Source organism: Acanthochromis polyacanthus, chromosome 11 (genome assembly GCF_021347895.1).
Source record: "Acanthochromis polyacanthus isolate Apoly-LR-REF ecotype Palm Island chromosome 11, KAUST_Apoly_ChrSc, whole genome shotgun sequence".
NCBI classification, from domain to species: domain Eukaryota; kingdom Metazoa; phylum Chordata; class Actinopteri; family Pomacentridae; genus Acanthochromis; species Acanthochromis polyacanthus.
This window is the reverse complement of record NC_067123.1, coordinates 17,233,527-17,305,615: the sequence shown is the minus strand read 5'-3', so window position 1 is coordinate 17,305,615 and position 72,089 is coordinate 17,233,527. Positions and strand designations below refer to the sequence as shown.

The 72,089-nt window shown below is 40.5% G+C and overlaps 1 long non-coding RNA gene across 1 annotated transcript; it reads right to left on the bottom strand.

Moving 5' to 3' along the window:
• Positions 1-31,116: 31,116 nt before the first annotated feature.
• Positions 31,117-47,247, bottom strand: LOC127536054 (uncharacterized). Its single transcript, XR_007945048.1, has 2 exons — positions 47,099-47,247; positions 31,117-33,944 (listed from the first exon to the last, which is right to left on the bottom strand). It is a non-coding gene; the product is annotated as an uncharacterized LOC127536054 (long non-coding RNA).
• Between the last annotated feature and the right edge of the window lie 24,842 nt (positions 47,248-72,089).

Below are 72,089 nucleotides of genomic sequence, written 5' to 3'. Positions count from 1 at the left end.
CTGGGTTTTCTGACTTCCTCCCACAGCCAAAAATATGCTGAGGTTAACTGATGATTCTAAATTGTCCCAAGGTGTGAATGTGAGTGTGGCTGTCAATCTCTATATGTAGCCCTGTGATAGACTGATGACCTGTCCAGGGTGTCCCCGGCCTTCGCCCTAAGTCAGCTCGGACAAAGTCCAGACCTCCTACAACCCTAATGAGGATTAAGCAGTGTATAGAGAATGGATGGACAGTTTTTGATTCAGAATACATTTGCAATACATTCTAAAACATGCTTTCAGAAAATGTGCAAAAATGGAAGGATCTGACTACTGCTAAATACTCTCCCATCTTGTGGCAAGAATCCTATTTATTTTTCTCTTTAGTCTTTAATGATGTATTTGTGGCATTAATGAATACTTTTTAAAAATAGACCTAAGGATATTAATTTGCTAATGTGGGCTGCTGTTTTTGTTATGCTGTCCATCATGTTGTTGCCATGGGAACATGGCACAAAGTATGAGACAATTTCGGTTGTTTATGGACCATCTGCTCCACACTTAAAATTTCAAATTAGTTCTTGTATACAAAATCTGCTTGCTTTCACTGCACGTTGCTTTGAGAACATATAAAAGCAATTACTGACAGATCTAAAGAAAATGGCACATACTGTTAATCATCTCAATATGACCGGCCAGTACAGCTGTGTCTTTGTAGCTGTAATTTATTTTCATTCTTTAAAGTTAAAGCCCATTTTTGGCAAGGAATTTCTAATCATTATCCACCTACTGTATATGCAATGGAATATACTCAGTCAGTCATGATAAAGGCAGATGTCCTACCATGCTCAGGCCAGAGCTCCTTTGTAGCCTTGAATCAAACCGATATATGTAGACCTCCTGCTCTGTACAAACTGACCGGTATTCCCCTCTCAATCTGTTTCCGCCGCTGCATCACAGACAGGGGTCTTCCACACTGTCAAAGGCTTTGTTGTAAGAATCCCAACACTGAATCAATCCCTTATGCAGTGGACACAGGAGCTGATTCACAGCGATAAGTTCCTCATAACCGATCCATGTTTTTTGTACAAAGCCTCCTGTTGTGTAGACAGGAGCCAAGCTGTCTTCCCATGACCAGCCGGACCAGCCATGTCTAAAGCAGTGTCAGGCTGCCATGACAGTCCGGTGTCACGGAACAGGACATGAGTGGCCACTGGCTCCCACTCAATTGTGGAAAATAGTGAGCAGCTTGTGTCCCGAGTGACCCAGAGCATTTGATACGAGGGACTGAGAGCAGGATGAGGGAGAGTACAGGGAGGGCTGCCTGGATTCATCTGACAGCAATGAAAGGGTACATCACCCCAACGAGATTGGGAGCCTCTACTGTAGATCATGATCTGTCTTCTGTCTTGGAAGCCCCATGCAGGGTGTTCACGTTTGTGGTGTCATGGTTTAAGATTGCGCCCAATGCAGACCTGAATCACAAGGTCAATGACACCAGAGGATTAGTGAAAACAGTATAGAATGTGAAATAGGGATGCACAAATCAAAACAGCAAACAACCCAGGGGAGTAAGCTTGGGGACCTAGACAAGGGTCAGAGGGCTGTACTATGAACCAAAATTCATGGGTTAGCAAGGTATGTGGAGCTTCAAGTCAGTGTTTTTAGGGTCCCAAAGGTGGCTTTTGTTCAATCTGCGAAATCACCATGGTTTAGATTTAAATTCGCAGCAAGCATTTCGCTTTAAAGAAATTATTTCCTGATGATTCTTTATGAGCGATGCAGATTGTACAGATAGCTAACGGAATATGTTTTATATGCAAACCTGTTGAGCTGTGCATTACTTATATCGCTGAATGAAGCCGTGCAGTTACAGTATTGCACACTACATGCATCACGTTGCCATGTAAACCTGATGTGTTTGGTTGGTGATGCAGAAATCGCACATATATGTTTTTATGTTTGGTCCTGATTTCCTGTCAAATCCATTCACAATGCTGATACTGTAACTGATAGAGAAAAACATAGGCTATAGATCATTCTATTGGTATTTATGACAGAGAACATGAAATCAATAACATTAATTTCACTTTGATTTGACCACAAATTAACCTTCGTGTTGTCCTTACCAAAAAATGTTGTTGCCTTGTCTGACAAAAGTCCAAACATTCAGAAAAAATTTCCCCAAATTTATTTTAAAAAATTGCAAAATCTTCAGGAAGAAAATTCCTGAAAAGTTTCCCTCAAAAGTTTTATTTTTTTAAATAAAAAAATCCCCAAATTTGACAGCAAAATTCACTGGATTTTGGTTGATTTTTTTCCTGAATGTTCTTTAGAATTTTTTTATTTGTTTTTTTTCTACCAAAAATGTTCAAAATTTCCTAAAAAATGTTTGAAAATGTGGAAGTTTTCACTGTGGAAATATATATATATTTTTTCCACATTTTTAAAACTTTAAAACGGGTCAATTTGACCCGCAGGGCGACAAGAGGGTTCAAGTGATTTCCTGCACCATGGGATAGTATCAGATCTAAATGAACTCAGTACAATATTCTGCTTAAATGTATGAAGTTTAAAAGTTGACCAGTTTTAATGAGCAGCTGTCTTTTAGAAAGAATAAATTGCATTGAACAGTAAAATAAATATGTTGGGTGCTTGCATAGCTCAATGGGTTAAGCAGGGTGAACCATATACAGCGGCCTGGGTTCAATTCCTGCTCATGGCCCTTTGCTGCATGTCTTCCCCTCATTTCCTGTCAGTCTCTCACCTTGCAAAAAAAAAAAAAAAAAAGGCCAAAAAAATATGTTAACATACATTTGCTAGTTTTCTACGAGCATTCCTGTCTGCATGTCAAACCTGTTTTGGAGTAAAGCCCTCAGGCATTAAAGAGACTCCACAGAAAACACCAACATAAACTAAACGGACAGGAGACAAAGGGCTAAAGCTAAACACAACAAGTTAAGACATAAGCTAACAATTTGCTGGAATAATACTATAGATCGAGGAGCTAGGAGACAGGGAGAAAGGAATGCTGTAGAGAAGACGATCTGGTCCTGAATGATTGTCTGAACCAGGGTTTTATGGGGTGCAGTGCTGATTAGAGGCAGGTGAGCAGCTCTGTGCAGGTGTTCACACTTGCGTCTGATCAGGAACCACTCAATCACAGACACACACACACACACACACACACACACACACACACACACACACACACACATATCTTTTTCTATCATTGTGGGGACTTACCATTGACTCCCATTCATATCTAACCCCTAACCCTAACCTTAACCAAACCCTAACCAAAACAATGGCTAACCCTAAAGAAACGTTTTTGCATTTTTACTTTTTTCAGTAACAACAACATGGCCAAGAAAACACTGTTTAAACTTGTGGGGCCCGAAATGAGGTCCCCACAAGTGACATAGTTTTCGGTTTTCCTACCGTTGTGGGGACATTTGGTCCCCCACAATGTAGCAAAAGCTAGAACACACACACACACACACACACACACACACACACACACACACACACACACACACACACTATGTTTTTCTATCATTGTGGGGGCATACCATTGACTCCCATTCATATCTAACCCCTAACCCTTACCCTAACCCAGACCAAAACAATGCCTAACCCTAAAGAAACGTTTTTGCACTTTTACTTTTTTCAGTAACAACAACATAGCCAAGAAAACACTGTTTCCCCTCATGAGGACCCAAATGAGGTCCCCACAAGTGACATTTCTTTTGGTTTTCCTATGGTTGTGATGACATTAGGTCCCCACAACTCCTATAATTACTTGCCCACACACACACACAAAGGATGGAGAGACTGCAGCACATCAGGAGCAAGGGTAAGGATCCTGGCGTGAGATTTGGCTACCAATATGTCATTTTGGTAGTCATGCAACTGGTCTGAGTCCTTTTCCTGGTGTCATGTTTGGACTCATGATCAATTTTCATTTCCATAAAGAGTAAGAGAGGCACCATTTTTCAGTTCACTGTGTACCAAGGGACAGCCTCTTTGCTATAACATTGTTACATAGGGAAACAATCATTATTCAAAACCCTGTGTGGGTGCAGGGATTGTGAAATGAAAAAAAAAAACAGACTGTATGGAGTTTGTTATGTTCTTTGTGTCGTGCCCTCTAGCTCAGATGTCAGGGAGTAGTAGGTCCTCCTCCCTTCCCTCCTCCTCTTTCCTCTCCCTCAGGTGGGTGTGAGCATGGTGTGTGGCATGGCCAGGTGCTTCAAATAATTAATTACCAGCAGAATTGGTGCGACAGCAGGTAGGAGTGATCTCCATAATCACCCTCTCTTACCATAAAGGACGGGAGCTGCTATCACTCTTCGTCAGACCTTTTCAGAAACTGATTGCTGAAAAATAATTTAACTTTCACAAGGATACTTCATAAACAGGGATGGATGGTTTACAGTTTTATTATTAACATTACTAAAATAAATTAGTCTACATTCTACATCGAGAGCTGCTGTTTGTCCTCCAGCATCCAGAAGTTCATAGTCTGACAGATACACAAACATCACTATACTTTAATGTGATCACCAGGACTTCTGTATGCGCTGAACATCATCACTAATTAATGAGAGAATATTTCATGTCAACTACTGTACTCAGAACCTGAATACAGGTGAACTCCTACAGGTCAGCTCTTCTTCTGCCTGTCAGGAAATAAAACATGAACCTTTTCAAACATCAGCAGCATCTGATCAAACAGCTCCGATGTTAGAGGAACGTTTACTTCTGGCTTCAACAATTCAATTCATTTTTTGAACACAATTGAAAATTATTTAATGCAAAATGCTTAACTACATTTCAGCATTTTCTATCCTTCAGTTTCCATGAACAGCATCCTGCTGGTCCACATGCTGAAAATGGAGCTGCTAATGTTCTGTCTGTGGAGTCTCCCAGCAGTCAGTGAGGATCTGGGTTTCTTCAGATGTCCCTGGAATAAAATATCGCTTAAATGTTACTTTTAATGCACAGTAACAGTCATAACAATAGAACAAAGTTGTACTACAGGTAAGGAAAACTCCATTTTGTATCATAATAACAGTAGTATTCCCCCAAAACATTTCTGTTACCGCTGAAAGTTATTTGGCCGCCACAAGTCCACACAAGTCTGGTCCGATGCAGTCTCAATAAATGTGGGTGGAGCGAGAACATTTCCAGGTATTAATTCTGTTCTCGGTCAGATGCGTTCTTTGAATTGGAACAGTACTTGGTCTCCGACTGATAATGTTTCATGAGTACTCGAGAATGCAAGTATGGACAAGAACGCATATTGAGAAACGGCCATTGTCTTTTTTTCTTGTGGGCCTGTAAATAACAGTATTTTCTACCTGTATGTTTGCTTGTCGTGTCTTCTTTGCCTTGCATCTGAGTCAAAACTTAACATTTTGCCTCACCAGAGTTGGTTAAAGATGGTTGTTGCTGCACGACTTTGCTGTTGTCCACTCATGTTTGTCTGCAGGTGATGAAGCATTTTCTTTAGTAACTACAATCATTCACAAAGCATCTAAATTCTTGTGTATCAAAGATGAACTACAATACGATTTTAGCATGTTTGCACTGCACACTTTTTGTGGGCTGCTTTGAGTCATTTGGGATCCGAGCTAACAAGCTAAGCTGGACAACATGGTGAGCACTCAATGCTTTTAACATGAGCGTGTTTCATTAGTGCAAAACTACACGGTGATTAGGTCTAGTAAAAGGTTGACACACAAACTTAGCAATAAATTAATAAATAAATGGCACCATCCAAACAGCATGCCTCCACACATGTGGCTGTGTGTTATGGCACTGCCACATTGCAAATCACCTACATTGCAAAAACACAGTGCAGTTAGTTTTATGTAGTTTTTGAATATTTCTGTATTTCCTTGTAACTGGTCACACTTGTACTTATGTTTCTCTGTTTGCTCTCTCCCTTTGTAAGCTAGACAGAAGGACTCCTCAACACACTCAGCAGAAAATCTGAGTGGTTAAGGAACACAAAGAGGGATTTGAGATGATGGGTGGGACTCGGTAGTGGAGGACAGAAGGAGAAGTGTCAAAGAGAGGACAAAGACAACACCATCTGACTGCAGATGATTGTTTCAGTCATTAACATGGGTTTGGGCCTCTACAGATGTCTCAGCAGGGCTTTTCTCTGCTGACACAGGCTTTTATTGAGCAAACGATGATGTTGAAGTGAAGCTAATCTCACAGGCTCCATTACTGCTTGTTCCAGTGATGACCTTCTACTTTTACTAAAGTTTTTCAGAAATAGTTTTCAACAAATATGTGTTGTTAAAGATCATGCAAGACTGCAACTCCTGGTTTGATAACAGTGAACTGGCATGATACCATCCTAACACCAGAACAAAACTGAAACCTTCCTCATTGATAAACAGCCTGACCTTATCCAGCATAACTTATCATATGAGACCAAAAGTGCATCTTGTATTCATAAACAGCAGGGTGGACTGGGGCAAAAAGTCAATCCTGCCTTTTTTGGTCCAGACTGGCCCACAACATTATCCGTCATTATCCCCTTCTTTATTTCTTTCAATTATGACTAAGACTGACATGGAACTGATAGCAGACAATCCACAAACTCAAGACATCTGAGCTTTTTTTTTTCAAATCATCCACTAAGAATCATGAAGTTATACTAAATTTGATGGTCATTTATCCAATAGTTGAGTTATTTGAACAAAATTGGTGATGCAAATATCTTCTGGCACTGTCTATAGATTGGCTGCCATGGCTCAGGTGGAAAAGTTGATGTGGTCTGATCTTTAGCCTACACAATGCCATGGGAGCACCTTACAGTGCAGCTTTGTTGTCACTGGTGTGTATGACGGACTGAATTAAAAACACAATGATTGTGGTGACAGTCAAAATATAGCGTATGAAAATGTATCTAGAAATATGTATGTTTCTGTCCAAGCGTCTTTGTCCTTTTCATGAAGCTGAAGTATTTAGTCTTCCTTTTTGTCCACGACTCCTGCATCGCTTCATTTTCCTTCTGCAGTTTGTTTTGTTTCTTCAGGAGGTCGATCTTTACTTCCCTCAGGATTTTTACTCTTTCCTCCATGTCCTCCTTGTCTTGCTGCAGTGTACTCTTCTGCCACTGTAGGTCCAGTCTCTCTGCGACCTCTTTGCTATGTTCTTCCTGAGATGCACAGAGGAGCGTAAAGAGACCAACCACTGAAGGCTGGAGTCATTGGATTTCCTCTGTCTGCAGCTAGCTAGACTGAGCATTGTTTCTCTTTTCAGCCTCCAGTTCAACTTTCAGCTCACTGTCCATCGAGGCTCTGCTGTTATCAAGATTATCGCACAATGTCGGAATCTTGGCCCTGTAGCAGCGACCAAGCTGATCAGCCTGTTCTTTTTCAGCCATGAGCAATTTGACTGTTATGACCACTTTGTCTTTGATCTTGAGCATCTTGAGCAACAGCCCTCTTTCCAGCAAGAGTTCCTCCTTCTCTTCCATAATATGGCTACTTTCTTGCTGCAGCCATTGGTCCTCTTTCAGAAGGGCCTCATTCTCAAAAGGAGTGTCTGAAAATCCCTCTGAAGGTTTTTGTTCTTCAGCTCAAGTATGCGTTGTTGTTCATCTGCCTCCTTTCTGACTTGGTCCAGACGTGTTTCGAGGTCCATTGACTGAATTCTCGGGGTCTGCTGTATCCTTGCTGTTGTCTTAAACAGCTGCTGTTCGGTGGTCCTGAGCTTAGAGGAAAGACTCTTGTTGTCACTCTGGAGTTTCAAGATTACTCATAAAGAAGTTGGTCTGGCAACTTCTGGTTCCTCTCGTACAGCTGTTTTATCGCTTCCTTGAGTTTTTTGGTTTCGTCTGTCTGTGACCAGTTGTCAGTCTGAGGTGGAATTTCCAAAATCCTCTGTTACTGAGTGAGGCAGTACCCTCCACAGATTGAAATGCAGTTCTGCATCAGTCTGACATCCTTGTGCTGCCTCTTTTGGTACGTTGGACCATTGTAATGAAGTGAAGAAATATGCTCTACACGAACACTATAGACAATAACATGTTGTAAGGGTCTTCAGTGGACTGTGTTTTGTTGTTGAAGTGGTGTTTGTTTCAGTCCTCAGTGGTTAGAGAAAAGTCCTTGGTTGCCTGAATTTTCTGGGTTTTGTGTATTTGACAGCTCTGACTGTAGGTCCTTCTGGAAAGTTCTTGGAGTCGCTCAGATTGTTTATTGTGCAGCAGCTGCATGCAGGAGTAGCTGGAAGTGAGGAAACATCAAGCTAGATGGTTAAGTACTATAGCGCATGTTCCCACTTTTCCAGTCAGTGTTAACAGGGTCAGCAGATGATGGATCAGCCAGACGATCCTGGATCTTTCAATCAACCCAATTGCACTACAGCAAAATGGAATAGTACAATCTCATATGGAGGACATCCTGGTGGCTCTAATAGGATAGACGGTCGAATTTAGGAGCCTGTTTAAAAGCAGGGACTTCTCTTCAGGAATTCTCTGACCTTCCTGTTAGGGTATTTCCTCCACAGAGAAATTTTTGGCATCTCAATATTGGTTTCAAGTCAGTTCTTTCCGGGGAAACGCAGTGCTGAAGACTTCTGTCTTTCAATCGAACTCCAAATTCTGACGCAACAGGTGGCTTTGCCCATTTGTCTGATTGGCCAACACGCAGAGGATCCAGTCAAACACTGACATACCATATTCTCTGTCTCTTCCTCACATATCTCCTTTAGTTGATGGCGCTGCAGCTCTTCCATTTCTCCAGCTGACGGATAACAAGGTTTAAGGGAGATGTGCACATTTCGATAGTCTTCCCTGCTGTCCTCAAGAACCACCTCATAGTTAAGAGGTCCAACCTGCTGAAAGACACAGTGGGGACCTTGCAACTTTGGCACAAGCTTGGCCGTGAATGATTTCTCAGCCTTGGACATGGGATGAGCATGTAACCAGACTCTGTCTTTCTCCAAAAAAGTCATATCCCTGTGGTGTTTGTCATAATTCCTTTTCTGTCACTTACGGGTCAGAGAAAGATTTTTGGAGACAAAAGTCTTCAGATCATGGAACTGGGAGATTTTTGAGTAGGCTACAGAGTCAGGCACAGCATCTTGTGGTTGCAGTATGACATCCAGTGGTCCCCTCAGTGGTGAAAGGAGATTGAGTTCAGCTGGGGTGACACCTGTGGATTCATGTACGGCCAAGTTTAGAGCAAATCTGAACTCAGGAAGATGCTTATCCAACTGCTTGTGCTGGGAACCAACAAAAGAGACTATCATGGTCTTTAGGGTATGGTTTACATTTCCTGTGAGATTTGCTTGCTGGTTTGCAGCTCTCCAGTTTGTAGAGTCGACAGACCTGGCAGTCTGTCACATATTGCTTGACATCCCAGCTCATCTTTGGCCACTAAACCAGATTCTGCATCCTCTTGTACCTTCCAAGATGGCCGGCCAGCTATGTGCAAGATATGTGACCAGTGGCAGGCTTATACCTGCAATCTACATCCAATAAGTCAGACTAACTCTTTCAATCTCCATGCAATAACCTGTCAAGCTTGGAAGCAAGTTTGTTTGTTTGTACATATTAGAGAACTCTCCACCCCACCATCCAATGGTCAGAATTTCTCTATTTTAGTTCTACAAGGAGGGTCCAGGGGCCAGTTCAGGAAACATCATCTGCTGATCACACACATCCATACCGGAGCTACTGGACAGTCGCTGTTAAAACATTGATCTTGCTTTGACCCAAAATGGTGAATAGACCAAGTGATTGACCAGCACTGAGTCCCAAAAATCTGTCCAATATTGCTACAAATATCCATTTTGACCATTCCCATACATTATTTATTCATGGTGAGTAATGAAAGTAAATGTCAGTGAAGAGCAGAATACTGAAAGCAATTCAGGACTACCTAAGTTGGTCTTTTTATGTGCAGACAGAAGGGCTCAAGCAGAACAATAAAATCTCCCAGATACATGCTATGCTCACAAACAAGAACTCAAGCACAAACATGTAAACAATGAGGCTATGATTACTGAACACTGCTGTCAGCTCCACTTTCACAAGCTTGGAGGGATCTTTGTAGTGACATACAGAATTTTCTGGAGTGAAGATGAATATAATAAAATGTGGAGCTCTATTGTAACTGTCATCTCTTTATCACCCTTTAACAACATCAAGTCTGACAGGATTGTGTTTTATTACATAACAGTTTATACGATCAACTTTGCCAGAATGTACAAAGTCAACATTGAAGTCATAAACCCCTTTCAAACAGGATCAAGATTAAGTCTATCTATCTATCTATCTATCTATCTATCTATCTATCTATCTATCTATCTATCTATCTATCTATCTATCTATCTATCTATCGTTGCAGCGAGCTAAACAACGTCACCCAGATGTCCTTCTCACTAACATTATTCTGGGGGCTGAGGCCTTTCAAGGAAACATGAAATATATATTCCTTCCAGCACATTCTGGGTCTACCCTGGAGTCTCCTATCATTTGGACAAGCCCTGAAAGCCTCCCACAGAAGTTGCCCAGGAGGCATCCAAATCCGAACCACCTCAATCTGCTCCTTTCAATGTGAATTAGCAGCAGTCTTACTCTAAGCTCTAAGGGTGAGCTTAGTCACCCTACAAAGGAAACAAATTTAATTATTCTAATTTGCAATCTTATTCTTTCAGTTACTCCCCAAAGTGTTGCAGATTGAGGTTTCACAATCCCTTTCAGTGCGAAGCTGTTTTGCTTTCTTCATTTACCCAGTTGTGCGATTGTCTGCCCTATTTGTTTCCACCTGTATCTCATCATCCAAATTACCCCTGTGTGTACACAGTTTTCTCTCTCTGTCCTTTTTATGCTTTGTCTGCTGAATGATTTACATTATGCACAACACTTTATAGTTTGCAAGATGTTTTAGTGTTACAATGTGAATTGTGCATCTGTCCGTATAAAATGATTCTCATCCACCTGAGGCTATAGAGAGTTATAGCATTTTTGAATTTTACTTTGTAACAGAAATATTTAAGGTCAAAAGTAACAGTCACATCTGCCACACCTTTCCCCATCCATCCCTTTTATTTGCCATCAGCCAACACAACACATGAATTTGGAAAAAAAATCCAGCCACACCCATTAACCACTTTCATTGATTGGATGTAATGAGTTGGTGTGAACTCAAGTAGCATTGTCTTCACTTAACCTGTCTCTTTGCTGGTCGGTAAAAACAGACTGGGGAAGAACATACGTGAGCAGAGGAGTCTCAAAACTGAGTGACTCACACTGAGTGAAATTAAAAAGAGTGCACAGAAATGAATAATTTATAAATTCTATGATTTTTGGGGCATTGACAGAATGCTCTAGACTGCACTTTTGCTTTTACATTGCAGTGTCAGAGGCAACTCTGGGTGCATTTATAAGCACAACAAGGGCCAATAATTTCAAAGGGAGAGTCTCACATGCACTAACATGCACAGCAACTGGACCTGGCAACCAAAAAATAGAACTTGGAATACAACACACAGAGAAAAAGATTTAATTCTCTGCCAAAGATGGAATGCACCACTATAACTTATCACGGCAGATTTGAAGACTTCAAAGAGGTTTTTCATTGAGATAATACCAATGTCAAATGACTGGTGCACCATGGTGTGAGGTGTTCAGCAACAAATTAAACCAAAGCCAGTAGAAGCTTCAGTAAAGAACTCTCAGCTTTCATGCTGCCATTGTGTTTACTCTGGTTGTCAACAATAGCGCAGGCTTCCATATCAGCACCTAATCAACATGTTGTGTTGTGTTGTGCCTCTGATAAGACAGATCTTTGTGAATTTCTGACAGTGGGCTGAATGCCGGTCCTTAAAGAGACAAAAGCCTGCAGCAACAGTGCATAACACACAAGCTGTAACCTGAGCTGTCGCCACGTCTGGAGTCAGGTAGCCTGCTGAATCTTCCTGAAATACTAGTTCTCTAACCAGCTCATTTGGATGACACAAGCTGTCTTTGCCTTATGCCCTCTGCTGTGCTCTTCCCAGGCAGCCTGATTATGTAAGCTGTTATCCAATCGAAGCCTGTCTGGATCGCACAGTCCTCTGTGTGCCTGTTTGTTTGCATAGTATATAGCTGAGAGCAGCACAAAGAAACCTGGATATTTGAAAGAGTTTTACGTAACTAAAAGCCACACTGTGGGCCATCACAATACCTGCACACACTAACAGCAAATGCACTTGGCATTGATGCACGGAGAGAGGTAGCTCACAGTATAATCACAGATGTGACGGTTTGAGTATACAAATGATCCATGTAGGTGTTATTGACCAAGCTTTATTCAGAAAATCTCCCGTCGCTCTGTTTGTCATGAGAGCCTGAGAAAGTGTGTTTGTCACTTACAGAGATGATCGAACTGGGATGAAAGCCAGTCAGTGGGCAGGGAGTGAATGGCAGGTTCCCACTCAGAGGGCACAGTGTCCACCTTCAGAGGAGTGAGTAGGAATGCTCAATCATGCTTCAAATGTGAAAGGCCTTTTAACAAGCAGGTATGACCCATGATTATTGCAAATCCTGCAAATTCACAATGAGAGAAAACTTAAAGATACAGTACACATTTGGTCCTTTTCCATCTTCACACAACGCAGCAATAAAAGCACCTCAACGACTAAACTTGTGAAATTGAAGTCTCTTTTTGCACATTTTTAACCACATCTCAGCAACAGTAAGGAACAGATCATTAGCTGAAAGTTTTTTGGAAACAGCTTCGACTTTTATGTTGTTGGTTTTTTTTGCTTGCTTTTTTTCAGAAAGATGCTTCATTTGGGGCTGCACAGTGGCTTGGTTGTTAGCACTTTCACCTTGCAGCGAGAAGATCCCCCGGTTCTCATGTCGGCTTTCTTGGGATCTTTCTGCATGGAGTTTGCACATTCTCCATGTGCATGTGTGGGTTCTCACTGGGTACTCCAGCTTCCTCTCACAGTCCAGAAACATGCTGAGGTTAATTGATGACTCTAAATTCTCTGTAGGTGTGAATATGAGTGTGATTGTTTGTCTCTATGTGTAGCCCTGTGATAGACTCCAGCCCCCCTGCGACCCTAATGAGGACAAAGCGGTGTAGATAATGGATGCATGGATGGATTATTTACACTATATGACTTTAACTTCTTCCTGTTTACATCTGGCCACATTTCAGTATCCTCATAAGACAGACTTCACATGGACAGTGTAGGACATTGTAGGCCCTACTCTTGGCAGCATAACATCATCTGCCTGTACAAAAGTGACTGGTAATCTCATTTGTGGGCTGTTCTATGTGCTAATCTAAATGCATGTACATTTATGACCACTCATACAAGGTAAAAATTATATCTATGAAAAACAGAAGTGACCGTAAGCTCCGAATCGGCATTGAAATTTAACTAAACATTTTTTTCAGTATGTAACTAAGCTGTTTTTTGGCCAAATAGCTACAGGAACTATAAGTTCCTCATGCACATTCCTGTTCCTGTTTGCACTACATCTTAAAGACTGTGACAGTTATGCAGATTAGTTTAGCTGAGGTGTCCGAGGATCAGTTATCACGCTCAAGAAAACACTCTGTGATTAAAGCTGTATACAAGCTGCAGCAGCTGCAAGGCTTGTGTCTGACCAATCAGTCACAGTCCCCACTGTGAACTCCGCTATGAGTTTTGTGGAAAATACTACCCCCCTGAGGGTAATTTTTTTTCTTTTTTTTTTTTCCTCCATTTTTTAGGCCAGGAACTGTGGCAGATCAACTAAATTTAGATTCTGGTCCTTATGATCAAAACACAGATGAGGTTAAATGCCTAAATGATTCTTAGGCTTTCAAAAAGGTTCCCGCACTGGAAATGTATTGTAGGTTAAAGAAGACCCACAGAAGTGTTTTATGAAAGGGACGTTTTAAAACAGCGGCTGTTTTTATCCATTCACCAACACTCAACCTTTAAACTTCCTAGGTGCAGAGTTTCAAATCAAGTGTCTGAAACCCCTTCCTGACAATTATTTTAGACCTGACAAAAAATATATGAACTTACAACAATAGTGACAGTTAAGAGGGAAATAAGACTTTCATGATTGTCATTGTTTTAATACTTAGTCTTTCCTTTCAGTGACATAAAAAATGGTATTGCATTTATTTTAATGTAAGGTTAAAAAAAATAAAAATAAAAAAATAAATTGAACACTGGTTCCAGTGACAGTAACCAACTTGTTCCTTTTGAACATACTTTGGCCTTTAATTTAGACTTGGGGCCTTCCAGTAGGAGTGCAGGTAAAGTTACTGAGTTCTTCAAATGGCTCCAGAGTTCCCTTAACTCTCCTATTAGGTTCTTTTCTCAGGAACAGCAGTGATGTTCCTGGGTCAGTTTGACCTGGGGGCATGTTTAATGGCAAAATGGCAGTGAATATTGCTTATATCTCATTGTTAACTCCATTATTAACCATTTCCATCAATATTTAGTGCAGTGGTGTTCTTCTACTCTCACAGGTCATGGTTCAATGAGAATAATTCACTTGTTTTTCAATAAAATTGTGTTAAAACTTATTTTAAATGTGTATTGGAAAGACCTACATTTAAAACACAATAGTTTACATGACATTAATTCTTGGAAAAATTTTTTTACATTTTTTTTGTTATTATTTTGGAGCTGATAAATTAACAATAGATGCCTTTGCTGTTCAGGGTGGGTTTTCAAATACACTACCACTGAAAACTTTGAGGTCAACCAGACAATTTTATGTTTTCCACACTTTCATTCATGTACTAACATAATTGCACGAGGCTTTTCTAATCATCAATTAGCCTTTTAGCTAACACAATGTAGCATTAGAACACAGGAGTGATGATTGCTGGAAATGTTCCTCTGTACCTCTATGTAGATATTCCATTAAAAATCAGCCGTTTCCAGCTAGAATGGCCATTTACCACATTAACAATGTCAAGACTGTATTCCTCATTAATTTAATGTTATCGTCATTAAAAAAAAATGTTTTCAACAATAAGGACACTTCTAAGTAACCCCAAGTTTTGAACGGTCTTCTTTTTCTTCTTTTCCTTTCGGCTTTTCCCTTCAGGGGTCGCCACAGCGACTCAATTGCCTCCATCTATTTGAACGGTAATGCATGTAAAATGAACCATTTTCATTTTGTATGCTGATTACACTTATTAAGCCAAGCAGAAGAAGTTTCATATCAAAAAAAATACTTTAAACATTTATTTTAAAAAAAGCAATTTTTACTTTAAAATGGGTCGATTTGACCCACAACATAACAGGAGGGTTAAAAAGTTTCTACTGTAGGACCATTGTAGATTATTGATGACAGGGAAGATGGGATTTTTTTCTTTTTAAGCTGCCCTTACAAACACCTCACTCCCTGCTTCTTACCTTTGTACTTCTGATCAGTCAAGCATGGCGTGCATTGACAGGACTGTGAACACACTCCTGCCTCTTCTAGGTTCTGGTGGCAGTGGAAAACAGGCTAATCCTACACATTGCTGTATTGATTGTATCTTCATGAGTGTAGGTTCTGACTGTGTGATGATTGTGGCGTGTCAGTATTCATTTAGTCATGAGGTGTGAAAAGGAGGAGCTGATTTTGTAATCAGAGTCACACAGCACCGGATCAATATGTTTCTAGACACGTTGCAGCAGAATATGCCTCTGCTGACTCTCGGGGCACTTAGCCGAGCCATGCTTCATAATCAAGTGCTCAAATCGCAGGAGATGTTTTCATTCTTCTGTGAAAAGGGCTTCAATGGCCAGGCAATCATTTTAGCATTCACTGGGTCCTGTGTGAAACGGACATAAAATAAGGATGAGCAGCTGCTGGCATCAAAGGATATCAGTCAAATGGAGCAGAGAGGCTAAAAGAAAAGGACAGGGGAACGAGGACAGTAGATCTTTGCTGCCTTTCTCTTTGCTCTCTGTCAGTTCAGTCAGCTGTGATTTCCATATCAATATTTGAGTGACACTGAATAATTTAGTGGCGTGCAGTGACACAACGGGATGCAAGGCTGAGTGGCGCCCTGCCACCGCTCTTATTGTTTGTGTGTGTATGTGTGGATCTGTGCATTTTGCTGGGTGCATGCAGAATATATATTTCGAAGTCAATTGACAGAAATTGAAAAAGCAATCATGTATGTGGAATTCAATGTTGGTAGAATAGGCTCTCAAATGGTCCGTCAAAGAGCCCTGTGCTTCCACGAGAGCAGTTGGGGCTAATACACAGAACGCTGAGAGGTAATATTTATAAACCAAACATTCATAGTAGGACTGGTGCCATCTGAACACAACTTATCCTCCAGTCTGCTATTGTGTATTCATAGAGTAGAGAAACTAAAACATAGCACAGATGTAGCATCTGTTACCATGATTACAAATAAAACAGATATTTGTGAGTTTGTCATCTTGTAGAGCACAAGAATCCCAAGTCCCTCAGCTATAACAGGTAAACTATTAAAAGTAGTTGTAACTAGTTATGGTGAGTTTGACTACATGAGCTGTCATAGTGTTTTGAGATTACATAATGTTGAGTTATGGTTTGGGTGAAATTATGGAAAACACATTTTAAACATTTAAGGGTTGCACAGTGGACAGCACCATCGCCCCTTGCAGCTAGAAGATCCCCGGTTCGCATCCCAGCCTGGACCTGGGATCTTTCTGCATGGAGTTTGCATGTTCTCCCCGAGTCTGTTTCAGATAGACTCTAGCCCCCCGTGACCCTGATGAGGATTAAGCAGTGTACAGATAATGAATGGAAGGACATTTTTAACAGGGCTGCACAGTGAAACAGTGGCTAGCACTGTCACTTTGTAGCTAGAAGATCCCCAGTTTGTACATGTTACGTACGTGTAACGGATGGATGGACATTTTAAACAGATTTGACCGTTTAAATAGAGTATCTTTGTCTCTTGTGGTAACAACAACTAGCCACTCTCTATAAAATGTTTTAAAATAGTACTAACATATGTCAACTTGATTCACTGCTGTAGTGTAGTTGGAATAGCACTGAAAATGTAATATAATGCAGATGGTATATGGTTGTAAGGAGAGGCAGGCAGGCAAAGAGATGGGAGGACAACATCCCAGAATGGACAGACCTGAAACTGAGCAATGCCCTGAGAGAGTCAAAGAACAGAGATGAATGGAGGGAGCAGGCTGCCCAGACATCAGTGGTACCCCCTTCATCAACTATGAGATAAGTGAGGTCACATACCAAAGTATAATCTAATGTAGCATACTGTAATATACCATAGAATACAACAGCATTACATAGTATACCCGAATCTAATGTATTCTTGTATACAATATTATTTTAAAATACCATATTGTAGTACAGGGCTACACAGTGGCTTGGTGGTTGGCACTTTTGCCTTGCAGCTAGAAGAGCCTTCCTCTTTCTGCATAGAGGTCGCATGTTCTCCCCGAGTATGTGTGGGTTTTCTCCGGGTATTCTGGCTTCCTCCCGCAGTCCAAAAACATGCTCAGGTTAATTGGTAATTCTAAATTGTCCGTAGGTGTGAATGTGAGTGTGCTTGTTTGTCTCGATGTGTAGCCCTGTGTCCAGAGGTGTCCAATGTCTTCACCCTCAAATATGATCTACTATGCTTGTACAGGACAGTCTTCCAAGTGGACTAGAGTGGCCAGGAAATATAGTATGAAAGCAACACCAATATGTTTGTGGGTGCCCCCAGCTGCCCGTGTGCACATCCACAAGGGGATATAATCAAGGCTTCGTATAGCATACTGTAGTGCAGTATACCATAACAGAGGACGGTATTCCATTCTACTATTATTGCTATAATATACAAATACATAAATACATTGCACTGTACATGATTAAAATGCATGATTAATGCTAAAATAGTAACATTGTTGGATTAAGATAAGCCTTTATTAATCTCACAATGGAGAATTTGACATATATCATATATGTTTAATTGCATATTATAGGACTAGAATTAAGCAGTTTACATACAGCATGAACGTATTCTTAGAAAATGGTTGTATAGAAGAGTATAGTATAGTATGCCTTCTATGGAATAGTTTAACATTCCATATATAATGTGCAGAATGCATAGTATAATACAGTATAGTATAGCATAGCATAGATTTGTAATAACAGTGTAGTATGCTGCCAGTATGTCTGCAGAATAGACTAGTACTGTGGTTTGAAGTGAGTGAGCTCTGCTCTTTGCATTCCACTCAGCCACTGTTGACCCAGAGACTTTGCCCCCATCCCTGTGACTGATCAGCCATTTATCAGCTCTGGATCTTGTGACTGGAGGCTGTTGTCACTGCCTTCCTCACTCTGAGTTGCCTGGAGACTGTTGATCCTCTATCCACTTCAGGTACAAGGACAAAGGGGATGATGCACTAATCCGCTGTGGAATACTGTGGCACGGAGCATTGTTTCTTAGTGCAATGCCTGGTTATTGGTTATTGTGATAGCGGAAAGTCGTGGTTTCAGATTTTTGATGCACTGCCTATACCTGCTTGCAGTCAACACACCATTAGCGTTAATTTAACTCTCAGCTTTTACAAAAATAATTTCCTATTAGATTGTATTAGATAAATCAGAGTTAACATGTTTTGAGAAATCTAAACAGCAGGTTCAGGTCCTGTCTGATTTGAGTCAACAACCAAACTTCCAATCAACATGTAACTCCATATAATAGTCACTGAAACACTGAGTATGTGGTGTGCGCAGTGAATCAATCTGGATGATGTGAATGGGGTTATTTTTCCTGGTGGCGTCAAGGAGATTAAGGATAGCATGAAAATTTGGAGTCAGTGCTGGCTTTGACAAACCCTGCTTCCCCCATCACAGGATGCCGGTCAACAAAAAGCCACAATTATTTTGATGAAAAGGGACGCACAATCGAAGCTTATCAATTAATAGCACCGCATGCTTGCTCATTTTCAATATCTGATTTCAGGTCAGAATGATTTTCTCAATCTTTCTCTATTAATTTTACCAAGTGTAAGAAATTGCAAAACTAAGTAGGGAACTGGAATAGCACAGTAAATTCGACTAATTTGTTTGTACATTTATCTCATGGGTCTGCAGCATGGAGACTTGATAGCAAAAATAAAGTTCTTGATGTTTTTTCCAGTCCCATAAGTTTTTACTACACTCATGTACATACAGAGTTTTTCAGGTGAGCTTACTGTAAACGTCTAGTTGGCGCACAAAAATAATCTAAAAGAAAAAAAATTGCATAGTTTTTGTCTACCAAATGAATCAAATCCCAGTAATACAGAGCCGTTTCAGACCTGCACATTTCTTGTGGGTTTATATGAACACAAATGTACACAACAGGTTCTTGACATGAGCATAGTTCTATTAATATCGCCACCATAAACATGAAGACACTTGCTTTCTGACACACATCGACTAGACAATAAACCAGTCGATCTATTATCTATAAATGGCCTAATTCTCATTAGGGTCATGGAGGTGCTGGAGTCTGTCCCAGCTGACTACGGGTGAAGGCAGGAGACACCCTGGACAGGTCACCAGTCTATCACAGGGCTACATATAGAAACAAGCAAGCACACTCACATTCACACCTACGGACAATTTAGAATTGCCAATTAACCTGAGCATGTTTTTTAAATGTAGGAAGAAGCCGGAGTACCCAGAGAAAACCCACACATGGACAGGGAGAACATACAAACTCCATGCAGAAAGATCCCAGGAAGGATGGGACGCGAATGGGTGATCTTCTAGCTGCAAGGCCAAAGTGCTAATGACCACGCCTCTGTGCAGCCCTAGACAAAAAACCATGGTTGTTTAGACTACAGGGGAAAAAAACACTCCAGTGTTACACACAACTATCAAAAATCCACACTTAATGAATATGTACATTTTACAAAACTCCATGTCTAGACTTTGACTGAGTGACTCACCAGAGTGCCCAATTAATCGTTTACATTCACATTGTCTTTTCATTTACATATCTAGTGAAATGCAGGCTGTGGCAAATAACATATAGCAGAGAACAGTAATTGGATCATGTTCAGTGAAAAATCCATTGACAAGATTTGGTCTGATACTGATCCATTAATATATACCATGATCAAAACCTAAACCAATCCAACAGGTTCGATACTATTCCCAGATACAAATTCATGAAAATATGGGATCAGGCCGATACCAGTCCGTCAATACTTTCAGGTCAGATGCTGATCCATTTTAATATATACCAAGGATTAGACGTGATAACAAAAGAGAAAAAATCCATAAAGGTTTTTTTTTTTTTTAGATCCTGTCCAACACCGACAATATCCCAAAATATGGTCAGATACTAGACCATTAAAAATGTCTGGATTAGACCTGATACCACCAATTAAGTTCAGTTCAAGGTACCTCTAAACTGCCTGGTCTTCCACATCAGCTCAGAAGTTAGGGAAACTGCAAAATAATCTTTAAAATTGTTATTTTGTCAGCAAGGTGTTTCTGCAGCCATGCCTTAATGCCAACATTAGTGGATTTTCTTATCATTCCCTGACTGAATAGAATAAAAGATGTCTGACCAATCGATATCTAGCAAAACATCAACCACTGTCTCTGGGCACCAGCCACTAAACAGCCTGTGGGGGCTTTATTCTGGCTCCACAAACATGACGGGGACTGATATGACTGCTCCTATCTCCCTTTGATTTCTCCCTTCATTTCTCTCCCCATTTGTCTGCCTTGTCAATTTCAGCCTCCCCAGGCAGCCACATGGAAGCATGTAGCCAGGCTCATTGTTTCGCTTGCACCAACTATTTCCTTCTTCTTTATGGCCTCTGGATACATGAACCAGGCTCCATTTGGCACAAACACATTCATTGATAGCAAAAAACAACAACAGGAAATCAAGAGAGAAAGAGAGCGGGTAGCGAGGGGAGGAAGAGAGGTAAGACAGACATCTGACTTGGGGCCATGTTTCCAATCTAATCCTCTGTTTGTCTTACAGGATTTCTGCTCTTAAAGGGCTTGACATCAAATTCAATAAGCACATCTCAGGCTGGCATGCCACGGAGCTCATTGGCTTTCAGCCCCTGTTCTCGTTCTGTGTCCGTTTCATCCCATCTCTCCATGCAAGCTCTTACTCCTCAATATGGTTTTTGGAGGTCATAGTGACGAAAGTCCAACTCTGATCTGATTTAAAAGGGCAGCCATGATCTTAGTATATCATGCTGAAAAGCTTAGCATGAAAAAAAAAAATTTCTGTGATCAGCATGTGCCACCACAGCTCTGCCACTTTGAAGCCTGACCTCAAAATATACTTGATTGTGTCATTTTTTTCAGGAGGATTCACTGTATACACGAGTCTCTAGAACATTTAAGTTTTTCCACATTTGCTGACGTGAACAATTCTCGTTCTCCCACACAAAGTCCTTGAGAGTGGTCACCTTCTCCATGGTCACACGTCAAAATACAGCCTGAAATGGAGGAAGGGGAGAGAAAGCCGGGGAGAGATGGAGGGACAGAGGACAAAAGGAGACGCTGGGGGATGAAGAGAGGATAGCAAAGGCAGAGTGCTGTTGTTTTTCATATTATGAGAGAACCAAGGTGGTAAATATGCCTGCATGCCTGAACATAGAGCTCCTGTGGAATGTTGTGGAATGTTATACAAATCACTGGATGTCCTGCACTCTTTGTGAGGAGTGGCTACGAACACCTGGTTGCAGTTATTTATGTTTGTTGTTTGTGTACGTTGTATTGCCTAGTTTTAGATTCATAAAGATACTTAAACGCTGCCAGGCTTCCAAATGAACCACAAACAAATGTAAGGGTGAGAATGTGTCTGAAAATGACTTTGATACCGAAGAAAATATGAATTTGTGTACTTTCACAGACAAGGAGTATATCGCATTTGGATATTATTATTTAAGGCATTATGAGTGCACATCATTCCCAAAAATATGGGCAAGTAGGGCCTTACCTAGTAGGCACAGTGGGCTGCTATCACCCCATTTACTATCAGTACTACCATGATTTGGGACCTACAAGTGGAGGCTCGAGGGTGTGAAGGAGACATAAATCAACAGACTTTCACCCAGGAAACTTGAGCCATAGCTCCATCTTTGAGTGTAAATAGAGTTATATTTTTTTGACATAAGTCTTGATTTCACTTTCACATTCAGTTGCTGTATTTTTTTCACTTGTTGTTTGGTTAAATTGAGTTAAGAAATTGGTTCGGTTTAGTCAATGACTTGGTTTGTGTTAAACTGACCCTACATTTACCAGATACTACAAAGCCTCATTTTGTCCAGTTTGTGCAAAACTGCCGATGTACTGATTTACTTTCCTGCAAGAAGCTGTCAATGTTGTCAGGGATAGTTTCTGTCTAGCAATAATCAGAATAGTTAATAAGAATTCCCGCATTAATCACCAAAATGCCGCTGATTATGCGGGGGTCAATTATTTCCCAAAAGGCCGCAAAATCCCCGCAAAACAGCGCATAAGTCCTGCAAGAATCTCACATTTCCACGAAAAAAAGAGAAATATGCGGGTCCCACTTGATTTCACAATTCCCACATAAAATGAGAAAACTATAACCAATATAAATGGAGTTGTGAGTGAGTTTTTATGTGACGCCCGGCCTGACGTCATCAGTTCGCGCATTCACACACACACACACGCACTAGAAGCACGAGCTGATGCGGAGCACAGCACTCAGAGACGAAAAACAAGAATGGCGAATTCTCAAAGATCACATTTACCTACGAATATTTCAGCCAGAGACCGGGCAAAACAGTACCCAGATTTACTGCACGAAAGTGGGGGGAAACTTTTTTGCACCCCGTGCAACATCGTTCTGGCGCACCGAAGAAAATCAACCGTGTTGCAGCACTTCTCCACGACTTCTCCAGGGAGTGTGTTGTGTGAGTGCACTGTGTGGGTGTGTGTGTGTGTATGCGTGTGTGTGGTTAAACCCCAATTACAATTTCTTAAAAAATTAATCGGAACCTCAGTCAGGGATGTGTGTGTCCTAGTAACAGGATGTAGGAGAAGAATCACCCTTTTTCCCAGTTCTTACATATTTCGCATCTTTTTGCATATTTCACAACTATTCGCATACTTTGCAACTTTCCGGAATTTCCCCGAATAAAATGGCATAAAAACCCCGCATATTTATTCGCTTAATCAAGGATTTTAGCCCACGGAATCAAGGATTTTTGCCCGCGTTTTTCTGGAGGGTCTAATACACTGTATATGAGAATGATATGCACTGGTAACAGGCCATTTAATAGACTATTAATGGCAATATGGAGTGAAATGGTTTGTCTCCACAGTCCCAGATCAGTACCAGAAACTGAATGAAACAGACCTTGTCATACATGAGAAACAGAATACTGCAGCTTTCTCAAGACATTAAAATGAGGGCTCAGTGTCATACAGGCATGGCTGACTTTTAAGTTATACACTGCCCATCCAAAAAAAGTCACACACTCTAATATTTCATTGGACTGCCTTTAGCTCTGAGAACGACACACATTCGCAGCGGCATTGTTTCAATAAGCTTCTGAAGTGTCAAAGAATTTATTTCTGTTCAGATGTCTAGAGTTGCATTCATTTTCTACCAAGATCTTATGCTGACGATGGGAGAGTCAGACCGCTGCGCAAAGTCTTCTCCAGCACATCCCAAAGACTCTCAGTGGGGCTGAGGTCTGGACTCTGTAGGGGCTGATCCGGGTGTGAAAACAATGCTCCCTGAACCACTCATTCACAGTGTGAGCCCCATGAATTCTATCATTGTCATCGTGGAACATGCCCTTGCCATAAGGGAAGATAAACTCTGGTCATTCAGTATATTCAGGTAGTCAGCTGACCACATTCTTTGGGAACATAACGTTGCTTAACGTGACCAACCCCAGATCATAACCCTAACCCCCACAGGGTTGTAGGCACTAGACATAATGAGTGAATCACTTTGTCTACCTCTCTTCTAACCCTAATGCAGATTCTGGACTGGAATCTGGACTCATCAGACCACATGACCTTCTTCCAATGCTCCAGAGTTCAATCTTTATGCTGCCTAGCAAACTAAAGATTTTTTTCTCGCTAATCAGTGACTTTCTTAGAGCTACACAACTGTTTAGTCCCAATTCTTTGTCTTTGACTAATAAATGCTAACCCAAACCCATATTTGTTCCTCGAAGATGATGGTTCACCACTATCCTTCAGGTTTTAATAATCTGTTGGACGGTTCTTAACCCAGTATTAATAGATTCAGAAATATCTTTCGTTGTTTTCTTTGCTTGATGCAGGCCAATAATTTCACCCTTCTGAGACAGATTAACGTCCTTTCTACTACCACAGGATATGCCTTTCAACACGATTGTTTAAGAAATGAGGAGCTATTCGCTGCATCAGCTAGCAGAGTATAATCCTTGTAGCTTTTTACAGAGACTTTTTCTGAATTCATGGCATCTTGTCCTGTTCTGTTAATCTCGTCACTGTCCTGTAGGGACAAAAACTGTTGAATGCCAGCACTGTAGTGCAATGTGAAAATCCACCACTAACCAAGACCAAGGTATGGCAAGCACCCATGTCATATCCAGTGTATGTGTAAATTATTCTGTCTGACAGTACTTTCATCTCACTCTGAATATATCTATCTTCTCTGTGCATTTTGAGGATTAAGGCTTAAAACAGCAGGTCTGTAACAGCTAAAGGTCGAGAGTGGGGGCTGAACAGTGGGTGGAAGGGATACTTGGGGCATGATCAGAGGGATGGGGAGACTCACACTTATTGATTTTCTAGGGACTGTGGCCAAGCAGTTTCCAACTGCTCCAGTAATAAAAGGTCTGTGCTGGACAATAATCAATGTGCAGGGATTCTTGCCTACGACAGTTTAGGACATTCTTTTTCTTGCTGGAGGTTTATGACCTTATTATATCTGATACATCTGGCAGCAAAGACAAATGCACCATTGCCCAAAAGAGGGTATGGATTGATACGATGGATCACAACAGCTTCCACAATAATATAGCTTTTTTTAAAGAGAAATGTTGCTTGGTAAGCACACTGCAGTGTCTGTACAGTATGTGCACAATAATAAAACAGACATAGTAGAGAACTCAGAGCTTTAAAATGCTTGTTTATTTGTATGACATCATATTTGAGGTGTTTCTTCATGGTTTACATTTCAAATTGCTGACATTATCAACCTTAATGCAGTGCCAAACTATAAATTCTGAGAATACTCTGTTAATGTGTGGAATGCACCAAAAATGCAACATACTCAGATGATATAAAAGTTCTATAACCTTAATAAAAACCATGTAAAGATGGTTAAAAAAAATAAAAAAGAATTTCTTATGAGTTCATCCGCTGGTCTGGCCTGCTTCTCTGTGCTTGTCCATCAGTACAGTGCAAAAATGCATTTTGGCTTCCAGAAAAATTAATTCAATCCAATGATGAATATTTTCTAAATTAAGAGCCCTGAAATGTTGTGAAACACATTTTCACTCATCAGCTCTAACATTTGATGCTCTCATTATGGCAAGCTGCTTTAGCATCTAATAGGTAAACAGGGTATGTATCGGAGATATTCAAAGTTAAATACTTCTATTTTAAAATCAACATCTCACATATCCACATGGCCACTCTTGCTAGCACAAATCATGTCTTTTTTTTTTCCATACATGTGTATGAGGTTTCTTATTACAGATCACAATTACAAATATAGAGCTAGACTGATCACCTCCTAGCTTCAGCTCCATATTTGACACATAGACATAAGAGGGATATGGATATTTTGATCAAACTCTCAGACATAAACAAGATTTATTTTTTCAAAATATGAAGCTACATCGTATAGAAGGTACAGTCCAATGTGGTTTGTGGACTTGTTTGAGCTTCTGTGTGACATACAATTTCATCACACATGAGCTGTCAATAGTGAAGAGTGAAGAGCTAAACAATTTTGAAAGATGTAGATTAATGTAGCTGAATGCAAAGTACTTTTGGACAGTTAGCAAACGATTAAAAATAAGTACAGGATGCTCAGCAAACAATATATTTTAATGTACTGGAAGTCATAAATGTGTTTGATTTTTAATCTATATTTCTCCAGACAAGCCTAATCATGACTTGCAGGTGGACATTTGCATTAATCCTTTCCAGATATTCACAGCAGGTGACAAACAAACCATAACCACACCCCAGTGTCTTGTTTCTACTTGAAGGCACACTTGAAGGCAAGGCCAAAAACTCTGCTGTCACAGTGTCCTCTTGGGTTTTTGCAACAAAAAAAAGAAGAAGCTTGAAATAAGTGTTCAATTCATGCCTGCTTTCAGCTATCTGGGCAATTGTTCCATAAAGCATCTGTAATTATGTATGTGTCCAGGAGAACTAAAAAAAATCTGCTAAATTTGTATGGAAACATGCCTGTTGATGCATTGAAACCACAGCAAGTAAATGCAAGCAATTTTTTTGTTGTTGCTGTAACTCCAAAAATAGATCATCTATAAAGGCCAGTCTGTGTTTGTGTCAATGACCAGAAAAAAGAACAAGCACTTTGAGAAGGTTATGGAACAGACATTGTCAAAAGCAATCTTGACAAACAAACAGCCGTCTCCTGTGTTAAAGTCCATTGTTGCCGACCCATCTATTGACCCTGACCTCCTCCCTACGCAAGTTAGTCGTCACAACATTGAATGCCTTTACCACTAAACTCCATTCTCAGCTACATTTTGAAAGTAATATATTTTCTGCTGAATTGCATTTGTTTGTAGTGTATCACAAATACATTTCTAATGATCATATGCTTGCTCTTTATTCCTTTATTTTTTTATGTAGATTGAAAACATTTGGGTTTGACATCAAACGATGACATGAGATCAACATGTCAGCTTTTATTTCCACGTATTTACATCTGGATCTGATACACAGTAAATAGAACAATTTGTAATGGAACACCACATTTTGAGGTAAACAAAAAATACTGGAACAGATAGCCTAAGCCATGTCATGACCTCCACTGTATTTCACAGATGAGCTTGCTTGTTTTCAATCATAAGCAGATCCTTTCATTCTCCAAACTTTGGTAAAGGTTCATCTTTGTCTCAGTGAATAAAACTTTGTCTCAGAAATTTTGAGGTTCATTTCTGTACTTTTTGGCAAATTCCAGGCTGCTTTCCTATTCTTGCCGATGAGTGGTAAGCATCTTCCGATGTAGCCTCTGTACTTTTGTTTATGAAGTCTTCTGTGAACTGCAGATTATGATACATTCACTCCTGACCTCTGGAGGTTGTTGCTGATGCCACTAACAGAACAGAGTTCAAATAAAAGGTGCTACCTTCTAAGCTGTGTATCAGATCCAGATGCAAACACCTGGAAATAAAAGTTGAAATGTTGAGCTCTTGTTTCATATTCGTTTCATGTCTAACTCAAATGTTTTCAATCTACAGCAAAAATAAAGGAATTTGCTTCACTGTTCCAGTACTTTTGGAGAGGAGTGTACATTAATTTAAAAAACAAAATTGTGCTCCCTTCACAGTGTATTTGAGAATATTAATAAATTGCACAGAAACATATTTTTGTGGAGACAGGGCTACTTTTGCAAACCTTGTGCTTGAATAATTTTGCCACATCAGTTCCTCCTTTGCTGCTTTTACTGAGGTGTTTACAGTAAAGAAAGTGCAGTTTTCAGGTGCTTTGCTCAGGCACCATATTTTTCTCTTCATTCAGTGATTGTAATTAATGAGTCTTTGGTCGCTAGCCTGCTTTTTAATACTCTCCAGGCTTTTACTACATAATGGCACATCATTATTCCAGAAGCACAGTGTTCATTGTGTCAATCATGTCATGGTCTACAAAGTGAATGTACTCACATAGAGTCATTGCTGTTTGAACAAGTCTTATTGACTGAACCATAAAGCCGAGGCTTGTTTTCTTGTGAACCTATTGAATCTGGCTCGAACCAGACAACAGTGATGGAGCAGATGCTGTTGAATGAAAACCTTGTCAAGACCAGCAGTCTCAGACAGTCTCTTCTTTCTTCTGGAGTCTTTCTGTTCTCCCTGAGAGCCCTCCAGCCCCGCAGCCTCTTCCTCATCATCTGTCAGTGGCAGACGTCAGGTCAGCTTAAAGAGGCAGCAGGTGGTCTGTAGTGACAGCCACCCTCTCCACTTCTGACTGGTTGAACTCTGGAGCTGCTCAACATGCAAGAGTATTGGCTCAACCAAACTCAGAAAAGGGAATTTCTGTGCTGCAGCTGCACACTACCTGTCCTGACACTGCAAGTCAACAGTTGCTGATCTAATGTGACAGCAGAAAGTCCTGGGTTTTCAGCAAACATTACATGCATGGTGAGAAATTACTGAGAGTTACAGTTGAGAAGTTGCAGTCTGTATTGAATTTTTGTCACTTGATTTTAGTTCCCATGGTGTAATCAAGCATGAAACCCATCCAGTCAAACTGAAGGGCTGATTTCCCTTTGAGTCATTCTTTGACAAAGAAAAAAGCAGCTCTAAGTTCAGTCAGATACTTGAGATGACAGGCGTCAACTGCATCAGAGGTATATAGGTACAGCCTTAGTTTTTCTGAAGAGCTCAATGTATCTGTTAGGATTGGATTATCAAGGCAGAATGGGCAACGACCTGGGGGCCTCAAATGCTACATGTTTACACATCTTCACAGGAATTCGCAATCGGATTTGTGACAAATCAGTTTTTTTACACTGCTGAAGCAGAAATATCCACTAAGGTGAGTAACTGGCTAATTGTCTGTGGATAGGTTCTGTGTATTTTCCTGTGAAACACATTTGTAAAGTTGTGCTTCATCAAATGATCACAGACTAAGACATCTTAACTATTGTTTTAGCACAGAAGGCCCAACTGCAGGACTTTCTGGGAAGTTGGCAGGGTTAGTGGGAGGGTTTAGATCTTCATGAGGCAGTTGTCTGTAGCACACAGCAGATTTTACTGATAGGAAATGCAGGGCTATCCTGAAAAACATTTATATTCTATTGTTTTTTTTGTTTGTTTTGTTTTTTTTTTGGTTTTTTTTTGCAAATGTCCATTTTGCAAAAAAAAAAATCTATGGTTAAAATAACAGAAGAAATTTTACATCCATTCATTATCTATACACCGCTTGATCCTCTTTAGGGCCGTGAGGGGCTGGAGTCTATCCCAGCTGATTTAGAGGGAAGGCAGGGGACACCACTGGACAGGTCATCAGTCTTTCACAGGGCTACACATCGAGACAAACAATCACTCTCACATTCACACCTACAGACAATTTAGAATTACCAATTAACCTCAGCATGTTTTTGGACTATGGGAGGAAGCCGGACTACCCAGAGAAAGCCCATGCATGCGCAGGACGAACATGCAAACTCCATGCAGAAAGATCCCAGAAAGGTGAGGACGCAAACCGGAGAGCTTCTAGGTGCAAGGGGCAACGGCGCTAACCACCGATCCACTGTGCATCCCTGTTTAAAATGTGTTTTCCTCTGCAAGGCAAAGCCACTGTGAAGCCCTAAAAGAAATATTTAAGTCAAAAAACTTCTTGTATGCGATGAAAATGTCTGTGTTTGTAGACAAAAAACAAGGCAAAAAACAACGGGGCAAAGTTAGACAGTAAAAACAAGCTGAAGAATGTAACTTAAACATGACTCAAGCATCTACTGACTGTGAAGTTTAATTAGCTCTCGTTTCATTTCACAGCATAAATCAAAGGGCCTGATGGCATCTTACCTTAGAGTTAGCACAATGAACTGTCTTGATGAGCCTTTCAAAGTAGATTTTGTAATTTTGGAGGAAAATTCTTTGTATTTTAATTGTTCCTTGCTCCCTTTCTTTTCACCCACTACACTGCAGACTTCTCCCATCACACCACGAACTGCCATCATCAGAAGTTCTCTGACGACTCCACCATCGTTGGCCTCATCTCGGACAGAGATGAGGAGGATTACAGAGAACTCATCTGGGATTTTGTAGACTGGTGCCTGATAAACTGCTTCCAGATCAATGCGGTGAAAACCAAGGAACTGGTGGTGGATTTTTGCAGGAACAGACACATTTCTCTTTCACCAGTGAACATCCAGAGAACAGACATTGAGATTGTGGACTCTGACATGTACCTTGGTGTTCACTGAGAAAATAAACTGGACTGGACTGTTAATACCAACAGATTCTTTAAGAAGGGTCAGAACAGACTTCACCTGATCAGGAAACTGAGGTCCAGGTGAGTGCAGTGCTGGGAGCACGTCTGAGGACCTCCTATGAGTCTGTGGTGGCATCAGCCATGCTGTATGGAGTGGTCTTCTGGAGCAGCAGCATCATTGCTGCAGAAAGCAAGAGTGTAAACAAACTGGTTAAAAAAAAGTCAGCTCCGTTCTGGGCTGCCCCCTCGATCCTGTGGAGGTGGTGGGAGACAGGAGGATGATGACAAAGCTTTTGCCTATAATGGAGGACACCTCCAACCCCCTTCAGGAAAAAGTAACATCACTGAGCAGCTCCTTCAGGACAGACTGCTTCACCCACGGTGTCTAAAGGAGAGATACCCCAGGTCCTTTCTGCTGCAGTCAAATTGTCCAATCAAGCCTGCTCCCAGTACTTCAGTTCACCCACTAACTAACTGTAATAAATCTAAATATAGACACTATGCAATTTCACATCAGCTCTTTTTCTGTAAACATTTATATTTTCTCCATAAGGAGAAAGTACCTATTTATATCTGTGCACTGTGTGCATTGTATGCTGCTCTTTTGCTTTGTCCTCTTTCTGCTGCTGTAACACCGAAAATTTCCCTGCTGCAGGAATGAGGTTTAATCTATCTATCTATCTATCTATCTATCTATCTATCTATCTATCTATCTAATCAGCATATTCAGACACACAATCAGAATTGCTTTTGACGTACGAGGAATGTGGCTTGGTGTTTAAGTGCAAAACGCTGAACAGCAACATATAGATTTTAGATAGTATGTTCCACATTTACAAGTTCTCTTGCTCCCACTGCTCTCTTTACCCCCATCTTTCACCTCCCTTTCCTTCTGTCACAAATGTGCACAGTTTGTAAGTGCACAGGACACATTGGAATAGTGTGTGGATCGGTTAAAGTCACTTTGCTTCCCATTCACAGAGCTAGGGCTGGGTAAACGCAGGATTTTTTTCCTGCACACATACAGAAAATACATTTAATGGATCACAAGAAGACATTCACTGAATCTGACAAAAACTGTAATTGCTGATCTTTAAATTCACATAAAGTTAGTCAACAGTCACTTAAACTGGCAATTCTTTTGCAGATTTTTCTGGAAATTTGGAAGATTGTGCAAAATGCAGATGGTAATCTGATTATTTTTGTTTTGCCATCAGTTAGTAAATGTATAGACATTGTTTGCGAGAACTCCAAAAAATGTTGCAACAACCTTTAAAAGCCAGATTTGTTCATATGCAAAAGAAAAGAACAAATTCTTTAACCTGCATTGAGGGTTATGCAGTGGTTATGGTTTTAAAAAAAATGTCAGCTTTCAGTTTGAAACAAGAAACAAACAGCAGTTCTTTGTTGTCAAATAAACATGCTGTGAAGGTTATTGAACAGCCATGGATAAAAGCAACACTGACAAACATACGGAGATCTCCAATGTTAAAGTCTAATATTTAGTTGACCCATCGAAACACCCCCAACTTCCTTCTTAGTACTCTGCCAAGGAATGACAATCAGTGTACATTCGTCCGTCTGTCTGTCCATCTCTTTGTCTGTTCACAACATTACTCAAAAACAGACCAACGGATTTGGATGAAATTTTCAGGGAAGGTCAGAAATGACACAAGGACCGAGTGATTACATTTTTTTCAGTGATGCAGATTATAGTCTGGAACCACGGATTCGCTAAAGATTTCTGTATCATTGCGAGATAGCGCCTGATGATCACATGATTGTGATCCTGCTACAAATCACCTGCTACGGACTTATCAGGACTTATCCATCAGTAACGATACAAGGAACATTTGATTACATCATGGGGGTGTTTCCGAGTACTCTCAATTTCCGCCGCCCGCCACATATTGAAGTCATGCTATTTGTTATCTATTCATTACATACAGATGAATAACACACAACTGTGCTCAGCACAAGGACATTTTGTTTGTGGGTACATCTATATTAAATTGCCACATTCTATATTGGCGGAATACTGCGCTCTCTGAGTACTTTTCTAGTGTTGACCTTGTATTTGAATAACCGCATCGCATCACTTTTTCCCTTGCTCCTATCATAAGTACTACATCCTCTAGGGTGGTGCTGTCACAATATAATGTAACTACAGGTAGTAATAAGCAGGCTGTACAAATGATCTATCGGGTCAGTTTTTATGGGAGGATGGAAACCTGTACGGTCAACCAGCACTGGTCAACCAATAGAGTGTAGGCTGTGCGTGCAAAGTCTGCCAGGACATAACAATCAAACACTAGGTGTATCATGCAGCCAATGGACAAGTGTTACAGTGAGCATTGCACTAAAAGTAACATGCTATTTCTCAGTGTAACTGCTGAAATGAATGAATTGAAGGAAAAGCTATGCGTAATTTAAAGCTGAAACTAGCTAATAAGTCTTATGGCAAACACTGAGACAACATTACTCAAAATGTGACAATCAGGGAGAAAACACTGAGCCCGTTCTTTTGGTCAACGATTTTCTTAACTGGGTTAAAGGCCAAGAGGTTACGAAATACAAGACGACCTGCCTGCTGCTGTCAGAAATAACCGACTTCTGCCTTTCAGGTTGGATCTGTGGGAAGTCTAAAGTAAATCTAATCTAAAACACTCACAAATTGGTTCTCAAGTCTGCATTTTTCACTAAAGTTTGACTCAAACTTCCTGACTCAAGACTCTGGCAGTTAATTTCTAGATTTTATAACATACTGTCAATTTATGTAAAACAGCAGAATAAATTCCTGTACCATGACACATAAATTCTTAACAGACATAGTCAAATCCTGTTTGACATTTTATAAGACAAGATGTGTAGTGGGAGCAGGGAGCAGCTCTTGGGATGGGTTCAAATTACAATGAGAAAACATCTGTGGTTTATGGCAGTCTGGAGTGGTGCGATGCTTTGCCACACCCTGGCCTAAGTGGTTCCAAAATGTATTTAGTGTAGATTATGAAGTAGAGCAAACATCAACTAAAGTTCCCTTTTCTCATTTTCCATTATCTTTCATTTGATTCATTTTCACCTCCAGGCTTACACTGTTAATTTACAAATAAACCAGGACATTTTTTGAACAAAAATTACACACAGGTTTGTTATTCCACCAGCACAAAAGCCAAAGGGTGCAGTCAAAACAAACTTGATTCCAGGCCCAGTTTGTGTAGCTCAGTATAATTTGACTTGTTTGCACCTTTGAATCAGCCAGAAACACAAAGAAATGCAAACATTCACAAACCTTTGCATTTTGAGGTTAGATTGTTGGACCTGCATTTAATGACAGACATACATTACCACCATTGCCAAAATTCAGGAAAGCTGAATGTTATTGTTTTGATCTGGCTTAAGAAATGAATGGAGAAATTGTAACACAGCAGATGTCGATGTGATGGGCAACTGGTCTGAATAATGTGGCTGTGAGGCGACACTTTCAGATGTTCACTCAGGAATATTATGAGAGATTTTCAACGCTGCACAGTGGATTGGTGGTTAGCACTTTCGCCTTGTAGCTAGAAGATCCCTGGTTTGCATTGCGGCCTTCCTGGGTTCTTTCTGCGTGGAGTTTTCAGGCTCTTCCTGTGCACACATGGGTTTTCTTCGGGTACTCCAGCTTCCTCCCACAGTCCAAAAATATGCTGAGGTTAATTGGTAACTCTAAAATTGTCCGTAGGTGTGCTTGGTTGTCTCTATATGTGAGGGAAAAGGAGGGAGAGATAATGATAGCAGAAATAAACAGACAGAGTCTAAACTCTGGACAGGTCAGTGGGGCCAGTCACCACAGATCAGATCCATGCAGCTCCTGCAGAGAAGTACAGAAAGAGAGAGGACAAGCACACACTATAGTGGGCAGAAGACACAAAGCTAATTAAAATCAGCTAACAACACGCAGTAGTGCTTATAAATGCACTGAGGAAGTGACGAGACTGACAGAAAACTGAAGTGCAAGTATGAAAACACTATATGAACATGTTAGCCAAAGTAAAGCACATACAGTATTGTTCCAAGAGTTTGGACACACTTTCTCATTCATTTGAATGCTATTAATTCATTTGAATGAGAAAGTGTGTCCAAATTTTTTGATTGGTAGTATAGATATAACTATAAAGACACAAGACTAGAAGAGAAAACTGACTGAAATCATGCAACCAATCAACAAAAATGATAAATAATAAACCAGAAGAGGACATGGTCAGGCAGCTCCCTGGACCACTAGCTATTTGTTTTAGCCATCAGAATATATCGAACGTTCACAGTCCAACAGTCCAACACAGTCTGGATTGCAGCAGCTGGGCTTGATGAAGTTCAAGGGGTGTATGCTTGCTTCTGGGTTGGGCAGTAAACACTTATGATTCCAAGTTTCTATCTCTCCGGGCAGACTTTGGTAACAAATGGCGTCCCCTGCATGTAATATGGCAGCATCCATTTCTGTTCTATATTTTGTGACACATTTTCTGTCTGACTAAACATAGTTTTTTCTTTCTTATGTGGCTTACTTGCGCCAGTTAATTGCCAGACGGACTGAAGCTGTTAATATATTTTTATGGCATCTTATTGAAGTGGGCTGCACAGTGGAGTAGTGGTTAGCACTTTCGCCTTGCAGCAATAAGATCCTGGGATCTTTCTGCATGGAGTTTGCATGTTCTCCCTGTGCATGCATGGGTTTTCTCCATTTACTCTGGCTTCCTCCCACAGTCCAAAAATATGCTGAGGTTAATTGATAACTCTAAATTGCCCGTAGGTGTGAATGTGAGTGTGATTGTTTGTCTGTATATGTAGCCCTGCGACAGACTGGCGACCTGTCCAGGGTTTTCCCCTACCTTCGCCCGAGTCAGGTGGGATAGGCTCCAGCACCCCCCATGACCCTAATGAGGATAAAGTGGTGTATGGAGAATGTATGAATGTTATTGAAGTTTATACTAAGCTAGGATAATTAGCTCCTGACCCCAGCACTTCCAGGTAAGAAGTATATATTATCACTCCAAAAAATGAAAATAAGAGTTATTTTCCATAAATATGAACAGTTGTGTTCCTGTTATAGTGTTATGATGGTGGCTCTGGACTCTGAGGCCAACTTGTTTTTCTATAACAAACCAAATAAAACATAAATGCCTTTGTCATGGTAAATAGCTTTGGTTTTATTTTATTTGATTACATCAATGTTTAAGTTGAGATTTAAAAGAAGTGTTTTAACTGCAACTGTGGAAAGGCAATACTGCTGTTAAAACAATTTTATTTGTTCAAAGTGTTTGTAAACCAATTGTAATTGCATTTTTGTTTATATAGAAGTACTTTTAAAAAAATGAAAATGCAGAATACACTACTTTTAAATTTTCCACATAACAAAATTTTTAATTGCGATTTTAAATCGTTGCCCTGCACTAGTTGCTGTTATTGTTTATTTGTCTTCACAGGGGTCATGTAAGTTTGCATTAACCAGTTATACTGTTGGGATTTTAAATTAGTTTTAGCTGTTTGTGTCTGGGCCTCCTTCCAGGCTGTATTCCAATTGTCATTTGAAATGTAATTTGTGTTTAATTTTACTGTGCAAAGTGAGCTGAAGCCTAATAAAATGAGCAGGATCCAGGTTAATCTGAGTTACCTGATGTGGACTTTTGTTAAAAACCTGCCATTACACAAGGCTCTCTCATCCCCTTCCACATTTCTGTTTTATTAATTCTCTTCAGTACAGGAAGCAACCTCCGAGCAGAAACCTACACTTTTAAAAACGTCGAGTTCCAATGAAGATTTGGCTCATGCAATAAAATATTCCTGCTTGGTTTTTCTGGTGAATTAGCCCTTTTAATGACGCTGCTCACCTACCTGCTTGTAAATTCACCACCAAATAATTCAGTCTGATACTATTTTGCAGGACCACTGTTGCTGACAATTGGTTAAAAAAATGCAAACAATCCAGAGTTTTCTCCCACTTTAGAAGATAGATTTGCCCACAGCACTGTGGGACTGTCTAGGTGAGAAGAGGTCCAGGTAGAAATTGTACCTGGACCCTAAATCAGTTTGCTGCTACACAATTGCAGCTCTCATATCGCCTGAGTGCTATTCTGACACTGAAATGGTGCCACATTCAAGTTGAAAGTGAATTCTTTGAATTTCCTTCCCGTTGAGTGTTCTGCTCACAAATGCATGGAATGAGAGTAATGTCAGCTGCCTGTGGAGAAGAAGTTGCTGTGTATGGCAGTAGGTAGTCCACTCCCCGGGAGGAGTGAAAGTGTTTCACAGACTGCTGGATGTGACCTCCTTTCTCAGCTTTACGGTTGTTCCTTAATGCACTCGACAGCGCTGGAAAAGCTCCGGCTTTACATTACACTGTTTTTAGATTAAACGAAATGCATGTGAACTTGTCAGCATATCACTGTTGTAAAGGAGTTTTAAAAGCTTGGCGTTTGTTTAATCACTTCCTCTTATTGTCTGTCTGGTTGAAGGAAGGAATGGATGGGGAGTGATTGCATTTCCTTTCAACAAACTGTCACCTTGTGGGTTTCTGTTGAGCAGACAGGTTCTCAGCAGGCCAATAGGCAGCTACCGCTATCTTTTGTATATTCCAAAAACTGAATGGCTGTAGTTGTGGTGGTGGTAGCTGGAGGGATGGCAGGAAGGAGGTTTGTAACCCGAGGAGCGGTGCATCCCTAGGGTGTTAAGTTTAGAAAGAGGGCAAGCGGCAGGAGAGGTGGAGTTTGAGAAGAGAGTATGAGATGCAAAAAGAGATAGCACAACTGAGGGAGAGCCAGGGGAAATGATCTGATTGGATTTTAATGGCAAGAAACAAGAAACAAAAACCAGCTGCTCAACACAACTTAGGCTAGACTTTGAAGGCTGGTTCTGAGTCAATGATTACTGCTTTGGCTCTGATAAACACTTCACACACACGTTTGTACCCGCTCTCATGTCACACTCCCTTGTGCACGTCTTGCACGAACTAACTAATATAGCATGTCTAAACTGATCAAAATCTTTCCAAAGCCTTACCCCACTCTATGTAAAATAACCTGATTGTAACGCAGCAATAGGTCACATGATTCCAGCACTTTATTCAATGATAATTTACACATATTGATTACAAATTACATGCTGTCAAGTGTCAGCCTTTAGCAGGCCCATTTAGCATGCAGTAGTCTGTCGCTTGTTCTCTGCACGTCCGCGGAGTAATGCTACACTCACAATAGCACGTGTGCACCCAGTCCATGAATCATTAACCATCTGCTGGTTTGGTGGAAAGGGAGAAGCAGGGCGGGAGGGATGACAGAGAGAAAGAGAGAGCACAGAACAAAGTCTGCTTTTTTATGGCATCTCAAAGACTCAAAACAAAGGATCTGTTTAGTTGCCTGCAGCATGACGGGAAGATTGGGATGGAGATTGAGGGAGAGAACAAAGAAGCCCAGTAATCAGCAATGGTGGTTAGTTGAGACTGATATTAATTTGTTACTTTTTTATATATTTTAAGTTATGATACACAGTTGTAAATATTGGTCGTGTAAATTAACAGGGAAATTGCTAAGTCAGAATTTACCTGCAGTGACTTCAAATACAAAACAAAACTAATAAAATGACTGTTATGGTTAATTATTGAATTTGCAGTTGGAAATACCAAAGACATATTTGTAATAAATTGAAGACAGTGACTCCATTACAAAGATTACAAGCAAGCACAAATAACATTGTTTTGTTAGCAGCATGACTCTAAAGATGACAGTACCACATTGATGTATGTCAACACAACGCAACACACAACAATTTTGAACAATTATGTTTCCCAGATGATGAATCTCACTGACCTTGGTGACTGAGTGAGGTTTTGTCTAGAATTCATCCACTTTGTTCAATACTTTGGTTTATGACCATGTAGGGGCAAAAGTGATGGTATTCCCATTAGCCTCAGTGGTACTTTTTGCGTTAGAACTAGCTTTAGAACTAGCCAACTATAAACCTGCTAGGAAAAAGCTTATTCCAGTAGCAAATCAAGAGAGAAGTAGGATCATTTTCTCCTAGACTTTTAGAAAATTTGACTTATTCTTGAAGTCAGAGGTGTGTCCTCTGCTGATTGTTAGAAAGAATACACGTTTAAGTCACTTCTTCATTGACTTTGTCCATCTTTTACACAGTCTACAGTTGTAAAGGCTGCTGTCGAGTACAGCCTCAGTGATCCGCAAGCCTGTTTTATTTTTATGAAACAGCCAGCTTAAATATTTGTTATTTTTGTATTAGTGTTGCCTGAAAAAACATGCTACTGGATTATCTATGTATTTCTTTTAAAATAGATGTTGGGTTTTGAATGACATCTGCTGATCAGTTTGAGTTAAGACTTTACTCTCCATTGTGATGAACATCAACCTGTCAGCTGGCCATGATTTCATTATCCATCTATCCCATTAGATTAATTATAACCCAAATGACCACCAAATGATAAATAAAACAGTCAGTGCTGTGTGTAATGGACTGGCGACGTGTACAGGATGTACCCTGCTCAGCTGGGATAAATTTCAGCCCACAACCCTCTACAAGATAAAGCAGGTACTATCTAATGGGCAGATCTGTTTCTGTTAAATACACATTATCACATAATATACTGATGAGCCAAAGATTGATGACCACTGGCAGATAAAGTGACATTGGTTATCTGGTGATCATGCCACAGGTCAAAGTTTGGGATATATCAGATAGTTATGGAAGAGTCTGTTCTCGTAGTCAGTGTCTTGAATGAGGAAGAAATTGGCAGGTATTAGTGGGCAATTTTGATAAGTTCTTATGGCTTATGGGACGTTCATGGTTTGTTCAAGCAGGGACAAACCATGAACTTCCAGAAAGGTGCTGGGGATTGTACTAAAACCGTCTCATCTGGTATCTCACAACTTGCATTCTTAAAGGATCTGTTGGTAACTCATTAGTCTTTAAGAGCCCAGCAGCCCACCAATACTTTAGATCACTGGAATAGCACATATGTCTGCTAAATATTAGTCTGACTCACCAGATGTAGGATGCAGGAATAGGCCTGCCATCGACTGCTTATTCAAGGCAGCTCTGAGCTCTGTCCTCTCTTTCTGGCATCTGTGTGTTAAGTCCCATTCACTCTGGGCAAAACCACCTCCAGCCAGCAACATACAACACTGCAAATTTTCAAGGGAAGAGGGATTGTGCAGTATGGCAGCCCTGCTGGTTGTTTTTTGTGTGTGCGTGCGTGTGTGCGTGTGTGCGTGCGTGCGTGCGTGTGTGAGTGTGTGTGTATTTTTTCATTGGATTATCCAGTTTTATGACAGTGCTTGTCTTTCTGCTAGCAAATGTGTTCTTCCTTGGTTTAGGGGACAGACAGATGTGTCCACTTAGAGTAACAACTGGAGGTAAATGAAGGTGGTTAGGCACAAGTTATAGAGGAGAAATGCAACTTCTCAGCAAGTAGCATGTTTTAAATAACTGATTACATTTCTTAGTGAGTTTCCAAACACTATCAGTTACTTACTTCACATTAGTCATAACCTGAACCTGAACCCTTAGTGAGCTCAGTCTGTTATTGACTCACACTGCCTTATTGAGTCTTGTTTCAAGCTGGATAAATATGAACATGGTGTAGACAGTTCATAATTTAGTAACTAGCTGTAAGAAGCAGTTACTGCAACATTAATTATTTAGAGAAAAATAAATAGTAGTTTTGGCATACGAGATTGTTTTCACACCCTGTGTTGATACCTAATAAACTCTCCTTCATCATATACCACAGTTTGTCATAGACTGCAGTGGAAAATGACTCATTTTAAAAGAAAATGCCGTGGGGGTTGTATTCACTTCTCTTCACTTCAAAAAATCAACAAGATATGTAATGTTTAAGTGCCTCGGCTTTATCTCACAACTGTATAAGATGGCTGATTTAACAATGGTGCTTTCAACCACAGCTGAGAGAAACTTCAAAGCAAGATGCTACTGATGTAGTTAGTGCCAGCGATGATTCATTACACTCAGGGTTGAGGACTCATTCATGTACTGAACCCCTCTAATTGCAATTCACTGGGTTGGTTGAATGTGTGACACTGTGAGGCCACAACATCTCGGGATTCTCATAATGCTAAAAGCACAGCTTTCTAAATTAGTAGGTATAAATATGTGTCATTGAGTGCTGACTCAGTCGGGGTGAGAGAGGGAGATGACTGACATCCATGACAAATGCTATAATTCACAGATACCATATTACCCTTTATTGTGGCTTTTTCTTAAGCATACTGTATGAGCCACAGGAAAACACCATTCAGTTCTGCCAAACAGCACTGACATGTTCACATTAAATGAATGCATAGCAGTAAAAATCTGGTATTGATTTCATAATGGAGCATCATGACAGCAATTACAATGGGAAATGAAAAGCCACCAGTCACATCATTAAAATCAGGAACCTGTTGGTTGGTGTTTGAACACCTCTCTGACAGCATCAACAAAACTGAAAGCAGTTTTTTTGCAGATTATTGCAGGGTTGTTATTTTGGATTGCACTGGGTCGCACAAGTGTGTCTAATAAAACGTATGTGATTACTGGATTCAATATCTTTAGGTTAACAGAGACGAGAAAGCCAAAACAAACAGGGCTTGAACTGCTGAGCCAAAACATTGTGACCAGCTCTGTCTTACATTGTTGTTCTTTTGCATTATACCAAAACCACAGAGACATGGGACCTGCACGATCTCTGAACATCAATGTCAAGATGTTGGCAGCAGATCCTTACCACCTTGATTCAGGGATAGACCAGTGTCGACAGGTACTCATCACTGCTTGCCGCTTCTAAAATGCTACAACTAGTACTTGTCAAATAGCTGAGATCTTTCCACCTGCCTATTTCTCCAGCATGATGACTGTAAGAAGAGGCTGTTCACCCACTGTCTAATATATTTCAGACTTGAAACATGCCCTAAAGTTAGGTGATCATCACACTTTTTATGCAATAAATGTGGGCAGATGAGTATGTATGAAGGTGTGCATATGTGCACCATCTAAAAGGAAAGTCGCACATTCTAATAATTTGTTGGACCACCTAGAGCTTTGAGTATGTGCACATTGCACAGTGAACTGCGGCATTGTTTCGATAAGCTTCTGCGATGGCACAACATTTATTTCTGTCCAGATGTCCAGAGTTGCGTTAATTTTTTTGCCAAGATGTTGTGTTGATGATGAGAGAGTCAGACCACTCATGCACATGCCAAAGATTCTCAGGGGGGCTGAGGTCTGGACTCTGTGGAGGCCAATCCATTTGTGAAAATGATGTCTCACGCTCCCTGAACCACTCATTCTCAATGAGCTCAATGGATCAGCTAGGGTTAAATAAGTTGTTGCTGCTGAAACATATTTATCATTTGGACAGGCAGTGTATATTTATGTGTCTATTTAGGTGTGAATATATGAATATATACATATGTAGTCTGACATGTATATATTGTAAGTATTTTTTACACTCTATTTTGAATAACTTTTGGTTTTTTTTTCTTACCAGTTCAATGACAAGTTTTTGCAAGCAATGTTTGTCCACAGCACAAAAGCTCATTAGTTTCACAATAAATTTGTCAAACTGTGATAAGTTTATTCTTTTCTACTGACATGTCCACAGCATGTGACTTGCAAGTGTCATGTCATACGGCCTATATATGAAGAGTAACAGAATCCACACAGTAAGGCTAGAGGGATGAGGGAGGTATAAGTCATGCAACTTTCACCAAGCGACTTGGGTTTGAGTGGCATGTTTCCTTTCAGGTTCTGTTTCTGTTTTTTTTTTTTTTTTTGTTTATACTACAAAAATAGTCAGTTCAGTTGAGGAACCAAAACTACTTAGCTAAGCTTTGGAAAATACCACAATTTGGATTAAGATACACTCATTCAAATGCATTGCAGTCTCTGCTTTGTGTAACTTTCAGTCCCTGTTTGCTATGCAGTAGTAATACCTGGTTAAATTTAAGCACCAAAATGGATAAGCGTTAGGAAAAGGTAAAATATTTTCAGTAAATTACACCTGTGCAAACACTAACCACAACACTCTTGTTTTTCCATATTTCTATTGTAGTTTTACGGCTTTTTCTGTGACATTTTGCACTGTGGACCAACAGTGCTATCACATGTTTTTGTTTGGTAGGGTTTTGGCTTATTGTATATTTCGAGTTAAAATCTCGCTGCCTCGTAAACATGAACTTGACATAAAGGAACATATGCCCAAAGTCTGAAAGTTCATTGAGTGGACATTTATACTCCTCTTCAGAGCAGTGAGTCAGGGATCACATACCCATCTAAGAACCATGACAAACCAACCTTTTCAACAACAAAGTCAAACTAGGGAGCTTGTGTACGAAGTTTTTACTGCAGCTAGCTGTGACATACAGCCAACTGATGACTACTTTATGTCCTTTGAAGACCATTCTTCAATTTCAACTATCTGGTCAGCTGGGTTGAATCATACAATTTTCAATAAAACCTGCTCAGCTGTATGTGATCTGCTAAACACAAATGAAGCTGCATAGTTTGCAGTCAGACTTAATATAGGAATGGATGGTATATAATGCATTCAGTTAACTGACAGTCTTTTCTGTCAAGTAAATCATGTTTAGATTCACAAGTAGTGACTTTATCATCTTGGGTGTGGTATCAAAAACTAAGTATAAATGCATCTGAGAGGGACTCACTGGTTTACTGTACAGAAGGTCCACTGAGCTGTTGTAGCCACTGAATGATCTGTGTGGGTGGGGGGTGCTGCTCTGTAGGGTGAGGATGCAGCGTGAATCAAACATAGATGAGACTGAAGATGTGCTGATCAGAAGCTGTGGAATGTCAAGGAAATTTGTTTGGTGCAAGAAAAAAACACACACTTCTTTGGCTCGTACCATTTCAACCACATCGAAATGGAAGAGCACCTCAACAAACTTGAGCGCATCACAGCTCATTTAAGGACAAAGTTACCGGCGTATGAAATGTTTGTTGTGTGGGTTAGCTAGCTATAGAGACCAGGGAGGATCTAACAGGCAATGATCCTGTGTAAGTTTCTTTACTTCAGACAGGTGAGCTGTCGCACACAGTGACAGTTTTTCAGGTAAATCACTTATTGTACAGCAGTCCTCCTCACGTCGAGCCCTGAGTTTCCCCACAAATGTCAGCATATTAATTTATTGTTTGTAAATGACTAATCAGTTTACCAGCATCTACTGAAGTGCGTATGTGTAGACCAGACAATTTCACCGACACACTGCAGGGTTACCTAGGCAACAAGAGCCTGGAAACTGTCGATAGCAAATCAATGGGCAACGAGCAAATTGCTTCGCATGTGAACAGGGCTGTAGAATATATACTAGATGTACTTCATAAATATTCATCTGTCTTTTTTTAAAGAAATTGATAATTGATAGGTAGCCAATTATATTAATAGCTAACTGTTAATAGCTAATATTCAATGGTGCTGCCGCAGCTTAGGTGGTAGAGCAGGTTGTCCACTAATTGAATTATTAAATTGTTTGCTTTGTACCAAACCGTTGTAGTGAAGAGGGAACTGAGCTGTAAGGTGAAACTCTCGACCTACCAGTTCATCTACATTCCAACCCTCACCTATGGTCGTGAGCTCTGGGTAGTGACCGAAAGAATTAGATTGTAGGTACAAGTGGCCAAAATGAACATTCTCTGCAGGATAACTGGGCTCAGCCTTAGAGATAAGGTGAGTATGGCGTCAAATTTGGGTCAAAAGTCGCGCGCGAAACACGTACCCCGCGCGAGCGGATAAAAGTCTCCACGGGTGCAAAAAACACTGCGCTCGCGTGGCAATGTCTCTGCGCGCGAGGAGCCTCTTATGCGCGTGGAGACACTGCTGCTCGTCCGTGTATGGTGCCATAATTATCCGTGGAGCTCTGATTTACGCGCGTGGGGAGAAGACTTTTGACCCTTTGTGGGCGGATACCAGTGCTCGCCACAATCTCCCTATGATTGGCTGTCTGCGACAGCAAGAACTCACCCCCCAGGTGGGCACAGTCGGCTGGAGCCCCTTTGATGTTGCTGCCGCTGTTCTGCAGCTCCGCTGAACACACACAGAACCGAGCCCGGATCTCCAACTGCCGGTGGGTGAGTGTCTCCACGTATTTCTGGCTCTAAACGGGGGGGGCTGTCAGCCTTTAGTACAGCGATTAGACGTTAGTTAGCTCCATTGCTAACGGCAGTTACCCAGGTGGACTGACCGGAATCGGCCCAGAAGCCCAGCGTGTCTACTCCAGTGATTCTGACAGGGAGTTTAAGAGTGATTCTATAATTAGGGGTACATTTCAAGTCCATGGGGTGTAGACAAGCTGGGCTTCTGGGCCGATTCTGGCCAGTCCACCTGGGTAACTGCTGTTAGCAATGGAGCTAACTTCGCTGTACTAAAGGCTGACAGCCCCGGAATGGAGCACTGAGACCTCCCGTTAAGGGGCAGAAATACGTGGAGACACTCACCTACCGGCAGTTGGAGATCCGGGCTCGGTTCTGTGTGTGTTCGGCGGAGCTGCAGAACAGTGGCAGCAGCATCAAAGGGGCTCCAGCTGACTGTGTCATTTCCTCTCTTGTATACAGTGGCATCCCACGTGGGGGGGTGAGTTCTTGCTGTCGCAGACAGCCAATCATAGGGAGGTTGTGGCGAGCACTGGTATCCGCCCACAAAGGGTCAAAAGTCTTCTCCCCACGCGTGTAAATCAGAGCTCCACGGATAATTATGGCACCATACACGGACGAGTCTGAAGTCTGGGAACGCCTCGGGATCCCCCAGGAAGAACTGGAAATCGTTGCTGGGGGCAGGGACGTCAGGAATGACCTGCTTCGTCTGCTGTCTCCATGACCCGACCCTGGATTAGAGGAAGAAGATGGATGGATGGATGGATGGATGGATGGATGGATGGATGCCTGTGTGTCTAAGTGTCCTTGGGCAAGATGCTCAAACCCAAGTTGCTCCAAATGGTCGACAAGCACTTTGCATGGCAGATCGGCCACTATTGCTGTGTGTGTGAAAGCGTGAATGAAGAACACATTGTAAACCAGTTTGTAGAACTGAGTGAAGGTTAGAAGGTGCTCCTGTTAGTGTGGGCCATTAAATGTGCTAAAGTTATTCTGCTTGTGTTGGCCGTTACTAAACAGCCTCACTAGCATTACCTCTGTCATTTTGATTGGAATATATTGCTCAGAGACAAACGCATGCAGTCAGAACATTGATGTACAAGCATCACAGAGAACACAAGACAGTTTGTGTAGCAAAATCACAACACACATATCCCATTCACTTTGCCCTACAGTTTCACATCCATTCAGCCATGTCAATGAAAATAAAACTTTACCTTGTAAAAAAACAGACAGCTAACTGCATAAGTTAATGATTCTCACCAATAATGAATCTGTTTTATTTTTGTTTTGTTGTTTTGTGTTTTTTTTGCTCATAAGACATTAATAGGAGCTGAAGTTGCTTGAAGGATTTTTTTTTTTTTGCCAGAATCTATTAAAATATTTGCAGCAACAGAAAGCAGCAGGATCATATGTGCATCTCCAAAGAGTCCTGAGCTCCATCACAACTGTTGGTTTCGTTTATTTAAATGTTGGTAAAGTAGCAGTTAGATTATCATCACACATGCCCAAAATTTTCGATATTTAGGAAATCATAAATAAACTAGGCTATTAGTTATCTGGACAGTTGAAGCAGCAATGTTACGGATCCCATATCTGAACAGGGCTTGTGAATGAAAGATTCTTAAATTTCATCTGCATTCATCCCACTTTCTCATCCAATCAGTGGTAAGTAGCTTTAGATGACTTTACCGCTTATTAATTTGCTATACCATACTAAGCTATAACAGACTGTTGAAAAGTACAAATAAAAATCCAGTGAGTGGACCACATTGAGAGTGTTTTAAATGTGTATTCATTTATAATTGTTTATAACTTTTCATGTAGCCTTTTCATGACTACTTAAAATTACATAAAGAGTGTATTTTGCCTTTTATAGTCTATGGATATAATTAAACAGTTGTGATTTTTCCCAGCAGCCTTGCATTTAGTACACACTGCAAAATAAAAGCGTTACAAAAATAAAAGCCTCTGAAAATTCATTAACAAAAAAAGCACGGCACTCTTGGTGGGCCTGTTTTGTTTGCCTCAGTGTGTCATTGTGCGCAAGATAATGCTCTCAAAGTGTATGTGTGTGGCAGCAAACAGCAGTGTGCAGCAATAATGGCAGGGGGGCAAGGATCGAGCATAGCTGCAAGCTGTCACACTCCTGACTTAAAGAGGCAGCGCACTAAGTCTGCATACACAAATCCACAGTCAGTCAAACACCGGCTATTATACCCAAGCAGCCAGTCTGGGGGAAATGAAGCATCATTGTCATATGCAAGCGCACACAGAGAAAAAAAAACATACGCATCACAGCCTCAAGTGTTCCCTTTTGTTGCGGAGGACAACAAAAGATAGTGGGACAATGAGAGGAGGAGATGGCTGCCTCTGAGGGAGGCATGGAATGAAAGAAGTCGAGTTGGAAGGAGGGGAAATAGAACGGAGGTGGTGGTGTTGTGATGGACAGGTGAAGGCAGCTAGGGAATGGGGGACTGGATGAGCAAATGCTGATTTGTATGGCATTTACCCAGTGGCCCCATGTCAGCATGATTGTGTAGGTGGTGGTGTAGGGAATATTGGTGTGCAGCAGAAGATTAGGTTATGCATTAGGTCACTTGCGTACAAGCAGCAGACAGCTCTGCAATAACCTTGTCTTTTTATCTAGGAATGGGCATTACTGCATAAACAACATTCATAAAAAGCCAGGGACACGATCTGTGACACAAACGCCGTATTTCTCGGTTTTATCGCAAGACAAGGTCATTCGCATGTCCTTGCCCTGACCAAACCCTGCGATTTGTCCTTCACTTTTAAATCCCAGGCTCTCCGCTCGGATCGCCTCAACATTCACATCACACGAACACCTACCCGCCGTGCGCCCACAGCCGTGCACGTCCACGGACAGACACACATCCAGACACAGCTCCCCACCCACACACACCCCCAGAGCCGAGTGGAAAGGGGCTGTGGATGCCTGATACCTCTCCGTGCTCTGTTAGAGACCCAGTGGCAGGAAAGTGGCCGAATGCATGTGCAAGGATGGGGGTGGGATTAGAGCTATTTAAAGCCGTACGCGTCTGTCTCTCCAGCCTCAAGCACCGCAAACGCACCCCCCACCCCCCACCCCCCCATCCCCCTCACTTTTTACTTTTTCCACAGAAAGCATCCCATCCACCACCGTGGCTCGGTAAAGCAGGCACGCAGGCCTCTGCTCCTGGGCTCAATCCACTTATGTAACATCGTCATTGGTGGAGAAGGAGCACCATCTGGGCCTGGGGCTACTGTACTCACTGTCCTCGGTGTGTGCGTGCTTGTGTGTACGTGCCTTTGTGTAACAGGCAGGGAAAGGGTATTGCTGTTTTTCATCTGGTTTCATGTTCATTAAAGGTCCCAATCTAAACATGAATTTAGTGGTATAACATCAGTCGTGATATTTTGTGTGACTAACACAAGACCATGAAGTTGAATAGTTAATAGCTAATGAATACCTGACACCTAATTTGACTTAACAGCCCACTTTTATTATGAATGATTCAAAGCATTACAGTGTATTTGCCATTCATTCTATTTATTGTAATGCAACAGTAAATAATCTGATTGAAATCCTGAGCTCTAATTTACTTTGCAGTCATAGTAACGGTTGGTAGTGCATATCTAACCCTCCTTCATCTTTTCACTTCCTTGTTCAGGGTCATCTTTGCCTCATGTCTTTGTTTCAGCAGTATACAACCAATCATCATCAATCATGTGTCTTATTCACCGTAAAAAATGCTCGTAAATTTTACGGTCAAAAAAACGTCAAACCATGACAGCAAAAGTCTGTAAACTCTAAAACAGCTTGATCCAGTTTAAATCACTCTGAATCACTGTAAATAAGTTAATCAGGAGAAAATTTTATTTATTAGTTTTTTTCTACTGAAACAATACATTTTACTACTCTTGCACGGTCATTTAATATGTGTAAAATATTCATACTGTAATTTTTGCATTCATTTCTTGAAAAGAATGCCATTTTTCACAGTTAAATGTACGTACTGTTGTGCTGATAATGGAAACATACTGTAATATTTATAACAAGTAACGTTTTTGCATTTATTTCATGTAAAAATATAGTTTGTCCCAGTCAAATTGAAGTATTTTTGTTTTAATAACAGACATATAGTTTAATATTTATGACACCGATAACCAGAATGTTTGCATATCCAGTATGTCATTGCTAAAAATACATATATTAAGTGTTAAATACACTAACTGTTGTGCTGATAATAATACGTCACACAAACTTTATTTTATATGGTATTTTCATGTACATTTTCCAGGAAAAAAACATTTAAAAAAAATTAAAACCCTTTTTTTTTTTTTACAGTAAGCACATTTTTTACCCGTACAATCAACAGTATCAATACATTTATTTACCATAAATGAAGAAAATGTTTTACCGTAGTTTAACAGTAGCGTTCTGGCAACCACAGCTGCCGGAATTTTACCGTATAAATAATTTTATTTTTACAGTGTTCACTATGATGTGTAAAGAATCAATGAGTGTTTAAGGAGAAAATGACCAAATTTAATGTCATTTTTACCCATTTAAACTTTCCAGGTTGACTACCATTTTTTTTATAACACTTTAGAGAAATGTTCCATAAGCTTGCTCTAAACATTAGACTTTTGAAATGATCAAACCTGCAGCAGGATTCCACCACCAAAGCACCAAGGTGAAAAAAATCATTTACTTTGTTTATTGAACTGGTTCACAGCACAGAGCATGTAAACATGACAAACACCTGCTCTCTGCTCACTCCTCTCTGATGTTTCCTCACCACTGTCCTCATCCTCATCTGCAGACTGCATATACATTTGTTATATCTTGTTACACTTTACGATGTCAGACAGCAAAGTCTTTGTTTGGTATCTTCTTTGCACCAGCAGTCACAGGTTTTCTCTTTTGTTCTGTGTTTTGGCAACACGTACAAACTGCCTGAAAGCTTTATCATTTGGGTTGTGATGGAGAGTTCTATTATGGATGTCACCGGTTGTGGCACTGCAGCTAAATTGACCTGTTAAATATCTGTATATGGGCATGTAGACTAATACTGGGGTAAGGAAAATACTACTGGCATGCAAGACTGGTTCACCAGGAAAATTCCAAACTTTCTCAGTGAGATTAAGATAAGATTGGTAAATGACTGCAGTCACTGTTGATGGTAATCATTGCTGCTCGATACTCCACCTTGAGTGTTGGAGCTTGACACTAGCACAGTAGTGCAGCATGACCCCACAGCCTTAACCTTCACAGATTTTATTTTCAACTGAGTCAAAAACTCTCTTTTGCCACTAATATAACTGTCTTTTAGCCACACTCTGATGAGCCAAAACACTTCGTTGACCTCTGCCCAGTATGCTGTTGGGTCTTCGCTTGCCACTAAACCAGTCTGACTTGATTTGATTTTTGTAAGTTTATTTTGAACATTTCAACATAAAGAAGAAAATAACAACAAAAGACAATGAACAACTTGCTCAAAAATGAATGGGAAGACGTCAAAACCCATCTAATCCCACCCCTTCGCCCTTCACAAATGATTGTAAAGCTACTCTTCCTGCTTTTTCAAAATACTACCATTTACACACGTGGACAAAATTGTTGGTACCCCTCAGTTAAAGAAGGAAAAACCCACAATTCTCACTGAAATCACTTGAAACTCACAAAAGTAACAATAAATAAAAATTGATTGAAAATTAAATAATCAAAAACAGCCATTACTTTTGAATTGTTGATTAACATAATTATTTAAAAAAACAAACTAATGAAACAGGCCTGGACAAAAATGATGGTACCTCTATAAAAGATTGAAAACTATTTGACCAGAGTGACATGATTAACTCAGGTGTGTCATTTAATTGACATCACAGGTGTTTCCAAACTCATAATCAGTCAGTCTGCCTATTTAAAGGGAGACAAGTAGTCACCCTGCTGTTTGGTGAAAAGGTGTGTACCACACTGAACATGGACAACAGAAAGCGAAGGAGAGAATTGTCCCAGGACATCCGAAAAAAAATTATAGACAAACATCTTAAAGGTAAAGGCTATAAGACCATCTCTAAACAGCTTGAAGTTCCTGTGACAACAGTGGCTCATATTATTCAGAAGTTCAAGACCCACGGGACAGTAGCCAACCTCCCTGGACGTGGCCGCAAGAGGAAAATTGACGACAAATTGAAGAGACGGATCGTTGGAATTGTATCCAAAGAGCCCAGAGCAACCTCCAAAGAAATTAAAGGTGAACTCCAAGGCCAAAGTACATCAGTGTCAGATCGCACCATTCGTCGTTGTTTGAGCCAAAGTGGACTTCATGGGAGACGACCAAGGAGGACACCACTGCTGAAAAAAACTCATAAAAAAGCCAGACTGGAATTTGCAAAAATGCATGTTGACAAGCCACAAAGCTTCTGGGAGAATGTCCTTTGGACAGATGAGACCAAACTGGAGCTTTTTGGTAAGGCACATCAACTCTATGTTCATAGACTCAAAAACCAAGCATACGAAGAAAAGAACACTGTCCCTACGGTGAAACATGGAGGAGGCTCAGTAATGTTTTGGGGCTGCTTTGCTGCATCCGGCACAGGGTGTCTTGAAAGTGTGCAAGGTATGATGAAATCTGAAGACTATCAAGGCATTCTGGAGAGAAATGTGCTGCCTAGTGTCAGAAAGCTTGGTCTCAGTCGCAGGTCATGGGTCTTCCAACAGGACAACCATCCAAAACACACAGCCAAAAACACCCAAGAATGGCTGAGAGAAAAGCGTTGGACTATTCTAAAGTGGCCTTCTATGAGCCCAGATCTGAATCCCATTGAACATATGTGGAAGGAGCTGAAACATGCCATTTGGAGAAGACACCCATCAAACCTGAGACAACTGGAGCTGTTTGCTCATGAGGAGTGGGCCAAAATACCTGTTGACAGCTGCAGAACGCTCATTGACAAATACAGAAATCGTTTAATTGCAGTGATTGCCTCAAAAGGTTGTGCAACAAAATATTAAGTTATGGGTACCATCATTTTTTTGTCCAGCCCTATTTCATTAGTTTTTTTTTTTTTTAATAATTATGTTAATCAACAATTCAAAAGTGATGGCTGATTTTGATTATTTAATTTTCAAAAATTTTTTATTTATTGTTACTTTTGTGAGTTTCAAGTGATTTCAGTGAGAATTGTGGGTTTTTCCTTCTTTAACTGAGGGGTACCAACAATTTTGTCCATGTGTGTATAAACAGTGATAAAAACAACAACAATAGTGAACATGATCTATAATAAATATACACCAATATATCCATCCATATTTATACAAAAGGACAAAAACAAAGGGACATAGCAATAGTAAAACCCAACAGAAAGAAAATATTCAACTAATAATATGCATAAATAAAAATAGAAAAATTAGTCATTAAAGAAATGAAAAATTAGTAACAGTAACTTGTGCACACCCAGTGACTGTCACATCACCACTTCATTACTGTACCCTGTGAAATAATTATCGTTAAATTTTGTTGTTCGGACATTGCTTGATATCCTCACCTAAACTGCTCCAGAGTCTTACCCCACAAATAGAAATGCAGAATATTTTTTCTATTTGTATGGACTTTCTTGATTTTGAAAGTGTATTTCCCTCTTAATTGATATCCCACTTTTCGATCCCTTAATAACTTCTATATGTTTTGTGGCAAAATGTTATTTTTAGCTGTGGTGATTTGTGTGGTTTGAAATTTCACTATATCTGTAATTTTTAATAGTTTTCACTCTATGAAGAGTGAGTGAGTATGATCCCCATAGCCAGCATTACTAAGGGCAAGGAATTGGACGCCACAAGACCTCTGATCCTGTAAGTCCTCAAAGTTTATGGTTTGTTTCCCTTTCAGAGACAAGCCTCCTACTTTAAACAGACCTGTTCTAACACAACCACAACACTGTGCTGCTAGATCGTGGTTTGTCCCTCCACCGAAGAACTGCTGCTTGGAAGATGCTCCAAACCAGTTGCCTGATGATAAGAGTTTGACCCTTGTTAATGTCTCTCACATATTTACATCTGCTCTTTTCTCTCATATCCAACACACTGACTTGAGAAAAACTGTTCTCTTACTGTCTAATATGCCAGACCTTTATGTCCACTACAGCTGCGGCCAAAAGTTTTAAGAAAGACACAAGTATTGATTTTCAGTTTGCTCCTTCAGTGCTTTTAGATCTTTTTGTCAGATGTTACTATGGCATAGTGAAGCATTTCATAAGTGTCAAAGGCTTTTATTGACAATTACACCGAATTTATGCATAGAGTCAATATGTGCAGAGTTCACTCTTCTTTTTCAAGATCTCTCCAATTCACCCTGGCGTGCTTCTGGGCTATCAATCAAAATCCTGACTGATTGCAGCCCATTCTTGTATAATCAACACCAAAATGCTTGGAATTTGCCAGAATTTATTTGTCCACCCACCTCTTGAGGATTGACTACAAGTTGTCGATTGGATTACAGCCTGGGGAGTTTGGTGACCACGGACCCAGAATTTCAATGTTTTGTTCCCCGAACCACATACTTATCACTTTTGCCTCATGCCAAGTTGCTCCATCATGCTGGAAAGAGGCATGGTTTGTCACCAAACTGTTCTTGGATGGTTGGGAGAAGTTGCTCTCAGAGGATGTTTTGGTACCATTCTTTATTCACGACTGTGTTCTCTAGGAAGAATTGTTAGTGAACCAACTCCCTTGGCCAAGAAGCAACCCCACGCAAGAATGGTCTCAGGATGCTTTACTGCTGGCACAACACAGGATTGATGGTAGCACCTTTTCTTCTCCAGGAAAGCATTTTGTCGGATGCCCCAACAATCTGAGAGGGGATTCATCAGAGAAAATGACTTTACCAGTCCTACCCAAAATGAGTTTACCCAGTTCTCAGCAATCCAATCCCTGCATCTTTTGCAGAATATCAGTCAGTCCCCGATGTTATTCCTGGAGAGAAGTGGCTTCTTTGCTGTCCTTCTTTGACACCAGTTCATCCTCCAAAAGTCTTTTTCTCACTGTGCATGCAGATGCACTCACATCTGCCTGTTGCCATTCCTAAGCAAGCTTTGCACTAGTGGTGACCCGATCCTGCAGCTGAATCAACTTTAGGAGACAGTCCTGGCACTTCTTAGGTGCCCCGAAGCCTTCTTCTCAACAACTGAACCTCTCTCCTTGAAGTTCTTGATGATCTGATAAATAGTTGACTTAGAGTGCAACCTTATTAGCAAAAATACCCTTGCCTTTGAAGCCCTTTTTGTGCAAAGCAATGACTGCACATGTTTCCTTGCAGGCAACCATGGTGAACATAGGAAGAACAGTGACATCAAGCATCGCCCTTCTGTTAAAGCTTCCAGTCTGTTATTCTAACTCAATCAGCATGAAAGTGTGATTCTCAGTCTTCTCGTTGACACTCTCACCTGTGTTAAAGAGAGAATCACTGACATGACCTCAGCTCGTCATTTTGTGGCAGGGCTGGAATGCAGTCGAAATATTTTTGTGGGATTAAGTTCATTTTCATGGCAAACAGGGACTGTGCAATTAATTGCAATTCATCTGATCACTCTTCATAACAACCTGGACTATATTGCCATCATAAGAACTGAAGCGACAGCCTTAGTGAAAATTAATATTTGTGTCATTCTAAAACTTTTGGCCACAGCTGTCCGGTTGAAAGATAGCTGACTTCATTTGTAAGTGGTCATGACAATTTGGCTCATCATTACCAATATCACAGAAATGAATCAATTTAAGAACCAGTAGTTTTCTGACAGACTGATGTGTACTCTGTTGACATTTACAATAAGGCATGGTAGACCTTCAGTTAGTGAACTGAGATGTCTGTTTTTTTTCCTATTGGGTCTCAGTCAAACCACAAATCCAGCTTAAATGGCAAGAAACCACCATCCATTACCATTAATCTGTTCCCTCCATATCCAAACCTAACAGTAGCCGATAAAAGTGCTCCTGGAGGACAGGGAAAACTTTTTCCATATCCTTTAATATTACTTCAATAGAACTGATGTGGACCCATTTTTATGACTCTGTAATGTTTGATGTTGGGAAGATTTAAAGGCAGTAGAGCTTGTCCTGCTGGGTTGCCACTGGGCTGCAGCTAAAGTCTTGGCGACAGGGGAAATATATCTTGTCAAAGCCAGTGTCACCCAAAATAGGTTTAAGAAAAGAATTCTCTCTTAGAGGCACTTAGACCCCTGGGTTGTTTTTCTGCCCTGCCAGAGCAGTTTTCCACTGGTTTGGTCACAGAGCTAACTTGTATTTATTTTAAAAAAAAAAGGTTCTCTGTTTGCCTCACCAGAACTTTGGTTATATTATTAAAATATGCCAGTCCTTGAAAAAATTCATTTGAAAATCCATTAATTTATTTGACAAGCAGTGTTCTTAGATAAAGACTAAATAAACTGATACTTACTTATAGAACATAGGAACAATTCCTGGCTGTGACTTGGCTGTCTTGAACATAATTTAAATTGTTGAAAAGTGTAACGGTTTATTCACCCACAATAGATCTAAACTTAACAAGCAATGCAACAAGCTATAGTTAGAGATCCTTTTGTCCACAAATACAGATCAGGGAAATAAAAGCAGTGAATAAACACCTGGTGCTTGTCATATGGTGTGCTAACTTTGATTTTATCAATACAGTAATAGATTTTTTGCTGTGCGCTGAAAGGCTGCAGTTCAATTTAAACATTGTGCAGCACCCTGTAATTTAAACAACCTGCCTTTGTGTGCAATTTTGCTGCATTTAAGCAGTTTTAGGTGAGCTGATGTGCTCAAGCTGCAGTGAGCAGCATGGTGTGGACATGCCTGATTTTAAGGCATGAAATCTTGAAAAAAAAAAAATTGTGGCAGAAATCATGGTGCTAAAGAATGTGGCCTTTTAATATACACTCAACAAAAATATGAACGTAACACTTTTGTTTTTGCTCCCATTTTTATGAGATGAATTCAAAGATCTAAAACTTTTTCCACATACACAATATCACCATTCCTCTTAAATATTGTTCACAAATCTGTCTAAATCTGTGATAGTGAGCACTTCTCCTTTGCTGAGATAATCCATCCCACCTCACAGGTGTTCCATATCAAGATGCTGATTAGACATCATGATTAGTGCACAGGTGTGCCTTAGACTGCCCACAATAAAAGGTCACTCTGAAATGTGCAGTTTTATCACACAGCACAATGCCACAGATGTTGCAAGATTTGAGGGAGCGTGCAATTGGCATGCTGACAGCAGGAATGTCAACCAGAGCTGTTGCTGGTGTATTGAATGTTCATTTCTCTACCATAAGCCGTCTCCAAAGGCGTTTCAGAGAATTTGGCAGTACATCCAACCAGCCTCACAACCGTAGACCACGTGTAACCACACCAGCCCAGGACCTCCACATCCAGCATGTTCACCTCCAAGATGGTCTGAGACCAGCCACTCGGACAGCTGCTGAAATGATCGATTTGCATAACCAAAGAATTTCTGCACAAACTGTCAGAAACCGTCCCAGGGAAGTTCATCTGCATGCTCGTCGTCCTCATCGAGGTCTCGACCTGACTCCAGTTCATCGTCGAAACCGACTTGAGTGGGCAAATGCTCACATTGGATGGCGTCTGGCACGTTGGAGAGGTGTTATCTTCACGGATAAATCCCGGTTTACACTGTTCAGGGCAGATGGCAGACAGCGTGGGTGGCGTCGTGTGGGTGAGTGGTTTTCTGATGTCAGTGTTGTGGATGAAGTGGCCCATGGTGGCGGTGGGGTTATGGTATGGGCAGGCGTCTGTTATGGACGAAGAACACAGGTGCATTTTATTGATGGCATTTTGAATGCACAGATACCGTGACGAGATCATGAGGCCCATTGTTATGCCATACATCCAAGACCATCACCTCATGTTGCAGCAGGATAATGCACGGCCCCATGTTGCAAGGATCTGTACACAATTCTTGGAAGCTGAAAACATCCCAGTTCTTGCATGGCCAGCATACTCACCCGACATGTCACCCATTGAGCATGTTTGGGATGCTCTGGATTGGCGTATATGACAGCGTGTACCAGTTCCCGCCAATATCCAGCAACTTCGCACAGCCATTGAAGAGGAGTGGACCCCCCCTCTCCCAATGAAACAAAACTGCACCTTTCAGAGTGGCCTTTTATTGTGGGCAGTCTAAGGCACACCTGTGCACTAATCATGGTGTCTAATCAGCATCTTGATATGGAACACCTGTGAGGTGGGATGGATTATCTCAGCAAAGGAGAAGTGCTCACTATCACAGATTTAGACAGATTTGTGAACAATATTTGAGAGAAATGGTGATATTGTGTATGTGGAAAAACTTTTAGATCATTGAGTTCATCTCATAAAAAATGGGATCAAAAACAAAAGTGTTGCGTCTATATTTTTGCTGAGTGTAGATGTACCCCTAAACAAACAAAATGATCTTGTGCTGATCACAGGCATGTGTTATGCACATTATGTATGGATATCGAAATTCATGACCTGAATATGTAGTGGGCAATGGGAATTGATGGGACTCAGAAAAATTCCCGCAATTTAATCAATTGTTCCTTGTATCACATCCGATGGATAAGTCCCGATAAGTCCGCAACAGTCAATTTATAGTAGGATCACAATCATGTGATCATCAACAAGCAACTGACACAGTGTTCACTTGTTGTCATAGCTACAGTGACACCATGCCGCTGTCTCACAATGATGCAGAAATCTTTAACAAATCCATAGATCCCGACTATAACCCGCATGCCAGCCAAAATGTAATCACTTGGTCCTTGTGTTATTTCTGGCCTTCACTGAAAATTTCATCCAAATCCGTTAATCCATTTTTGAGTAATCTTGCTAACAGACAGAAAAACAGACAGACAGACAAACCAATGGCAATCCTCACATATGAGGTGATCAATGATCAGGGGAGGACTTTTAAAATGGACAGGCTGTTTTTTGAAATCAGCTAAATTCTCCATTCTTGCAAGATTGTCACAAATTGAAAATGTGTGTACATAAAATTGATGCAGCTGTACATGGACCAAAAAACATACTTATTTTGTACCTGTCACAAAAACGTTATCCTACATTACCTAAAACTGCTGGCATAAAACCATCCATTGTTAACATGACAGAAAACAAAACAGTAATTCAGTCTGATTATTCTCTAGCCTGAGATGCAATTTCAGGATTATAATGAGCAACAGGTGCATTTTAAATAGAGAATGTGGTGTTGTGTACTCTAACCATATCCAGTATTCTTTTATTACATGCATGCGCTATCTTTGTCTCCATGCTTTATTTGATTAATCGTGTGTATTTTCCTCTCTTTCCAATCAGCCATTACTTGAATTTGATGATTCTTACCTGATCAAGTCATTTGTCCACCCAGCTCATCTTTAGATGCAATCAGCCACAGTACACTGACTATAATGGGCAATTATTAGTCGCAGATTGTCTTTTATCTGTTGAATTAATTCTCTCTGCCTTTTGAATGTCGATTGTTTGCTTTCGCCCTGTGGATTTGTTCGTTTGTTGCTGCTTTTTGACCTAGTTTGACACTGCTTTTACCACAGCTGTTCTGCCTCCTGAGTCTGCTTTTGGGGAGCAGATCTATAATCCAGTGTCACACCTGCAGTTTAAGCATCAGGATTCTTCTCTCATATGCAAATCCATTTAGATGGCATCAAGCGGCAGGGGGGCGTACTTGGGAATTCATCTTTTCATCTGAGACAGCTCAGCCATTATTTGCATAGTATACCTCATCTCTGCGTAATCAGAGCCATTCTTTTCAATATGATTCTTTTTGTGTTGTTGTTCTGATACCTGTGCTATTCAGGCAGATGGTTGAATCTTGATCATGTAATAGAGCAGCAAGGTTAGATGAGTTATTTTGGACCTCCAAGTTGTGGAAGTGAAAGCGGAAATCAATGCATTTTGTAATTCAACAGTTCTACAAGTGACTGGAGCTTTGAACACATTCAACTTTTTTATTATCAGAACAAACAGTACAAAGGATGAGCAACCAAAAAAAGTTCTACGAGCGTGGAAATTATGTTGAACGTCAAAACAAAAAGCACAACAGAGAACTGAGTCTGTTTGCACATGGTTACAAAAGACAATTTTGTTACTTGTCTGGTACTTTGACAAAATGTGAAACGTACAAGCTTGTAACCATAAAAAGATAGAAAGTAAATTATACTAGAACTGCTTCAGTAAGGAACATTTAGTCAGTATGCTTTAAATTTTGCTGCATTAGCCATCGATGACATGCTTGAGGTAAAGTTTCAGTTACGTAGAAAGATGAGGATATTGTATATCCAGCAGTATGAATTGGATGACTTTGTAATCCTGAGTCAGGCTACATGAAGCTACACTGACCATCTTCTTCACATAGGTCAGCACCAACAGGCCACTTTGATTTGAAAGATGACAGTCGTGTAGCCAACCTTGCTAGCCTGTGAAGTCGTACTGTACAAGAACAAAGCTATTCTCGGAAAAGAAGTCAAACTCTCCAGCAAAAGGACGCCTTTGCAACCAGCTGTGTTTCTTCATCATCTCAGCACAGTTCCATGGTCTTGAAAAAACCTTTTTCAATTTTTTTTTGGCTGATTTGAGTACATATTTTTGATCAAAGCAAGGACACAAACAATGTGAATGGTAACTTATATAGCATCTGTCTACCTCAAAGTGCTTTACAGTGTTTACCATTCACCCATTCACACACCAATGGTGAGAGAGCTGCCATGCAAGCTCTACCATCGGGAGCAACTTAGGGTTCGAGCCCCTATGTACACCAGTTTTCGTGCTCCTACGAATGAGCTAATGTCACTATTCTGGCATGTTAACAAAATAACTGGAACCTTAGCTTGCCATACATCCCACACATCAAATTCTACTCAAGAACTAAAATCTTGATCAAATGTTGACCAAAGACTGTATTTTGTGAGTGAATCAAGCTGGGGTCTATTTGAATAACTTTTTATGCCCCAATGGCACATTTAATAGCTAATTCTGCGACCTTTATTGTGTGTCTGTCTTCCTTAAACAGTTCTATTAGCAGAGGATAAATATCCAATGTGCTCAACTTGAATTATATATTGTTTAATTATCAACTGATAAGTGCCGCAATTATTAAGAAACAGATCAGTTAAAACTGCATTAATTAGCCCTCATCTTGAGCTCAATTAACTGAGTCCATAAACTCACTGGGAAAATGTTACTGAGGTAACAAATCAAAAACAAGTAGGGTCAGTTTCACAACGATGTCTGTACAATCAGACTTCTTTTTGCAATGAGGAGAGTCATCCCTTCTCAGCGTGGGGCCAGAGTAAGACAGTCACCTTTGTCCCCTGCTCACGGTATAAAGAAGGCCTGAAAAACTGTAACAAAAGAAATGTGAAGCCAGTCTGTTGACACGAGAAGCTGAAATCGAGGTTGTAGCAAGCGATGTATTAAAGGGATAAGGGACCCTCTCACACTGCATATGTGCATGACCCACATTTTAATGCTGCACCACAGTATCAACTCGCATAGAATTTTAAAATTATCCAAAAAAACTCCATTCTCAGCATCAACAAATATACATGATTGTCAGCTTACAGCAAAAAGCTGTTAATCAATAAGGTCTACACACTGTGGTAGTGTACAGGATCTGCATGAGTTGCTTCTAGTTCAAGTCAAAAACTTTCAGAGGCATTCGGAGTGCAGGTCAAGCTGGTCATCTTCTCTCCAATTTGCAAAAATCTTTCCCCTGAGTTTTCGGTCCATGTTATTTCATGCCTCAGCAACTAAATGGCCTCACAGTTGATCTGCAGGTTACAAAAAGACTCAGCAAGTGGTTTTACTTTAAATATGACCTGCTGCATTTTAGGAAAGGAAAAAGAGCACTGTGTTGCGTCTGCAGCCTCTTCCACCCCCACCCTTCATGTTTTCCTACTCCTGTACAGAAGGGCCAGCAGTAATGACCTCCCTCTGCTCTGCAGAGCACCTTCAGCCTGGCCGTGGGCTGAGGCAATCTGTCGCTTGTTTGTGTCGGTGACATCTGCTCCCACGGGGACCCAGGATTATTCCTCCTCTCTTTTCCAAAGCTCCTGAATGTGAACCTGTGTGTTTGTGGATTTTATTGCATGTGGGGGTGTGATGGGTGAGAGAGATGGTAAGAGGAGCACTTACAGGCACACATTGTTGTCAAGTGAAAATTACTGTCGGACCAGGATGGGTTTGTGATGGCAGATACTGATACTTTCACATTCATTTGAGAAGTAAATATATGTACACAACAAGAAAACATACATAATTTCTTGTTGCAATTGCTTGATGAATTGCTAAAGTGGAGCAATTTAAGTTTCATTGTACTATTGTGCAATGCAACAAAAAGGCCATTCCATTGGTGGTGGTGGTGGTGGTGGTGGTGGGGGGGGGGGGTTCATGCTTCTAACTTATGGATTGTTTCATTTTTTTTTTTTAAAAATATGTTTTTTCTCTTTTAACATGTATCTGTTTTGTCTATAATTAATTCATCTTATCAATCTTGTCTTTAAAATTTTTGACTATATGTAGTACAGTCTTGCTTTCCCAGCCCATTCTGTAGAACATAATGGTCTGTCTGTACCACACTATCGTTCTGCTAAAGGGAAAGTGTGGAGGAATGGCTTGGTTGCAGGTTGGAGAGACCACATCCTGACTGATCAGTGAGTAGACCTTCCAGATATAGGTATCTTTATGTGTCCATCACTTGAGACACATTCACTGCACTCAGAAGATCTCTGTTTCAATTTTGTTCACCTGTGTTGAATTGGGTGAGTCACTGTAAAATGGCTAAATACTTGTATTTACTTATTTATTTGTTCATTTATTTATTACTTTTAATTTTATATTTTAAATGAGCAGACATTACTTTGTAGACATCTATTTTCACTTTGACATAAAGAGTTGTCTTTGTCAATATAAGTCCAAAAAAGCCAAATTAAGATTATTATTGTTCAATATTACAAAACAACAAAAGGGTAAACTTTCAAGGGGATGAATACTTTTTATTGTAAATCATGATGACTTACCTAAGCTGCAAAATCATGTCTAGTAAAAAATATCAAAACTCTGAAGTGATATATTTTGGCAGTCCTTCAGACTCATTAATCTGTATTTATACCAGATTTCCTAGATTGTATTTTACAGTTTAACTTGTGTCTCTACAGAGATGGCAGTTTTGTTGGGTTCATTACTATGACCTGGAGGTAAGTTGAATAGTAGCCCGCAAGTCAGTGGATTTCCTTTCAAGTTTGTGCACACATATTTCTATGAATTTTTCACAACCCCCCCCCCCCAATTTTTAGGGGTTTTCCTTGGGTCAGAGGGTTTTCTGGGCGTCAAACTCAGTTAAACAGATATTCTGAATTCCCCAGAAAAGAACGCTATACCTGGATATACAGAAAATTAGCCTAAAACACTCACAAACAGTTGCTTTATAAATAATATATTTATTAATTTAAAGCAATTCTCCTAAACAATATAATCAGTCACATACAAATATGGCATGCTCTGGTCTTTAATAGTTATTGACTCAAGTTATGTAGGAACACATGTATTCAGATGTTTAACAAAATAAGAAATAATCATCTCTCTTAAGTCTGACACTTACACCTTAGTTAGGAAAAGTGAGGTCGAGTACCATTTTTCAAAATAACCTCCCAATTATCAATCATGTAAAAATAGAAATAATGCCTCAAAATATTAAACAAAAAGAAAAAAGAGAGGTAGCCTATTCTTCAATGTTCAGTTAGCCCATTCTTCAAAATAATGTGTCTAATGGCAAATGAAAAAAATATAGAAATAATGCCTCAAGTCAACAGTCCTTTTTTTACCTCCGCCAGGAGGTTATGTAATCACCGGAGTTTGTTTGTCTGTCTGTCCGTCTGTGTGAGTGTGTGTGTGTTTGTCTGTTAACAGCATAACTCAAAAAGTTGTGGACGGATTTTCACCAAATTTTTACAGAATGTCCGGAAAGCCAAAGGTAACAATCGATAAGATTTTGGAGGTGATCCGGATCACCGTCTGGATTCAGGATTTTTTTGAAGGACTTTGTACATCTCTCAATTGGACAGACAGAGGTCGCTGCAACGATCCCGGGCGACGGCCGAAACCCCCGCGGCCGCTTCGGACTGCCCGGGCGAGTCGGGACCGACGAAACGAAGCGGTGGCGACGCGTACGGTATCGTCACACGCGCACGCAACGGTACGTGCGTGCGGCGGCGCCGCCTGCAAAACACTGTGCTGTTATACACTGTACATGCATGTTATGCTTTCTGCACAAACTGTTGAAACTCAATACAATCCATGACTTTTTGAGTTATGCCATTAACAGACAGACAGACAGACACATGGCCTGGCGGAGGTCTGCGCTCTCCGAGTGCTTTTCTAGTTTCCTTCTTTTCCTTTTCTTATTAGCTACAGAGACATAAGTCCCAGCTTTGCAGACTATACATTCTGCCTCCCATTTGACACGACCCGGATGAAAACAGGGGTACTTTTTTCGCATTTCATCAGTGAAATAACATTTGCGTTTCGGTATTTTCTTTCGGTTCGAGAGTTCTCTCGCAGTGTGCCTACCTGCCTGTCAGCCTGCGAGGAGTGAGTGAGTGTGGAGTGCCTCTGTACTGCTTTGTGATCCGGGGTTCGGCTCAAACTCCGCCTCTCAGAGCGTGTTTCAAAAAAACCATTCAACGTGAATGATAAATACACTGGTCTGTGACGCGCTCAAGCTAGGCAAGATCAAAAACCCGGACATTTGAAGGACCTTATAAACGCCGGCCGGACAGGCCGGACAGCCTCTCAAAAGAGGACATGTCCGGGCAAAAGAGGACGTATGGTCACCCTAATTATCCTGCCATACCATTAGCAAGATAGCATTGCTACAGTGGCCACGTTAACATGCAGATGTTTGCATTTAGCACAGCCTCAAAGAGCTGCTATGGCTGGACATTCTTATGCCAGTGTTATACACTAAACACTTCAAAAGTTTGGAGTCACCCGGATAATTTCATGTTTTCCATGAAACACACTTTTATTCATGTGCTAACATAACTGCACAAGGGTTTTCTTATCATCAATTAGCCTTTCAACACCATTAGCTAGCATAATGTACCGTTAGAACACAGGAGTCATATTTGCTGGAAATTGGCCGATGTACCTCTATGTAGATATTCCATTAAAAATCAGTCGTTTCCAGCTAGAATAGTCATTTACTACATTAACAATGTCTAGACTGTATTTCTGATTTATTTAATCCCTGCTGAAAAAAACAGCATGGACCAGCATGCTGGTCACCAGCATGAAGACCAACATTTGTTGTGTTTTGAAGCTGGTCACCAGCATGGCATGCTGGTATGCTGGTCACCAGCATGGCATGCTGGTATGCTGGCATGCTGGTCACCAGCATGGCATGCTGGTATGCTGGTCACCAGCATGAAGACCAACATTTGTTGTGTTTTGAAGCTGGTCACCAGCATGGTATGCTGGCATGCTGGTCGTCACCAGCATACCATGCTGGTATGCTGGTATGCTGGTCACCAGCATGCCATGCTGGTGACCAGCTTCAAAACACAACAAATGTTGGTCTTCATGCTGGTGACCAGCATACCAGCACGCCATGCTGGTGACCAGCTTCAAAACACAACAAATGTTGGTCTTCATGCTGGTGACCAGCTTCAAAACACAACAAATGTTGGTCTTCATGTTGGTGACCAGCTTCAAAACACAACAAATGTTGGTCTTCATGTTGGTGACCAGCATACCAGCATGCCATGCTGGTGACCAGCTTCAAAACACAACAAATGTTGGTCTTCATGCTGGTGACCAGCTTCAAAACACAACAAATGTGGGTCTTCATGTTGGTGACCAGCTTCAAAACACAACAAATGTTGGTCTTCATGTTGGTGACCAGCATACCAGCATGCCATGCTGGTGACCAGCTTCAAAACACAACAAATGTTGGTCTTCATGCTGGTGACCAGCTTCAAAACACAACAAATGTTGGTCTTCATGCTGGTGACCAGCTTCAAAACACAACAAATGTTGGTCTTCATGCTGGTGACCAGCATACCAGCATGCCATGCTGGTGACCAGCTTCAAAACACAACAAATGTTGGTCTTCATGCTGGTGACCAGCTTCAAAACACAACAAATGTTGGTCTTCATGCTGGTGACCAGCTTCAAAACACAAGCATTGTGTGCTGATATGCTGGTATATACCAGCATATCAGCATACAATGCTGGTCTGTAGTGCTGTGTCACCTGTATGAGATGCTGTTGGCTTATTGCCCACACAGAATAATGGCAAGCTGGTATTGTGGTCCTATCATGGAATACTGATGTCAAGCATTCTGTTCATTGCAATGCTGGTCCACCAGCTAAAACCAACACAAAACCAGCATAGACCAGCATAAACCAGCATAGACCAGCATAGACCAGCATGATTTGATGTTGGTTTAGCTGGTGGACCAGCATTGCAATGCTGGTCCACCAGCTAAAACCAACACCAAACCAGCATAGACCAGCATAAACCAGCATAGACCAGCATGAAATGCATGCTGGTCTATGCTGGTTTTTTCAGCAGGGATGTTATCTTCATTGAAAAAAAAAGCTTTTCTTTCAAAAATAAGGACAATTCTAAGTGACCCTAAACTTTCGAACAGTAGTGTGCTTTGCACTTCCCCGGTATGCAAGGTGTTTGAGCGATGAAAATTTTGTCCATTAGGACACAAATTTTGGGTTGCATGCAGAGAGGTCTGCATGGACCACCCTACAGGTGCAGTACAGAAGGCACACAATAAACTGATACCAGTCTGCTAGGCTTGTATGTAACAATGTCCTTTGGCTCTGAAGAGAGGGTAGATGGAAAGTAGTGTGATAACAACAACTGCAAAGCTGTGGTGTCTTCAGTATAGACTGTATATTAAAGATGTATGCAGCTTCCTCATCTGAAAAGTGAAGGCACTGAGGATAGGACTCGAATGCATTATTTCTAATAGCATAAAGGGGCAAAGCCTCTGGTTTCAAGAAGAAGTCCAACTGTATAAAGGTATATGGGAAAATGACCCAGATTCTCACTATATTGAGGCTTCAAAATAGTAGTCCACAAATCAGCAGGTGAAGGAAAGGTGGCTATATCCATTTTGTGTCTTAGCAGGACATGTGGGACGTTTTGATGACGTGTTGAGTCTGTCCCACCAGGGAACAGGTAACAGCTGACGTACAGTTTTGAAAGCAACGCGATTTGTTCAAGACGTGTTTCCCACATGTGTTGTAAGTCACACTACGTTCACACTGTTGTGTTACATGTCACACCTCTGATTCCAGCCTCACTGCATTAAAATCACACACCAGGGCAATATTATTTTGCAGACTTTGTTTGGTTCAGTGTAAATGAGTAAAGGAGGCATAATCAGCGGTCTTCTAAATGGCAGTTTATCAGGACGTGTGATGGAAATAGAGTACTGTTAACAGGTAAGTTTAAAGTTAGCTTCCAAATAAGAAAAAGCCCTGCAACATAGCACATTTTAGTACCTGCATCCAGTGAGCCAAAGTGTTTTTATTTCTACACAATTGAGAAATAATTCCACCTTATACTGAATTATATGATCTGAGTTTTAGTCTTCAATAAAGCTGTCGGTGTTGGAGTGTTGTGGACCCTGTGTTTCATGTGTGCAGTAGAATTGCTTGTGACTGAGATTTTTTATTCCTTTGGAGCAGAGCTGCAGGCTTTACAGCTGAACTACACTCTACTAAGAAAACACAAGTATAATGGCACAAGAAAATGTGTGTGTGTGTGTGTGTGTGTGTGTGCGTGCGTGCGTGCGTGTGTGTGTATGTATGTGTACGCATACAGTAGCCACACACCAGTGGTGGCTGATATTTTTTATGGCCACAATAATAGCCTTGTGAACTAGATTATGACTGCAAACACCACACACTGAAGGAAAGACGAAAGAGGAGGAAAACACTGAGTACAATGTGTGCTGGCTGAGAAACATTTGTAGAGTGCTTGAAAGGATAACTGTGTGTGAGTGCTTTATGTGTGTCTGTGTGTGTGCATGTTTTTTTTTATTCTTTCCACGACTGCACAGCGGTGCTGTGAACCTAATCACAACTTACTCTCAGTCAGCATTCCAACAATCTGACTGCTCCCTGCACAGCAGATTCAAGCCATCGACTTACTGTGGATCAGAACCAATTACGTCTGATCACCAACACAAATGGAGACAGAAAGGAGAGAGAGGAAAGGGCTCTGGAGGAAGAACACAGCAGCATGTTAAAGGATCATTTCAGGTTATGGCATTAAGAAGTCATGCACTGTTGAATCAAAGGTGATTAAACCATGACCCCAGTCTTTGATTATCTTGCATCCATGACATTTATGGACCTGGTGTTTCTCTACAAGAATAGTGAAGAGTACAAAAACAAAGAAACAGTCGCTCAGTCATTTAAATACAGACACAAAATAATCTGTGGTATTTCAGTGTGATGATCATCTAAAAGTAAACCAGATAAGTGTTTTCATAGCTATCTCTGGTGTCTTTCATAATCGTGTTGACGACCATGCCTTTCCACTTTTCTCTGTCATACGTTGCATGTAGTGCAATGTTGGCATTCTATGTATTTGTCAAATCTTTGGTGTTGTCAATACATGTCATTTCCTGGTGTCCTTTTGCTGTCTTCCCTTCTATTTTGCCTGTTATTCCAAGATTCTCTGTACTATTCCTCCTCATCACATGTCCTAGGAATTTCATTCCTCTTCATTGGTCACTCTTTATACTCACGATAACTTTAGCATTCTTTGTAGGAACCACACTTTCGTTGCCTGGAGTCTCTTCTTCATATTGTTTGATACTGTCCACGTTTCGCATCCATATAATAAGATTGACCACATGTAGCATCTGAGGATTCTTAGTTTTGACTGTATACTGATGTGTGTATTCATGAAGATGCTCTTTTTCTTGTTAAAAGCATCTTTGACTATGGCAATACGTCTCTTAATCTCCTGGTCTGATCTGCCATGTGATGTTAGCTTGCTGCCGAGGTAGTAGAAATTCTCCGTCGGTTCAATATTGTCTGCTTTTGCTGTTGTCTTACATATCTTCCAAAGCTGTTTTCTTCGATACTGTCATAGTGAATATTTTGTTTGTGTTCAGGGATAAACCCAGTCTTTCACTCTCAACTATTACCTCATCCAAAAGATTTTGGAGTTCTGCTTCTGTCTTGCTGATCAACACTGTATCATCTGCATACCGGATGTTGTAGACATTATGACCATTGACTACCAGCTAATCTTAGTTTATTACTTTCAGTCAAACTGAATGAAAATAAAGAGTCTGATTTTAGCGTTGGCAGCAACTGCAGGAAATGTTGAAAGTCTGTCCATATTAATGCTTACAAGTCTGGAACCTGTTGCCCTGTAACAAACTAATAAAACTTCACATTTTCAAATTGAAGATGAAATTAAGAAACTTTTATCCCAAAGTCTTTATCTAACTATCATATTATTTTCAAGGGATTTAACACAGTTTCAGATGAATAGGTCTTCTTCTTCTTCTTCTTCTTCTTCTTCTCTTTTTTCTTCTGTGATGTGATGAGTTTGACATTTTTCGCCTTTGTTCCGTCCTCACTCATACTCAGTTTCAAAACATGTGTTAGTTAAATTTAAATTTTTTTCCAGACTTATCCCCCCACCTCCAAATGAAAGCATTGTTTGTGATTATGCTCACCTGGTCCAACTGGTGTGTTAAACTGGTGTGTTCCAACCAGAGCCTTAGAGATAGTAAGAGTTGCGACACTCCCATAGGGTGCCGTTGTACGCTTTCTTTCGGTCTACTTCCGGGTTGTGGAAGCTTGTTTAGTTCCAAGCACCGCTTCGACAGTGATAACCACCGTTCATTTGCACTGCAGGTTGTTGAGTATATGTGGAGGTAAGTTGATGAAATGCCTACCTGTTTTGAATTGTCAACTGCCTATATTTTATCAGAGGCTCTTTATGATGCATATGCTGAGCTTTATATTTGTATTTGCGCAGCATAATTATATATATTTTTTATCTTGGTAGACGACTGAATTTCTGCTACTTTTTTTTTTAGCTCGACTCTGCTGTTAGCTGTGAAGTTATCTCCAGGGATATATTGACGGATTAATTGTTGATGAGTCGCTACCTCTTTTTAATTTTAATGTCTTTATATTATATCAGAAGCCCTTTGTGGTGCATACATTTATCTGTATTTGTGAATATTGGCAGATGACCGACTTTCAGGCATTGCCTTGTGCTTGTTAGCTCTTCTTTGAAAGCTACCTAGCTACATCGCTACCTCTTTTTAATTGTCAAGACTACGTCCTTTATATAAGACCCTTTATAATGCATAAACTTATACTTGTAAGTATTTAACAAATATATTTATTAATATCTATCGTATCTATCTATCCACCAGTATCCCGAGAGCCCTCACTGAAGACACGAAGACCCTCATTGTCAATAAAACATACTATTTCATTCATCAAAGCATAATGAGTTGTTATTCTTGAATATATATTTTGTGCATGTCTTAAAATGGTTATAGTGAGTCAACTCCTGCCTCATCAGAAGTGGTTGGACACTATCTGCTGAATGGACTGTTGTTACTCTGCTTTTCAATAACTCCCAGACTACGGGTAAGTGAATCAGAGAAATATAGACATTGTCTGGAAATACAATAATCCAGCAGGGCAAAAATTAACATCTTCAATCATCTTACATTTCTGTGTAAAAGTCGATTTTCCATGCTAACACGAATGTAAAACATTCCCTCCAAAACCCCAAAAGTGTCTTTAATATGTTACCTTACGGCTCAAAATGTAAAACTGACATTTACATACATACTCCAATGAATTAATAATCAAACAAGTACTTGGAGGTGTGATTTTATTCCTTTTTTACCGTGAAATCGCCGCTCTCAGTCCCATAGAAGGAAATGACAGCGCTGCCTGTTTGGAACTATTCAGGCTTACATGAACCACGTGACCGCCCCGCTGCGAGAGCATGAGTGTCGCAACTCTTACTATCTCTAAGGCTCTGGTTCTAACTACCACAGACTATTTTGTGTCAGTATTCAACATTTCCAACCCCCAAAATGGGGAAGAGGAAGTATTGCTAAAACCAGAAACCAAACTGTTATTTGGTCTTGCCAATAATAAGGACTCCTGTAGCATGAAAATAACTGATGAGCACTGAAAGACCAAAATGTGCCAAACCTTTGGCAGAGCTATTCTATTAAATCATGTATTAGAAGTCATACAGACACGAAGCAGTTGATTTTCAACTCTCTTACTCTTTTTATTTCTCTCTTTCTTACTCTTGTTTTAACATCCTATTTTATAAAGAACTTATTTAGAGTCTGTTTTCTTGCAAGGAATGTATTGCCAAGTAGAAATGAGCTTTCACATTTTCAGTTGATTTCACTAATTGTGTTTACTTTTCTCTTCCCTTGAACCTTCATTTCTTCATTATCAGCAGTCAGTGTGGGCCAGTGTATTTTTCAAAATGTAGCAAAAACCAACGTTTAAGCTTCAGCAGCATTTCCCTTTTCAAATAAATGTTGTATTTTTTAAAGATGAATTTCAAGTTGAAAAAAGGTAATTTTTGGAATTTCTTAGCTTGTTATTGTGTTTAGGTCCATTACTAGTGTTGTGTTGAGGTGGTGTTACAGGTATACAGCAAACAAACCAACTGCTGTGTTAATCTATATTATGAGAAGAACCACAAAGAATAATCACAGTCCATCATTACTTTAAGACATGAAGATCAGTCAGTCCAAGCAATTTCAGGTAAAGTCACAAAAACAAAAACAAAAAAAGTCTAGGATAAAAAGGCCTTTCATGAGGAAAGGAAGACTAAGAGTTCCCTCTGCTGCAGAGGAGAAGTTCATTGGAACTAGCAGCCTCAGAAAGCAAAATGTAACTGCACCTCAGATTCAGATGGTTCACGATAAACCACTACTAATGGAGATCAATGAGATAAAAAATTGACTAGGAACCACAAGGAACAGACCTCAGACCAGTGGAAAACTGGACTTCAGTCTGGTCAGTCCTAATGTGAGGTTTCTTAGTTTAATGGACTTAATGAGCCAAAGAGGCTACGTGTGCAGTTCTCCTCATACTGTGTAAGGGCTATTAGACCAGGAAGCAGAGTGATGAAGCTGTATCAGATCACCTGACCTCGACAGTCACCGGACCAGAACTCAGCTGAGATGGTTTGGGATGAAGAAGGAACACAGAGCGTAGAAAGGGAAGCCAACAAGTGCTCAGCTTATGAAGGAACTCCTTCAAGACTGTTGGAGAAGCTCCAAATGACCTTACTGAAGCTGGTGGGAGGAAAATAGAAACTGAAACTGTTTGAACTATAGGAAAATAAGAGAATGAAATATTGACAGTTTAATAAAATGGCAGGCAGGACCACATGAATATGTTTCTGTTCTGCTGAGTTCATGCTGTCTACTTGTTTTTCCTTTAACTGTTCTGACAACACCACATTTAGAGGAGTTTTTGAGGCTGTAGAAGTAATAAGGCAGAGCAAAGACTGTTTTCACACACAGACCTAAGGCCTAATCAGCAAGCAGTGTGTGTTCCAAGCTAGTGAGACATTTTGTACTGCAGGGTCAGTTTGGAAGGAACAACTTATCACTGTCTTGGGACACAAACAAGCTGAATTTAGAACATAGGCAGGTTTGACCAGTCTATCTTACCAATACAGCAGGTTAATGTTGGTCCCTTCAAAATTTCACATATTGTACTGACAAGGCAGCATCTGCTCACATTTTCTAACATGGCAATGATGCATCACTATTGGACATTGTATACTGATGCATTGGTGATTACAGTGTATAGGTGTTTTAAGCATGTGTTCCTTAGTTTTGCTTTGATTGACTATCATTTGCTCAGCTATATTGTTACCGAGGCCGCTCCCTCAATGTAGTTTAAATAAAGATTAATTAAATAATTGATTTGCCATAATACCAGAGTCAGTCAAGGGATGCTAGTCAAATCAGCTCCCCATTCAGTGGTTCAATGTTACGTCAGAGGCATCCAGATTCAGGGAGAGAAAAAGAAGGACTCCTTACTGACAAATTATTAGTCTGCCAAGGAACGCAGCAATTAGCATGTGTTTGTTTGTCTGTTTGTCTCTCTGTTTGCAACATTGTTCAAAAATGGATTAACGGATTCGGATGAAATTTTCAGGGAAGGTCAGAAATGACACAAGGACCAAGTGATTAGATTTTGGCAGTGATGCAGCTTATAGTCTGGATCCAAGGATTTGTTAAAGATTTCTGCATCATTGTGAGATAGCGGCAAGGTGTCACTGTAACTATGACAACAAGTGAACACTACGTCAGCTGCCTGCTGATGATCATATGATTGCAATCCTACTATAAATCGACCACTGCAGACATACTGGGACTTATCTGTCAGAAATCTTACTGGGAACAACTGATTAAATTGTGGGGGTGTTTCCGAGTCTCATCAATTCCCGCCACCCGCTACATTTTTAAGTCACACGATTCGGTATCTGTACATAATGCACACATGCATAAAACACGCCTGTGCTCAGCACAAGGTAATTTTGTTTGTGGATACATCTGCATTAAACGGTCATATTTTATGGTGCCGTGATTTCTGATCATCAATAACTAATAAACAAATACAGGGTTTTGTTTTTGTTTTTTTTAAATGCTGCTTTTCTGACAATGCCATATGGAGGAATGAACAGCCTTAGTGGAGTAC